The sequence below is a fragment of the Equus przewalskii genome, chromosome 16 (assembly GCF_037783145.1).
Source record: "Equus przewalskii isolate Varuska chromosome 16, EquPr2, whole genome shotgun sequence".
Classification (NCBI taxonomy): Eukaryota; Metazoa; Chordata; class Mammalia; order Perissodactyla; family Equidae; genus Equus; species Equus przewalskii.
Genome location: NC_091846.1, coordinates 16,103,420 through 16,175,508, shown reverse-complemented (window position 1 = coordinate 16,175,508; position 72,089 = coordinate 16,103,420). Strand labels below are relative to the sequence as shown.

The 72,089-nt window shown below is 35.5% G+C and overlaps 1 protein-coding gene across 6 annotated transcripts; it reads left to right on the top strand.

Annotated features, from left to right (window-relative positions):
* Positions 1-26,237: 26,237 nt before the first annotated feature.
* Positions 26,238-59,519, top strand: POSTN (periostin). Of its 6 annotated transcripts, XM_070578767.1 has the most exons (23): positions 26,316-26,570; positions 27,870-27,968; positions 32,394-32,458; positions 34,166-34,323; positions 36,018-36,182; positions 37,058-37,208; positions 37,736-37,873; positions 38,987-39,199; positions 39,770-39,904; positions 41,052-41,200; positions 42,379-42,515; positions 43,109-43,239; positions 43,758-43,888; positions 43,995-44,097; positions 44,195-44,262; positions 44,970-45,015; positions 47,988-48,068; positions 51,142-51,231; positions 51,901-51,990; positions 52,718-52,795; positions 53,177-53,260; positions 57,646-57,687; positions 58,722-59,519. In XM_070578767.1, the coding sequence occupies exons 1-23, from the start codon at positions 26,452-26,454 to the stop codon at positions 58,757-58,759; spliced, it is 2,511 nt and encodes an 836-aa protein (XP_070434868.1). In that variant the 5' UTR covers positions 26,316-26,451; the 3' UTR covers positions 58,760-59,519. The 6 variants fall into 6 exon arrangements, with proteins under 6 accessions (XP_070434873.1, XP_070434868.1, XP_070434869.1 ...); XM_070578768.1 differs by lacking the exon at positions 47,988-48,068; XM_070578769.1 differs by lacking the exon at positions 53,177-53,260.
* The last annotated feature ends 12,570 nt before the right edge of the window (positions 59,520-72,089 follow it).

The window sequence follows — 72,089 nt, the reverse complement described above, 5'->3', positions numbered from 1 at the left end:
TAGGGTATACCTAATAAATATTTTTAAATAAAGTTTTGAAATGTTCTTCATACTACCATTTTCACTTACCACCAAATTTACTCTATCAATAAGTCAAAGAAGTAGGAATATTAAAATGACTTTCTAAAATCACAATTTTTGAGGCAGCCCTGATGGAATAGTGGTTAAAGTTTGACATGTGCCACTTTGGTGGCCTGGATTCAGTTCCTGGCCTCAGAGCCACATCACTCATCTGGCAGCAGCCATGCTGTGACAGCACCTCACATGGAAGAACCAGAAGGACTTAGGACAAGAATGTACAACTATGTACTGTGGCTTTGGGGAGGGAAAGAGAGAGATAGAGAGATTGGCAACAGATAGCTCAGGGTTAATCTTTCCCAGCAAAAAAAAAAATTAAAATTAAATAAATAAATAAGTAAAATCACAATTTTTACAGAAAATTTAACAAAGAAATGAAAGAAAAAAGAAATCTTTCTGAAGACTGACTTAGACCAGGAAACTTTCACACATATTTTAATATAACTCATAAAGTTTTTTAATAACTAAGTTTTGTAGGTGAGGGAAAAGAGATGGAAAGATTTGATACTTTGTCCTGTATCAAACGACATGTTTGTGGAATAAGATGGATTTTAACATATACACCTCACTTCAAAGAGGAAGACATGGAAGAAGGAAGAGGAGCAGGGGCAGGGGGAGTGGAAGGTAAAGGGGGAAGAGAAAGAAGATAGAAGAAAAATTAGAAGAAGAATGAACACTTCTTGGGATAAACACTTTACCTCATAATTTTCATAAGAATTAGCAGTGATAAACTCTGTTCCTACCACTCAAAATTGACTATCATAGAGTTTTTGCAACTTTTCCAAGGATTCATAGCTAAAAGGTAGTGGAGCTGGGCTTTGAATGAGGGTATTTTTAATTCCAATGCCCATGCTCTTCTGATTACATCACTGTTTTTGACAGAAAAGAGATGAAAAAACAGAAAGAATAGGCAGAATACATTCATTTTCGTTTAGAACTCAAACTGATTTTCCTAAAACTATATTTGGGCTGGTTCTTCCAGTCATGGTAAAGTGAGGGACATGGTCTTCTCTCCCACAAGTCCCCTTGTTTCAGTCGATTGGAGTTACATTGTTTGCATTTACATATTAATATTATACTAAAGATAAAATCATGAGGAAATTATGATTAATAAGCTATTGTCCCATACACATATAATTATCATCACGGGTAATTGTTCCCTCTCACATTGGGAGAACCGTCAGAGAAACACTATATAAACACAAACAGAAAGAAAGCCCTTGTTCCTTTGCTATCTGCCTCTACAGAACACAGACACGTGGAGTCCCCACGCGAGTCTAAAGAAATCCACCCTGAAATTAGCTCCAGGAGTGATCTACGTGATGAAAATGGAGTGTGGTGGGACATGAAGTGCACTTTTCCTTAAAGATGTATTTGAATTACTGTGTTTTCAGTTAATACAGAGTGGTTTTAATGGGCTGTGCCTACTCTAACTTTTCACAGTTGTTCTGTCTTTCCTGAGCTTCCATGCTGTTTCATTGATTCATGTCATCACTAACAATAATCATTGAAGACTCTGATAAAGGTTTCTATCATCTGATTATTGGGTGGGTGATGCATATAATAGCAGCAGATGAAAAATCAAAAGCTGCAGAAGCCAAAATTAGATTTACGGGCAGAGAAAAAGAAAGAGAGAAATGATTGCATCAACATAGAGTCAAGTAGGATTCAGTTGTCATGACATGATGTTTGACAAAGGTTTGTTGAACAAATTTGATCCAAGAGCAAAGTTAACAAGCGCTGCTCTTGTTTGCAGTTTTTAAAGTACCATATTTCTTAAGATTTCTGTTATGAAATTTTTGATACACAGCCTTTGCCTGACTCTAAAATAAAATGAATATTGCATTCTTGCCACACTCTGTGCAGGATGATTTCAGCTATTGAACAGAATTGGCTATTGGCTGGTTGGAAGAGAACAAATAGAGACACAAACGCTCCTTGTCTGTTCCTCTCTGCTCCTGTCCTTCATCCCTCACCCCCTCCAGTCGCTCCTTCTCAGCATCAATAAGGGCTTTTTCCTCATTTCAGAATGCTCCCTTGACCCGACTCAAGTAGAGAAAGAACGGCAATTGTCAGGGTTTGACCTCTTCTAGCACATTTATTGCAGCAGCAATCTATTTATTTCCCACCTTTCACTCCCCATCAAGAAGCAGGAAATTGTTTCACAGAAGAGATACAATGTGTTGTGTCTGGGTCAGAAACCCTCTGCTCATGAGTATGGGAGTGAGGACTGTGTACTCCTGTCAGGAAAGAGCAGTACAAGGATGCCTTCAAACTGATTTTAACCTTCAAACACATATTCAAGTGTGAGTTTGTGCACTGGCACACGCATGTCTGTGTCATAGGCAGGGAGTAACCACAGCCTGGCTCTCAGTTCACGGGAAATTATTAAAGGTAGCTCTTCCCCGGGGGGACAAATTCAGCAACAGCGACAAACCTGGGTGATGGTATAAGTAGACTGTAGTGGACTTAAAACAGTTTCATTCTCGCAGTTTCTAAGTTCCGTAAAATTTCCCATAAGAGATATTAATACTAAATACAATAAGAAAAGTGGAAAATTTGATTCAGGCACTGCAGATCTTTTAACAATACTCTACATCTTTGCAAATAATATATGCTAGTATTCCCATTGTAAAGATAATAAAACTCAGAGTTGAAAAGGTTAAAAATTTGCCAGCATCACACAACTGGTAGAGCCGTGCCAGGATTCAGATTCTTTCTCTTTCATGTAACAGCTGCTTGAGTATTGTAGAACACTATATAGAGATATATAGAATATTCTATATATGGTATATGGAATAGAGTATCACCTACTCTACACTGTTAAAAACACTCTACCATTTTTCTTTTACATACTGCATGCTTTGAGCTTCTTGATCCTGCTGTCTTCTCTCCGTGGTTGCCAATGGGAATGAGAGTTCAGGTTTGGGAATGCAGCTAGTGAAGGGAATCTCAGAAGTGTGGGAAGGAGCAGATGCCCTTCTATTGCAGCATCAGTGGACACACACCATTCTGAGCTATAAAACTAGTTCAAAGACTCTCACTGAGTAGCTGGCAAATTAATGTCGCTCTTTTTTGTCCTCTCCAGTGTGAAGAATTTTGTGAAACTGTGTAGCTCGTAACTTTCTGTTTGTTTTCTGTTATAAAACTGTCCTTAAATGGACAGTTTGTACACCTTTCTCTGAACATCAGAAATTGTGGCTTTGACCCATAAAGAAGTAACCTATTAACTCTAAAAAGTCTGTCATCATCATTGATTATCTCACCTCATACATTGTTGTGCAGTAATACTATTTTACTTGATAAGCTCCTAAAATGCACAAATGTTGTAAATATTATTTGTCAAAACAATAGAGAGTCGTTGGCACTTCTGTCTTGTAACAACATGTATGAAAACATAAATCATTTAAAAAATTCCTTATTGACAGGAATATGTAAGTGTTGTTCTCTCATTTCAATTAACAATGGACCGTAGCTATAGAATTTCCCCTTAGAGGGGATCTTTAAAATCATCTGCTCTAGCACTCTAGTTTCAACTGAGGTTTTGTGAAGTGAAGTTATATTTACAAGATTACGCAGCAAGTTAGAGATGAAAGCAACGCTGGAATACAAGTTTCCAGATTCCTAAGCCAGAATCTTAAGTCTTGTCCACATGACCAGCCTAGAGGAATTGCCATGCTGGATGGCACTTAGCACTGCTTAAATGCTGTATTTTAGAGCTTCCTATGTAAACCTCTCCTACTGTATGAGACCTGCTGGGGGAGCTCAGAACCTGATGTGATCCTGTGACAGGCTAATACCTCAGAGCTATAATTAAATCATGCTTAGGGACTACATTGTGGTATGACAGGCGTGACATTTATACCACGTCAAATTCAGAAAGTTCAAGAATGAATTTCTATTCTGTGATCATTTATAGCATTCCCTCTCCTTGTTGACCTTGTTTGGGTACTACTAAGCACCAGCGACCACACTAAAACGTTTACCACAATCTGGGCCCCATACATCACAACTGGGTTGATAGTGGCTCATTTTGGCCAACGTAAAGCAGTGAACAAAGTCAGAAGGCTTTAGTATTTCCACAGAATCCATCTCTTGGGGCTTATCCCAACTTACCTTCACCAAGAGCTATTTGCCTTAGCAATAAAATGGAGTTAATCATAGCACTTGACTTACTAAATTATGAGAATCAAGCGAAGTCAAATGTTTGAAAGTTTTTTGAGGTGCAAAATTGTGGTAAACAAACATAGGCTCAGGACTCTCTTGCCTGAAATCAACTTATAGATGACACAGAAGGAAGAGAGAGGTTGAAAGATGCTAAAATATAAATCTAACACACACATGCTGAGAGATCCTTGGAGAAGAAAACAGGCTTACTTTCAAGTGGGGGTTTGGGGACAGAATGTTAGCCTGGGACATTATAGAAAAGGTATAGGCTAAGAGCTTTCTAGATGTGTATCACTAAGTGAATGGATATCGACAATGTCCTATAAGAAAAAGATTAAATATTATACATCAGTCAGAAGTAACAAACTAAATCTACATATAAGCACATTGAATGATTTTTAAAACATAGTACTGAGTAAAAAATATGCATATCAATAGCAAAATACTATTTGTGTAAACTCATAATGTGCATGCACAAAAAACAAAACACTCTACATTTTTTCATACCACATGCATATATTTGCAATCAACTGAGTTTCTATGGGAAGAAGCGGAATGCCATCTAGAATGAGTTTTAAAAAAAGGAAACAAAAATAGAACAAGGGCGGAGACTTAAACTTCACTATGCTGATCATGTTTCATGCACTAAGGAATATTATTATCTCCAATCCACCAATTCCACAAGAAATAAAAAGGGAGGACAAGAAAATAGAAAGGAGCAGGAAAGTAGGGAGCACTGCTCAAAATTAGGCTATGCCTCCCCCCATCTTCAGTCGGTACAGAAGAGCATCCTATGAGGGTTCCACAGTAACCATGCCAATAATACACGTCATCTTTAACAGGAGCGAATTGTCATTTTCTTTTACTGATATTTGTATTCATAAATGTATGTGTATATATATACACACACACACATATATACAATTTCTACTTATGTCTTTATTATTGGCTTAGAGAATAAAGGTATAATAAAGAGACTAAACATAGTCTGACTCCATTTCTGATGTTTGACCACTAACAGCTTTCAAGCTCACCGCTCCCTTTTCCCCTCTTGACTCACATCTGGAGAAGCCAAGAAGAAAGCCCACAAGCACTCTGTCCCTTGGTGCTGGCGGGAAATTCAAACCAAGCAAAACCAGGCCCTTGTGTGAGAATACTCACCCTGGCCCCACACCCTAACTCAGTCAAAGTCAAAGTCAGTTCCCCTTCCTGCTCTTTCAAGCCATTTTTGAACCTTCTTGGGAATTTACTTTGCTCTCCAGAGAAAGTCTTATTATATAAGTAATAGATTTCTTTATATCCTCTTGGTGCATGTGTGGCAGCATCTGTCTTGACATCTAGACCAAATTTCAGTACAATCCTGGCCCCTCTCAGGACCACTACAAATCAAAAGAGAAAATAAAATATATACAGGCACTAATTTCCATTCACATGGTCATTCTAATGATGACACTGGCCTGAGGAGCCAGCATATAGTAACAGAAAGTGGCTAAAAAGAAAGATGCATTGATTACCTTCATCCTTCTACTTGAAATTAACGTTAAGACTGAAGGCAAAAGAAAAACATTTTTATAATTTTATCTCTATTTCATTTTTGAATAAAATAAAAATAGCACTTAAGCAAAAAATAAGTCTTTTCTAAGCCATAGGGAATACATTACTATGGTAACATGATCCCCAACAGAAATAGCTACACTGATCTTGACATACTCAGGATTAGTTTTCTCTTGATACACCACAGTGGCATATAGGTAAGACCTGCAAAGACTTTAAGCAGAACATCTAAGCTACGATATAATGCAAACTCATAATGAGGTTATATGAAACTTTACCTTCAGTCACCGTGCAAAATAATCAGAGACTCCTTTTTGGACTGTGCACTTTACATGTTAATAAGGGATACGGAGCATGGTTGCTTTTCCAGGGCACAACAGCGGAATAAAAACCTTGTCAGGTACTCCACACTTTTAAGTCAATGACAACTATCTATGTCTGCTGGAAGCCCACAACAAAAAACTAAAACCAAACAACAGCAGCAAACATCTTGTACCTTTCTAGACAAAATACTAAAAAAAAGAATTTACATATTTATTTACAAACAAATGTGGAAAGTTACTGTATATCATCCTGATACATTTGAATAATATTCCTACATTTATGTGTGTGTGTGTATACCCTTTGTTCTTTTTAATTTGAACGCATTCCATTTTGAAGACTTGCCAGTTTAGCATCTCAGTGTCGCCCTGACCTAACCGTACAACCCTTGCTGTAAAATTATTCACCAATAATTTGTCTCTTGTCCATTCGACCCGTCCCTTCTCTGCAGCTGGGCTCTCTCTGTATCTCCCCAGAGTTAATTTCCTGAACAGGTTGAGTAGGTCCTTCTACATATTTTCCTCCTGCTGGAAGTGTCTTAATCCTCTAACTCCAAATCTTCCTTTACCTGCTTTACAGTTTAAAAAGCACGTTTACACATAGTCCGCTTCATCTGCAACACAAAACAACTCTGGATGTTTTCACTTTACTTTTGGTGCTGTTGGACAACGGTTCCTTGAGGTCAATCACCATGCCCATCAAGGCTGAAGAACACTATTGCTTAGTGCCTTTTGAGGGTCTCAGCTAACATAAACAGGGAGTTAGCAATTTTGAGAGTAATGTTTACTTCTGTCAACTTTGAAAAGGCACAGAATTTATTCCATTTGGACATTTACTTAAAAACTTCCTCCTACTTTAAAAATAACTCCTAAAACATCTCGGAGAGGTTGAAAGGTCAGATATTATTAGCTGATATTCAGCTAAAGAAATTGAAGTGCAGGGATGTTACGTGACTTTTCCAGTGATCTCACAGCTGAAGACTAGTTAATCAAGGGTTCAACCCAGGCCGTCTGACCTCCCTGTAGCAGCCCCTGTAAGATATATAGCACTGTCTTTCTCTTTGCCTCAAGTCTTTAAGTTTTCATTTCTTTACTCTAAGTCTTTTTACTTTTATTAGTGCTCAAATCTTCCTTTAACTTTTAACTGTAATGTATAAGTTTCTGTGAAAGAATGATCCAATATAAAGGTTATAGAGAGGAATGAAAGAAGAGAAATGAAGGGAAAATAATCTTTGCTAAAGGATAGACATGGTACCAGTTTCATAAGTTTACTTAGAATTCTTCCTAATTTTTCTTACCAGAATCTGACCTCAAACAGAAAGATCACAAACTCATTTTTACCTTAAAAAATAAACAGCTGATAGCAGGTTAAAGTTTTACTCTTGCTTCTCAGAGAAGCTGTACCTTAGACGAAATTCTTTAAAAAAAAAAAAAAAAAGACTTCCATAAAGTAGAATTTCAGGCTACATCAAACAGTGGAAGATGTTAGAAGGATGAAGAATTTGGAAGAGAAGGAAAGAATTTGGTGCCTGAGAATATACTTGGTAAGAATTTTCCTAGAAGCCTTTCACGCTTTTCTCTACTTTAGATTTGATGGTTTGAGTCCCTACCAGTCTATATGCCAACTGCAAACACCGTCAATCTCACCTTCACACCTTACAACTGTGTGAAGTTATATAACACTATTGGAATCAAAAGCGATCCTAAGAATCATCTAATCGAATTTCTTTACTTTTAACTAATTTCAAAATACACAAACTTTATATTGAGTTCTAAATATTTTATCCGTTCAAGAGATTTTTACATGCTAAATTAATTAGAAGTTGAAAGCATTTGTTGGGTTAATTTAAAGGCAACAACAAAAAAGTCAAACTGATGCACTGTGTTAGAATCACTTGGACCAACTATAATTCTTATATAATTAATAATTTATCCCTCTCTTACAACAAATTTTCTCCAGTGTAGACTATTAGATTTCTCTGTTTAACAAAGATTTTTTTGAGTCCTAGACCAGGGAAGAGGCATGGAAAAATTAAACTAAGATGCGTGGTATCACGATTATTCTTGCTAGCACCCAGGTTTACAATGTCCACATTAGATTCAATTTTTGGGAGACTAGAGAATAAGTTGGATAAGGTTCCTTTCCTCCCTCACCCTCACTTCCCACGGTGATCTAGCTTCTGTCCATATGAGCTCAAAGGATGGTAAACTGGCTGCCTGTATCTTTTTTAGTGTGGTTGATGTTCAAATTCAGTCTGAATGGCTACTCTTGGTTTAGTCCTTAAAAAAATTGTCCTCAAAATGGACTTCTTTAAAATGAATTTTGAAATTAAAAAACATGTTCCAGTCACTTTTACATGAATACCTGTTCAACAACAGGAAGCCACAGCTCTATAAATCCCTTGACTAGTATACAATCCATGTCAGGACATGGAAAAGACTGTGAATGCCATTAAAGTACCACTGTTATTTATCTCTGAAAATTTATAGTATATATATGTATTCTATACTTCTGTTTGAAGCTAGAGAAATATACTTCTAATTCTCAAAACATCAATTCATAGTTCCCAGAAAGTCTACAAATCTAAATAAAGATAAATACAAAGAGATCCAAACCTAGAATCATCATAGACAAGTTGCCCAAAACCAAAGATAGAAAAAAAAAATAGAAAAAAGATACATTGTTTTTATAGGAAAAATGATAAGAAAGGTAGAACATCTCATCAGAAACATTGCAAGCCAGAAAACAATGGAAAAAACATATAATTGCTAAAAGGAAAAAAGTTAACCAAGAATTTTTATAAATAGAAAATATTCTCCAAAAATTAGATGAAACAAAAAACAGGTAAAAGCTGAGAGAAGGGGCCAGCCTGGTGGCATAATGGTTAAGCTCACATACTCTGCTTTAGTGGCCCAGGATGCACATGTTTAGGATCGTGGGCATAGACCTACACACCGCTCATCAAGCCATTCTGTGGTGGCATCGCATATGCAAAATAGGGGAAGATTGACAAAGATGTTACCTCAAGAAGAATCTTCCTCAAGCAAAAAGAGGAAGATTGGCAACAGATGTTAGCTCAGGGCCAGTCTTCCTCAGCAAAAAAAAAAAAAAAAAGCTGAGAGAATGCGTCACTAGTGACTCTCACTGTAAGAAAGGCTAAAGGAATTTTTTCAGACTGAGGGGAATCAGGGGAAATTTGTATTTACTAGAAGAAATAGCACAGGAAATGATAAGATAAATGTTACTTGTCTCTTTGCTTAAATGATTTAAAACAATTAATTAAAACAACATTAATAACAATATTTTGAATTTATGACATATGCAAAAGTGAAATTAAAGAAAATATCACAAATCATGGGGAATAAAAAGAAGGACAGTGTCGTTAAAATTCTAATATTATATATCAACTGGCATAATAGTAATTCAATCTTAAACGTCTTAAGTAAGTATATTATAAACTCTCGAGCAACCACTAAAATAAGTAAACCAAAAGAGATAGCTAAATACCTTGGATACTTAGGATATATGATGGAATAGTAAGCAGCTCTCAATCTAAAGGAAAATGAAAAGGGAAGACTATTGCAAGAAAAAATAGATGGTACAAAAGGAAACAACTAGAAAGAAGGTACAATCACACTCAATCATGTCAATAACTATATTAAATGTAAATAGGCTAAACACTCTAATTAAAAGACAGATATTATCAGAATGAATAAATAGCAAGACCCAACTACATTTTGTTTACAAAGGATAACGTTTAAAAACATAAAGACATAGAAGTGATGTCACCAAGGTGGTGAAACAGGAGACCCAAGTCTCCATTCCCCCAGCCAAGACCAGCAATTAGACAGCTGTCCACAAAAACAAACAGTTCTGGGAGAGCTCAGGAGTCCATTTACGAAACTCCAGCAACACATTAGACAGAAAAATCTGAGAATAACCACACAAAAATAGAAGGAAGAACAACTTCGTTTTGCCTGTCCCCTAGGACAGCACTGCTCAGTGCCGAGAGGTAACTGCCAGTTAGAAAGAGCTCTCCTCACTGGGAAAAGGAGAGCAGAGTGAGCTACCAGCCTCCCCAGCTTTTCAGGGCATCATACAAAGGACCTGCTTCAGTTTCTCCCACTCAGAGATCGGCAAAGCTGTAACATATAGACAGCTAGGAACAAGGAGGAAGAAGCAGGGACTACCAATATCAGCCAAACACTGAGAGCCACTGTAGTTCTCACTGACCTGCACTGCACACTACACTAGAAGCTTTTGCACTAAAGAATTAACAGCCAGTACAGCCACTGACGACCCACTGCAGATGTCACCAACTTTTTTCCCAGGAGTTTTAATGTTCACAGAGGCCAGCCTCCTGAGTCCCTCTCCACTCCTTCCTTACCCCTTCCCCCACAACAGAGCCCAAGATCAACACCAGCAGCCAGCCAAGGTCTCTTTGGCTGCATGAATGCAAGACACCAGCCTAGACCTGCACTGCTGACCCCCACTGCTGTGCCTTCTCTCTAGTCACTGGTCTGTACCACTGTGCTTATCTGCAGCTAGCCACACCCAGCTATGTACCTGCATGCCCCTGGCCTGACTCTCACCACTGGCCTCTATTGCCATACCTAAGCCCATAGGGAGACCCTGTAGCCACAGAAGTGCACACCAACAACCAGAGCCCCCACAGCTGCTTGTGGACCTGGATCCAGCCTTATCTCCTGTCATTGACCTGTATCACTGGGCTCACTTGCAGTTAGCCCCTCCAGCTGTGCATTTGAATGCCCCCAGCCTGACTCCCTTCACTGGCCTCAACTGCCATCCACTCACCCAGGAAGAGACTCTGCAGCCACAGGAGTGCACATCGACACCAGGGCCCCTGCAGCATCTAGATCACTCACAGTTGGCCAAGGCCCTTCCTGTTGGCCCTGGCTTCCACCACTACATATGTTTCTACAACCAGCACCTACCATTACACACGCACCTGCAGCTGGCCCCTGCAGGCAAGTATGTACCTACCACTGCATACTGCTAGCTCTGGCCACTACCACTGCCTGCCCTGGTCCTTAGCCACATGACCTGGGGTCACACTGAGGGCCCCAATAGCCCTTGCAGCTGCTGAGAACTCCTACAGTGCTTTCCAAGTGTCCTACAGTTGTCAGTGCTGTGGACCCCAGTGACCTGAGCAAAAAAGATATCATACCCCCTGGACCCAGAGCCACCACACAGCCCTACACTTAGTGCCCTGCAAAACTGGATCCAGGGTCACAATATGCTCTAACATTCCCCCACCCACAAGTGAAGGTCTTTTCATACCAAAGTCAGTAAATAAAGTCTGAAAGAAGTGACTGCTTCTTTGAATGCATAGGCATCTACACAAGGCTACAGAGATTGCAAAGAATCAGGAAAACATGACACCTCCAAAGAAATATAGTAAATTTTCAGTAACAGACCTCATAGAAATGGAGACACATGAATTTCTCAACAGAGAATTCGAAATAGTTGTTTTAAAGATCCCCAGAGAACTACAAGAGAACACAGATAAATAATTTAATGAAATAAAACAATACAAGAATAAAATGAGAAGTTCAACAAAGAGATATAAAACATAAAATAGAAGCAAACAGAAATTTTGGAGCTGAAGAGTACAGTTGATATCGAACCTGAAGTGAGTTTGCTCACTGGTTGTGCAGCAAGCCAATCTCTGACACCGGGGATAGCGGAAGAAAGTAGGAATTTTATTATTGCACAGCACTGAGCAAGGAGAGAGGGCAGCCAACGCTGAAATCCCAAACTCCCCAAAAAGCTAAAAGGAAGGGTTTTTATTTGGGGTTTTAAGTAGGGGAGGGGGAGAATATGGCCTTGCTGGTCGGAGCTTTCCCACCAGCCTGTATCTCTTTGCAGGGAGGAGATAATGAATCCAGGTGCTTGTCCTTGGTAGTGTCTGTCTCCAAAGAGGACAGTGGGTTCTGGAGCCAGGAAGCCAGAGAGTAAGCAGGGAATGAGTGTTTTGGTTTTAACCCCACATATGCTGGGTTTAATGTATGGAAGCTGCTATCAGGGTCAGTATCACAGTGACTGAAGTGAAGGGTTCAACAGAGAGTTTCAAGAGCAGACTGGACCAAACAAACAAACAAAAGAATCAGTGAGCTGAAAGATAAATTAGTTGAAATTATTCAGTCAGAATATCAAAAAGAAAAAGAATGAAAAGGAATGAAGAAAGCCTATGGGGCTCAGGGGATAAAATTAAGAGAAACATTCATGCATTATTGTTGTCCCTGAAGGAGAAGAGAATGTGAAAGGAGCAAGACGCTTATTTAAAGAAACAATGGCTGAGAGCTTACCAAACCTAGCAAAAGATTTGGACACTCAAGTTCATGAAGGTAATGGGTCACCCCAAAATTTCAATCCTAAACAATCTTCTCCAAGAAACATTACTATAACACTGTCTAAAATCAAAGACGAAGAGAGAATTTTAAAAGCGGTGAGAGAAACCATTTTTTTCTTGTATAAGGGAACCCTTAGAAGGCTATCAGTGGATTTCTCAGCAGAAACCTTGCAGTCCAGCAGACGAAGAGAGAATTTTAAAAGCGGTGAGAGAAACCATTTTTTTCTTGTATAAGGGAACCCTTAGAAGGCTATCAGTGGATTTCTCAGCAGAAACCTTGCAGTCCAGGAGAGAGTGGGATGATATATCCAAAGTGTGGTGGGAAAGAACTGCCAATCAAGAATACTTTACCCAGGGGCCAGCCCTGTGGCCAAGTGGTTAAGTTCGCATGCTCTGCTTCAACAGTCCGCAGTTTCGCCAGTTCAGATCCTGGGTGTGGACCACTTGATGGCACCACTCATCAAGCCATGCTGAGGCAGCATCCCACATGCCACAACTGGAAAGACCCACAACTAAAAATATACAACTATGTACCAGGAGGCTTTGGGGAGAAAAAGGAAAAATAAAATCTTAAAAAAAATTTATACAAAAAAGAATATTTTACCCAGCAAAGTTTTCCTTCAGAGATGAAGGCAAGATAAAGACTTTCTCAAATAAGCAGAGACTGAGGGAGTTCATCACCAGTAACATGCCTTAAAAGAAATGTGGAAAGGAGCTCTTCAAGCTGAAATGAAAGGATGCCAGTGGCCAGCTGGTGGCATAGTGATTAAGTTCACATGCTCCACTTTGGTGGCATGGGGTTTGCAGGTTTGGATCCCATGTGCAGACGTAACACCACTTGTCAAGCCACACTGTGGTGGCATCCCACGTAAATTAGAGGAAGATTGGCATAGTTGTTAGCTCAGGGCCAGTCTTCCTCATCAAAAAAAGAAAGAAAGAAAGGATGCTAATTTGTAACATAAAAACATATGAGAATATACAACCCCCAGGTAAAAGTAAGTATCTAGTCAGATTCAGAATACTCTAATACTGGAATATGGTAGTGTGGTAACTCTAGTATAAAGGTTAAAGGACAAAAGTAATACAAACAACTATAGCTACAATAATTTGTTAATGGATAGACAATAAAAATTGTAAATTGTGACATCAAAATGAAGTGTGTGTGGAGAGTGAAAAGGATAAAGTTTTTTATGTGATCAAAATTATCAGCTTAAAATAGACTGTCACATTAATAAGATATTTCATGTAAGCCTCAGGGTAACCACAAAAAAAAAAAAACTTATAGTAGATACACACAAAATAAAGAGAAGGGAATCAAAGTGTAGCACTACTGAAAATCATTGAGTCACAAAGGAAGACTGCAAAAGAGGATGAAGGGAACAAAAGAACTACAAAACAGCCAGAAAACGATTAACAGGATGGCAATAGTATGTCCTTACCTATCAATAATTACTTTAAATGTATATAGGTTGAATTCTCCAATCAAAAGGCATAGAGTGACTGAATGGATAAAAACATAAGACCTAGCTATGACCTGCCTAGCAGAGATTCACTTCAGATGTAGGACACGCATAGGCTCAAAGTGAAGGGAAGGAGAAAGATACTACATGTGAATGGCAACCAAAAAGAGCAGGGTAGCTATACTTACATAAAGATAAAATACACTTTAAGTTTAAGTTGAAAACTATAACAAGAGACAAAGATCATAATATAATGATAAAAGGGTTCATCAAGAGGATATAACAATTGTAAATACATATGTATCCAACATTGGAGTATTTAAATATATTAAGCAAATACTAACATATCTGAAGGGAGTAGCAGACAAGAAACAATAATAGTAGGAGAATTTAATACCCGACTTTTAAAAATTGGTCATACTGACAGGAAATGAATAAGGAAACATTAGACCTGACTATTATTTAGACCAAATGGACCTACTAGACATATACTGACATTCCATCAAATAGCAGCAAAAAATACATTCTTCTCTAATGCCCATGGAACATTCATGAGGATAGATAATACATTAAATCACCAAACAACTCTTCACAAATTTAAAAAGTTCAAAATCATATCAGGTATCTTTTCCAACCACAATAGTAAGAAACCAAAAATCAATAAAAGGAGGAAAACTGGATTTTCACAAATATATGGAAATTAAATGACACACTCCTGAATAACCAATGAGTCAAAGGTGACATCAAAAGAAAATTTAAAAATATCTTGAAACAAATGAAAATGGAAACACAACATACTAAAACTGTTGGGATGCAGCAAAAGCAGTGTTAAGGGGGAAGTTTATAGTGATAAACACCTACATTAACAATGATACCAAAAATATCTCAAATAAACAACTTAAATCTATACCTCAAGGCACTAAAAGGACAAAAAGTCCAAAGTTGCAGAGAAAGGACTTATTAAAGACAGGGGAAGAAATAAGTGAAATAGAGTATAGAAAAAGTCAACAAAACTAAAAGTTGGATTTTTTTAAGGATAAACAAAATTGACAAACCTTTAGCTAGACTTACCAAGAAAAAAGAGAGAGGATTCAAATAAAATTAAAAACAAGACATTACAACTGATACCACAGAAACACAAAGGATCATAAGAGACTACTATGAACAATTATGCTTCAACAAATTGGACAACCTAGAAGAAATGGACGAGTTCCTAGAAACATGCAACCTACCAAGTCTGAATCAGGAAGAAATAAAAAATCTGAACAGACCAATAACAAGTAAGAAGATTGAATCAGTATCAAAACATCCCAACAAAGAAAAGTCCAGGACTAAATGGCTTTATGGGTGAATTTTACCAACATTTAAAGAAGAATTAATACCAATTCTTCTCAAAGTCTTCAAAAAAACTAGAAGAGGAGGGAACACTCCAAAACTCATTTTATGCGGCTGCAATTACTCTGATACCAAAGCCAGAGAATACAAGAAAAGAAAACCGAAGGCTAATATCCCTGATGAATGTGGAAGCAAAAATTTTCAACAAAATACTAGCAAACTGAATTCAACAGTACGTTAAGAGGATCAGACACCATCATCAAGTGAGATTGATCCCTGCAACACAAGGATGGTACAACATACACAAATCAATAAACGTGATACCCCATATTAATAGAATGAAAGATAAAAATCATATTCTCATTTCAATGTATTTTTTTAAAAAGCATTAGACAAAATTCAACAACCTTTCATGATAAAAATTCTCAACAAATTAAGCATAGAAGGAACATATCTCAACATAATAAAAGTCGTGTATGAGAAACCCATAGATAACATCAAACTCAATGATTAAAAGTTGAAAGCTTTCCCTCTAAGATCAGGAACGAGACAAGGGTGTCCACTTTCACCATTCCTAATCAACATAGTACTGGAGATCCTAACCAGAGCAATTAGGCAAGAAGAAGAAATAAAAGGCACCCAAATTGGAAAAGAAGTGAAATTTTCTCTGTTTGCTGGTGACATGATCTTGTATACAGCAAATTCAAAAGACACCACTGAAAAGCTGTTGGAACTAATCAACAAATACAATTAATTTTCAAGATAAAAAATTGACATAAAAATCAGTTGCATTTTTATACACTAACAAGTACTATCTGAAAAAGAAATTAAGAAAACAATCTCATTTTTAGTAGCATCAAAAACAAAATATTTAAGAATAAATTTAAGCAAGGAAAGATTCATACACTGAAAACCATAAGACATTGATGAAAGAAATTGAAGACACAAATAAATGGAAGATGTCCCCTGTTCATGTATCAGCTAATATTGTTAAAATGTCTGTACTACCCAAAGCCATTCATAGATTCAATGCAGTTTCTATCAAGATTTCAAAGGCATTTTTCACAGAAATAGAAAAAACAATCCTAAGCTTTGTATGAAACCACAAAATATCCCAAATAGCCAAAGCAGTCTTGTGACAGAACAACGTTGGAGGCATCACACTTCCTGATTTCAAACTATATTACAAAGCTATAGTAATCAAAACAGTGTGTACTGACATAAAAACAGCCACATAGACCAATGTGAATTGAGAGCCCAGAAATTAGCCCACACATATATGGTCAATTAAATTTGACAAGGAAGTCAAGAATCCTAAATGGGGAAAAGATAGCTTCTTCAATAAGTAATACTGGGAAAACTGGATATTCACATATAAAAGAATGAAATTGAACCCCTGTCTTACACCACTCACAAAAATTAACTTGAAATGGGTTGAAAACTTCAATATCAGACCTGAAATTGTAAAATTCCCAGAAGAAAACATAGGCAAAATTTCCTTGACATTGATCTTGGCAATGATTTTTTGGATTGACACCAAGGCAAAAGTTTTAAAAGCAAAAATAAACAAGTGGGGCTTCATCAAACTAAAAAGCTTCTGCACAGCAAAAGAAACAATCAACAAAGTGAAAAGGCAGCATATGGAATGGGAGAAATATTTACAAATATTTGCAAACCATATATCTAATAAGGGGTTAATATCCAAAATATATAAGGAATTCATATACTTCAATAGCAAAAAACCAAAAACCAAGCAATCTGATTTTAAAAATGGGTAAAGGACATAAAGGTATAGAAGAGAAAAAGATACACTATTTAAGCACAAATCTACAAAACACTGGTGTAGCTAATTTAATAACAGATAAAGCAAAATTCCAAAGAAGGAGAATTATCAGGGATAAAGATTTACAAATCATAGTGATTAAAAGGTCAATTCATACAGAAGACATAAAAATGCTAAATAAGTGGGGCCAGCTCGGTGGCATAGTGGTTAAGTTTGGGCGCTCCACTTTGGTGGCCCAGGGTTCTCAGGTTTGGATCCTGGAAACAGACCTACACACCACTCATCAAGTCATGCAGTGGCAGCATCCCACATATAAAGTAGAGGAAAAGTGGCACAGATGTTAGCTCACAGATAATCTTCCTCAAGCAAAAAGGAAGATTGGCAAATCTTCCTCACCAAAGAACGAAAAAACAAGAAAACATCCTAAATAAATGTATTTAATATCAGAGCCTCAAAATACATGAAATGAAAACGGAAAGAACTGAATTAAGGAGTAAACAAATCAGAATAATTAGAAAATTTGCAATCAAGAAGATGCTTATCGATCCACCCCAGCCCCCATCAGTACCACCAGTGTGACCTGTCAAGAAAGACTGCAGGTGTGCTCTCTGCCTTGCTGGAATTTCAAATAGGGCAGCCACTAGGGGAACATTCCACCCCTTTGGCCCTACCTCCTAAACAAAATAAAAGCCACCCCTCCTGCCCCAATTTGCTCGCCTACTTATCAGATCCTTGGTGAGCCCTTCTCTTACTGACAGTTCTCTGCTTTGTGTGAATACTTTATTCTTATTTATTGGTGAAGGTTTGTATCATCTGTCTCAACATCTAAATGAATTTGTAAGTGACAATCATACCTGCCTGTAGGAGGACTGATCAGAAGAGTTTTCAATACTCCTCTCCCAAGAACTGATGTTAAAAAATAAGTAATCATAGGGGCCGGCCGTGTGGCACAGCGGTTAAGTTCGCACATTCCGCTTCTGCGGCCCAGGGTTCGGATCCCGGGTGCAGACATGGCACTGCTCAGCAAACCATGCTGTGGTAGGCATCCCACATATAAAGCAGAGGAAGATGGGCACAGATGTTAGCTCAGGGCTAATCTTCCTAAAAAAAAAGTAATCATACAATGGATAAGGATGTTGAAGAATTAACACTATCCACCAACCTGACTTTATTGACATTTAACATTTATTGACAAGAAACATTTACCAAGATAGCTCATATGTTGGGCCATAGAAAGTCACAGTTAATATCAAAGGGTTAAAATTATACCTAGAATATTCTATTACCAAAATAAATTTGTCAGAAATCAATAACAATAAGACTTTTAGAAAATATCCAAGGTTGAATAAGACAAGATCAATATATAAAATCAATTTTATTTATATATACTAGCAGTGGACAATTGAAAAATTAAATTGAAAAAATTCACCATTTGTGACAGCATCAAAGCAAAAAATACTTTGTGAAGACTCCTCTCTAAAAAACGCACACCGATTTACAGTTGCAAAAATTAGTTGCAACCACTAGAGGTCAGACATTTAAATCTGCAAAACAGTGCTCCAAAACTACAGCCATCCAGTTTAGAACTCTGCATCCTTATTTTCAAAATCTTTTCTAAATTTTCTTCCATTATTAAGTCATTTCCTTTCAAAAAGCTCAAAGCGTTCCACACCTGAGTGGATAGGTGTTTGACACTGTATTTAATTCATGCAGCAAAATTCCAAAGCGAAGTGCAATACAGAAACACAGGAAGATGAAGCACTAACAGCAGGGAGATTTTCTGAAAATAAACTAGAAATAAAGCAACTATTAGATATATAGTCCTTACACATACATTATCTAATTGAACCACAGGTTAGAGATCTTCATGGGCATTTCTAGGTCTATGAGGTGTCCCAAGGTCCTAAATGCCATTCTCCCACGGTCACAAATATTTAGATCCTCCTGTCATTGAGGAGTGGAGTCTATATGCTCTCCTCTTATATTTTAGATGATTTGTTACAACTGCAGCCATTAGCACATGCAGCTGAGGATCTCCACGTGTGCTCTGAGGCCAGCTCCTAAAAGACCGTGCATATTCTGTTTGTTAGGTGGATGGCTGACATGTTGTATTTGAAGTGCAAATATTCTGAGGCCACCATGCTGGAGTAGCCACATAGAGACGCTCCCCTTGACAGTCCCAGCTGAGCTCAGCCTTCCAGTCATCCTTGCCAATATGCCGGGCATATGAGTGAAGACACTATCTTGGAAGCAGAGTCTCTTCAGTCCAATGTGTTCCAGCTGGCAGCTGGCAGCTGCCATTGGAATCATCCCAGTCATTCTGGTCTTCCCAACTGAAGCCACAAACATCACAGAGCAGGATGGATTATAAGCAATCCCACTGTGTGCTGTTGGAATCCCTGACCCTCAGACAACTTGAGCGCAATAAGTTGGTTGCTATTTTATGCCACTAGGTTTGAAGTGATGCGTTAGGCAGCAATAGGTAACTGGAATACCCCAAGACATTAACTGAGCTCCTTCTCTTTTATTAAAGCACAAATATCCAAAATGGGTGTCAACCTGGGCAAACAATTTGTTTGTTCTTCTCAATTACCCTCTGGCTATTAAGAGTGTGTTGGGGTGTGGGGTGGAGAAAAAGCTGCTGCATGATAAAAATATGTGATGATAGATGTTTAAATACAAAGTGAAAAATTGACATAATGTTTCAAAGTTGAAGCTGCCAAAATATTCTTTCAGGCTGAAGAATTATTAATTTATAACTTCTATGATTTTACACTGATAGGCTACTAAAGTTTCTTATCAGAGCAGCACTATCAGTTCTCACCCAAAATAATGGTTTTCCTACCACATTTTGCTTTGTGTATGAATTCCAAACAGTGTTAATGTACATGAGTATACCCATTACAATGAGTATCTGTTATCGTTGTTATTATTCTAACCAATGTCTGCATACTTAAGAGTTTCTTCTACTTAAACAGAAAATGATTTGCTAAACGCAAAAATGTGCAGCTGTGTATGTTTGTTTCTATGAAACTTAAAAGCAGACTTAAAGAATAAAAGATTCTTTTCTCGTTGAAAGGCCCATGCTTCCATCAACTACTATAGGCCTTTTTTTTTTTAATAAGAACCATAGAATCAGTCTCTATGTCGACTTGAATAATTTTCCTCCCCAGAAACTTTTCTAATGAGGTCACCTTCTTTCTTGTTGTTCATTACGTACCAGGAACCTATGATGTCCAAAACCCTGTGCAGGTCATGTATATAGATATAACCTGATATCCTGTGACCTGTCTAATTCCACTTTTCCACAAGTCTGGATGTCTCTAAGAACAAGAATAAAAATATAAAGCATGTTGCACATTTGTTAACATAAAATGAATAACAGCTCTTTCCATTTTCGTTCCTGCACAGTACTAACACGGTACCCCAAGACTGGTTTGCACATAAGAAAATTGTAGCGAATAAAAACTTTCATCAGATGCATGCATTTAGAGAGGAAATCACACTTCAAGTAAACTTGAGCAAGGAAAGCAGGAACCCTCATCAAGTAGCAGGAGAGAAAGAAGAATCTCTAACAGTAACAGCAGTGAATCTTTGAGATTGGAAATCATGTAAGAACAATATCTGGAGAAGCGAAGAAACAGTTTATTTTAGAGCAGAATATATTCAATGTCTTTGAGGATAACAGACAGATTATGGGTGAAAAATGAGAAGTAATTCAACTTCAGTTGGTGTTTTTCCTGGAAAGATGTCCTAGAAGATTTTCAGGTCTGGAGACATAGAATATAGACCATGTAAACACTGGAAATAGAAGACGAAGAGAAATGGAGGACAATGTTGACAGAGACAAATAAACAGAGGGGATATCGGCAGATAGAGGTCTAAGTATAGGAGCTGAGAATATTTGTATTTCAGAGGGAGAAGGCCCAAGAGGTGATAAACGGATGATTATGAATAATGAAGTTACACAGTGCAAACCATTTCTTCAGCAGACCAAATGTGCCAGATGGCATGTTGAAACTCCAGGACTATAATGAATGGATGTGTCTACAGAGTTCTTTTAATTGCAGCAATTACCCAGCCCTTCATCTTACAGTCTGATCCGAAAGAACATTAGAAGTTATTGTGCATGGGAGCCAGATGACGACTAGGGTCTTAATTGTCTCTGAAACAAAGTTGTCCAGAGCTAAATGAGAGAAAAGATGAAAGGTACAATGTCAACAGTATCAAGTGTGCCAGAGATGATAAATGAAGAGTCTATAAATGTGAGGGGGAACCAATGAGTGAAGTCAGACTATGGAAGTGATTATTTCCCAATCATTTATTTGAAGTAGAAAAATCCGTCAATTTCTTATTCACAATTTCTTATTCTCGTCACTAGACTATGTGAGTGTAGCACAACAACAACAACAAAATCTGATAAAAGTGAAGCAATTCATTGTTCAGTCACATACATACAAAAATAAGACTATAGTTTTCACTTTTTATCCAGATTTGGTATCATTTATTGTGGTCAGTCTGAGTCAGCTTTAAGATATTTTATATAAGACACTGTTAGCAATCTTCAGTTAGTTGGCATTTTGAAATGCACTTAAAATGTTTAAGATTTTTTCATGTCAATTTCTTATTAATTATTATTTTAATTAAAATGTAATAGATGGTGCCTGTGCTTCTGGAAAAGTGTACTGCACTTTCTCCACTAGATGTCTCCAGAGAAATACAAGTAAATACTGCTAATTAGAAATGCTGCTAATAAGCACTAGTTTCAGAATTTCAAAAACACTCAGCTCAATTAGAGACAAATAGTTACATTGATTACTTAGTATTAGGGTGAGATTTGTCACTTGACAAACTTCTGCAGGAAATGAGAGTCAAAATTTATACAGGAAAGAAGGCATAGTGCCCACGTTCGTTGTAGAAAGACTTCTCGTCTATTCCTAAATGAAATAACATTACAGAGACATCATTTATTGTCTACTTTGGGGTCAAGTTAGTTATCTTTTTCTCTGAATATTATTTTATTATCTTATCTATGTTAAGCAAGAAGATGCCAGCAATATCTCCAGGTGTAGGGAGGAAATCCCTGGGAAATATATTGGGAGCGTAGCTCAGGACATCTGCCATCTTGTAGGCTTTTCAATGTGTCAGCCACAAATATCTGAGCCTGTATATTGCCCCTTTGACCTCTTCAAATTGGCCATTGATTTTCAATTTTATTTTAGCTGTATGAATATTTTAAAGAGGGGGAAATCACAAAATTTAATTTTTGCTTAATGTGAATTTCTTCTACGGTTGGCTTAGTTCAACATAATCTAATAATTTTAAGAAAATAGTTTCCCTCTCTCAAAGGAAACAAAAATCACCAGATCTTTGCCAGAACTTCATTTTACAGAGCTGCAAACGCAGGTACAGGAGAAGGCTGAGACCCTCACTGGCCATGTTGCCTGGACACTGAGGAGTGCTGTCCCCAAGAAGGGGTGGCATTAACTTCAAGGCCTTATCATGTTTTACAAGTCAGTTCTATTACCTGTAATTTACAAATAGGCCAATAAGACACCAAAGTGTTACTCAAGAAATGTTTTCAAGATCCCACAGACCATGTGTTAAAAAGCAGGGGTTTAGAAATAACTTGGGGCGCATAACCACTCAATCATTCAAAACTAAGGAAATTCTGTTTTAAAAGATCTACTCTTGGCCGACCCCAGTGGCCTAGTGGTTAAGTCCAGAGCATTCCACTTCTGCGGCCAAGGTTCAGTTTCTGGGCACAGACCTACACCACTCCTCTGTGGCCATGCTGTGGTGGCAGCTCACATACAAAAAGAGAAAGACTGGCAGCAGATGTTAGCTCAGGGTGAATCTTCCCCAGGGTGAATCTTCCCCAGCAAAAAAAAAAAAAAAAAAGTCTACTCTTGGCTTGACTATCCAGGTTGTTCAATCCATAGGCCATATCCAATCCTAGAGAGTGTAAGGCAAGTTTAATGTCGGTTACATGTTAGTGATAGCAAGCATGCTATTACAATGACTTCACAGTCTCCAGAGGCTACAAATCTTGCTACAAAGATCCACTGGATAATTTGCAAACTTCCAGTAAATTAGTGCCCTGAGAGCTGGAAACAAATGTCTCTGTCTTCAGACACCTTATTTTTCTTCGGTTGCATAATAAACCATTTCTTTTTCATTAGCGACTTGCATTTCCGGGTCAGACTTTGCAACCCTGAAAGTCAGATTTAATTGCCAAGATTTCAATCTTCCCCCAAAGTAGGAAGAAAATTATGTAGCCAGCCCAGGGTCAGGATCCTTTCAGGAAACAGAGGAATAAGGGTTTTGCACGGAGAGAAAGAGAGAGACAGAGAATGACCTTTGATGGGTGCTCTGAAAGGAAAGAATTGTGGCCCTCTCAAGATTTTTCCATCTTTTCTCTATAACTTAGACTGTCTTTTCTTCTCATTCTCTGGAACTGTTTCCTTCCCTCACCCTACCCCAAACTGTCACCTATGGACCAGGGTTCAATTATTAGCCTCCTTGAAGCCAGGATCCTGGCTAAAGTAGTTGCTTGGACTTTCTCCCACTATACAATATCATATATCACATTTCTAGGCTGGGCTCAGCTTTTTAAGTTGCAGTGCTTTAGCGTTTTCATATTAACCCTGAAACTTTCCTTCTTTTGGAATATTTTCCAACCTCTAAATTTACACGTAGTTTATATGCACAATCTGGCCCTCATTTTCAAGACCCTCCTTGATGGCGTTGCTCATCCTGAGTGTAAAGACTTGTTGAGGGCTAGCATTTGTTGACTTACACACTTTCCAATATGATGCTCAGGATGGACAGATTTAAGGCTCTATTACTTGAAACTTTGAAAAGAAAGATTTAAAAACCCTCTTTTTATTATATGAGCTATATCATACTTTTTACAAAAAGTAAACCTATGTCTCCTGTCAGAAAGAAGCCGTCTTCTTTTGAAATATGAATGCATATCCATTTTCACTACTCATCTCATGCAATTATTTGTCCCTTTAGACCACTGAAGGAATCAGGATGAACGGAAGCCATTGATTCCAATGAGTAAAATTGTGGTCACAAGGAACAACCAGGTCAAAATTGTTCTCCAAAATAATCAATGTAATTTCAGTTTATTGCAAGCACTAATAAGAGAGCAAGTAACAGGAAATTATTTATTCTGCCTTCACCCCTATACTCATAACCAAGTCTATCTATTTTCATTCTTGACTATATTTAAAGAACTCTTTTATACTCTTGATACATATTTTCCAAGTCTATATCTCTTCCTTTCTACACCTCCTTCCTTTCTGTCCAACCTCACTCCATTGGATTTGAGCAGATTTCAGCTTCATTACAGAAAAGCTTATAAACAGTTGCAGCTGTCTAAAATGAAAAGGGTTGTGTTAATAGTGGACATCCAAGTAGAGAATGAATGACTATTTATAGTGGTGATGTTGGAGAGATTTCTATATTTTGAGTTTGATTTATTCCTCTCTAATTCCAAAGTTCTATTGTTATGTCCTAGAAGATAAGTAATCTGCGTTGTAATGTCTAACCAGCCTAGAATTGAAGACTTTTATATACTATGTTATCGATAATGTTCTAACAGTTAATTTACTAATATTAAGTAGACCGTTTTTTCATAAAAGTCTTCCCAGTCCACTCAATAAGCAATTACTGACCACCCACAATTTGAAACATAAGAGTAATAGAAACTTTTTATATAAAGCAAGCCAGTGACATATAGATGAATTTAGAATAATTGCATTCAGAGAAATACAAACAATAGGTTAATTCTCTTCTTTCTATAGTGGAGTAAGGAAAAAAATATCATCTGTCTTTTATGTCATCTTCTCTCCAGTTTTTCTTTCGAATTGCTCTTTTATTTTCTATAACTTAATACCATGATTTTCAAATATAAAAGAGGCCTCTGAATCATATTTCAGAATTTACTGTTTCATTGTATGCTTTCTTAATAAACTGGCAGCAAGTTGCAGAATTATTTTATTGCGCCAAGACAAAATCCTATAGCAAGCTTAATATAACTCTCCTGATACTTGGAATCCTTTCTGGCCTAATCCAGCCTCCCCAAACATCCCTTCCAATTGGACAACCTAGAGATTCAATGTCAAATTTCTCTATATTGCCAGTGGGGAACCAAAACTGATGTACCAGCATAGCAGGCACAATTTGCAACAAGACATATTTGAATTACATTTTTATTCTAGAACAATGTGTAACTTGTTTATTCATGGAGATTCATTGCAGATATCATTTCAGCATATTGTTGACTTCTGACATTCAGATTTCTTTTATCGAAAGTGTTCTGCACACTTGACATATCATGTGTGGAGTGCTGAGAATTCCCTTGGGCAAGACATGCATAATGTAACATTGAGAGGCTTTAGTTATGCTTGATAAGATCAGAAGAATTCTGTTAATGTCCATGTTTCTTAATATGTATTTAATTATTCAATTACAGTGGGATTAGTAATAGTTGTTTCCAACAGGAGAAACTTTTGTCCAGCAATTATCAGTAGATGTGCTGCCTAGAGATGCTCAAAATCATGTGAAGCATGTAATGAAAAAACAATGAGACACAAATGTTTCTCTTGTTTGCTTCATTTCAGAAGTTAGAGAAACTTGCCGGGACTAGATTTATATTAACGCTATCTATTCTTTGATATTTGAAAAGAGAAGAGAAATGGGAGCTATCTCCCCAGTTTAGCAAGATTGCAAGGAAAAGGTGGTTTCTTCTACATGTTTCATCAGCAAGTTAGAATTATTCCACATTTTGTGCAAACTTTCAATGTATTCTATTCAACATTTGTTTTTAATCAATAGCCGTTACTCCCATGTAATTATCAAACTTACATCTACCTTTATTTTCTCATGAAGAATAATAATCTTTCGGTTCTGATGTGAACTGAATGTGAAAAGATGTGATAAGATGAAATCATGATCTCATTGAGCTCAGGGACATGCACTCTGAAAGAGACTGATTACAGAATATTCCTTACAACCCAAACAGAATCATTTCCCATTTAAAAAAAACCTCTCAATTACAAAAGAATAAAACTGAAGTATGAACATACAATGACTCAGTTATTAAAAATAAAGAGGAATATAAATAATATAAAAATAAATATCTTCTTCATAACGAGAAGAAAAAGAGGCTCAATGTGTTCAGTAAACATAACTGACAAAAGTGGATTTTAGCTGGCAGCTGGAAGTTGCTGATGTTTTTTGGAGAGAGTTCAGATTCCCAGGTTGATACAGTGCTCCCTCCCACAGCCCTCACATGTATATAAACTCTGAGCTCTCCAAAGCCCACTGCCAGTTCTCTTCGTGAACTAACTCCAACGGAGAGACTAAAGATGATTCCTTTCTTACCCATATTTTCTCTCCTCTTGCTGTTTGCTGTTAACCCTGCAAACGCCAATGGCCATTATGACAAGATCCTGGCTCATAGCCGTATCAGGGGCCGGGATCAAGGGTAAGTTGGTGGTTTGGTTTTATGAAACTTTTTTTTGCCTTAGCATGGTGTTTGTGCAAGTATACAGAAAGTTCTTTATATATATCTCAGGGTTTTTGCTACTTATTAGAAAGTAATAAGAAATAGAAAAAATGAGTATTGTGTGATTTATATATGCATTTTAAAATTTAAGATTATTGTCAAATACGTATAATTGCTTTTTATGAAACATTATATAATTTTATTCTAATTTTAAAAATTTAACAGGGCATTTCCTTATGATTCAGTTTACTTATGTTTTAATTTCCTCCCAAAAATCTGGAATGAGGTTTTCAAAACTAGAGAATCTATGGTTAGTGGCTTTCATTACATAAACAGCTTTGAAATATCTCACAGGATGTTAGGAAAAATTTGATTTATGTATGAAAGTTAAATAATGGGTAATGTTAACTAGTTCTCTGAATTCTTTGAAGCGTTTAAGAATGCTTTTAAATTTTACATACTATAAAATTGAGAAAAACAATTTATATTTCATAGAATAAATTCAACTATAACAACATTTTTAAGATTATCAGACACAATTTAGTAACTTAACCAATCATTTATAATTTCTTTTTAAATGAATCTTGGCTCTTCTTCGTATGTCTCAGAGGGATTTTCATGATGTTCAAAAGCTCCCTTGCCTTACAATGCAAATAAGTCTTCTATCTCTTTAAGAGAGAAAAAAACACTTAAAATTCTGGCAGAGGATGTTCTGATCTATTGCTTCCATTCAAAGAAAACCATATTATTGTGCAACCATATTATTTAGTTTAATTTTAACAGCCATTTACTTCTGTGATTACTTACCTAGAAAATTACAGAATATAGTTTCTTTGGACATAGTACAACTTGTCTCTTGCTCTCTCATCCTTCGTTGTTCCAGAGAACCCTAAAAGGATCCCCACATCCAAAATGAGCACACGTTTGGCTTAAAAAGGATTAGTGGGTTATCTATTGTTAAAAGTAGTAAGACACATGAGAACAAAATTATGTTAAACTTAATGCTGCTTGAATATTTCTATTAGATGAACTTTTGAAACACTGGTGTTTTACTCTCAGGGATGTATAATTTTCTCTCTCTTTCTCTCCCATAGACTTTAGTTTTTCCAGTGATTCAGGAGGATCAGATCAAGAATCAGATTTGTGCAAGATTAGAATCACCTCCTTGAAAATTGAATCCATATGTTAACGTTTTTTTCTTTTACCATCTGACCTGTAGATATGAAAAAATAGTCATCATTAGGATGTTAATTTTCTTTCCTTCCCTCTATCTTCCAGCCCAAATGTCTGTGCCCTTCAACAAATTCTGGGCACCAAAAAGAAATACTTCAGCACATGTAGAAACTGGTATCAAGGTGCCATCTGTGGAAAGAAAACGTAAGTCTCATATTTTCTTTATGTGCCAGTTCCAAAGACACCATCATGATGTCTATGCTTTTCCTTGGGCATAGGCACTGTTTTTCTTGAAAATACTCTCCAAAATTAGGAGGTTCTTTTTGTTTTCTCTTAAAAAAAAAGGATCACATGCATGAATAAAGAAATTTTTTCTGCATTTCTCCCTATACTGGTGGAACTCTCATTATCCTTGAATCTATGTGTCGTAGAGGTCCAACAAGGCAAACCACATGGCAATGTGATTTGGTGAAGAATCAGTGTGCAGACTGACTGTCACTTCTACTCCTGATTTGGCCCTCTTTTATCTGAGGCAAGTCAATTAACTATGCCTCAGTTTCCTCATTATATTTAAAAAATAGGCCAAAAGAACAAATTGATCTGAAATATCAGGGGTTTTGAGGCACAAATTAATATTTGCCTCAAACTGCAAATTATCTAAAGTACTCCAGTGTATCTCAGAGTTTTCATCAAGGCTTAAAGTTGGTAAGGACTTAAATTTCATCTCTTCGTCTAATCCAGTCATCCCATTCCAAACTGTCAGATCCCCACGGGTCTACAAAGGTGATAAAGTCTACCACTGTAATTACTATTTCAATAGGCAAAGAGGTAGTTACTATTAACTTAGTTATATATTTCACTAACTGATTTAAAATTGGAGAACATTTTTTGTTACTTGATGGACATGTTAATTATCAATAAATACTGATAAAAAATACAATTCTGGGCATATAAAGTTTGAAAACTTCTCATGTGGTCCAAATTCTTCATTTTAAAATGAAGGAGCTGAGTCACAGACAGAATAAGTTACTAAATCAAAAAGGTGAGAGATGTCCTCCTCACTCAAGAAAACAGAGGAAATGGCTCCTCCTTGCTTCCTATTAGTTTGGACCCCATCCTCCATGAGGGAAACCTGAGAACGAGAGTGTCTGAAGGAGAATCTGCTGAGCACGTCATTAAACTTCCATTGTCCTAAATAGGGTGGAAGGATTGGAGGATTGCTAAAAATTTATTCCTAACAATAATACTGGTACAAATACTAAATACGGAATCATTTAACCTCTTGGTGTCTTTGTTTCTTTACCTAGGATATATGGATTTGGTACTTGCAGAGTTTCTGAAAGTAGAGCGCATTGATGAATATAAAATTGCTAAGTAACTCCAACTCTCAATATCAGTTGTCCTTAAATTTAAACTATTTTAAACAAACGGACATATGTAGATGAAAAAGGGGTTGTGAGCAGATGCCTATTTAAATGCAAAAGACTATCTTTATTTCCAAATAAGGATCAAGTATTCAAGGCATAACCTTAGCTGGACCATACCTCCCCATGGTAACCAAGTCTAGAACACCACAGGACATTGCTGTCCCTTCCCACTCATTGGCTTTACAGAGTTCCAACTGATGTTCCTTTTTGACTTGGACATTATTACTATTTTGTCCGAGTTTGCAGACATTTCCCAGACTTGAGTCATTCACACAATTAGCATATAATTCAGTGGTTGCAGTGATCTTGGCCATGCCGCAGGCCAGGCCCCAGTTGGGAACACCACGGCTGTGGATTCTCCTCCCTTTGTTCTTACTATTCTTGGTTACCATAAGGCATATTTGGAATTCACACCAACCACATAAGGAAGGACTCACTCTCTGAAATACTTAGGTGAAATCTTTATTACATCCTTCCTGGAAGTTCAGGAAGTGTGATATAATCTTACTTTAACGATATAAATATATTAGAGACACCAAGGCTCGTACAAAGCACATGCCAAGATTCTTTCTAGCTTTCCATTAAAAGAAAAAATCCCTGCTTGGAAGTCTGGCTTTTTACCAGAAATAGAACAATGTCTCCTTTGTTTAATTATATTAGCTTATTTCCCCCAAGTAGCTTCATTTTCACAAACACATTTACATCTGTGCTCTGAAATAAATGTAAATGATAGTTGCTACTTTCAAATAACCAAAGAAATCAATAATATTGACAAGAAGAATGCCAGATTTGCCATCTGCTAGCAGCTGCTAAAATTTCCAAAGATATCTTTATGACTTTACGCATCTGTTGACAGAAATGTTTCTCTTCTGGTTGAACAATTGCTTTGGGGATTCAGGGGAAGTAACTGTGCAGGTCTAATGAAAAACATGAAGTTTTCTAGGTTTAAGATATTTCTCACCATAGATATTGGCCTGGTAACAGAGTGTTTTGCAAACTTCCTTTAAAGAATGTCAGTGACATTTTCATGAGATTTTAGGCACTATTCAGAAAACGAAGATAAATGTCTGACTTTCAGAGATGTGCATAGTAAGGGTTTTATCTTTGCTCTTGTTTTGTCCTACTGACCACATGGGAACTTTGAGTTTTTGTAGCATAAAAGTTCTCCTGAAAAAAACCACTTTTTTGTTTTTAAAACATTAACTCAGAGAATCATACTGTTCAACTATCAGTGGAAATTGCAATTGACTGTTTTGAAATTTTATCCCATCTGGCACATTAATTCTCTACGTTAAGGCTCATCTTTGGGTTATATTAGCATTTGTTATAGAAATTTTTATTACATTAACCATTTCCTCCTCTATTCGCTATTTGACTTCAAGGATTATCAGTCCTAACCTGAAAACTATGTATCTCACTTTTTAATTGTTTACAATATGTGCTAAAGCTAAAGTATAAACAATTCTTAATCAATCCCTTGGCATCCAAATATTCAAATTTTTTTTTGAGGATCTATGTAAATAAAATTATTTCAGGGGCCATATTTACATAAAGGTCCCATATAGGTTGTGTATGAAATTATTTTAAAATTAGAGAACAATTTGAAATTGGCATTTCTCACAATTTTGTCTCTATCTTTTTATCTATTGACTATCCTTAAGCCAACAGTCCATACAGGAACTTTTTTCTCATTTATCTTTTCATATTTTATTACCTATATACATCTATCTATAAACAACATTACATTGTGGTTTTAAAATTTACATTAAGAAAATAGACAAATAGGAATCCAAGGTCACAAGCAGGACCACAAATCATGGATAATCAATTAAGGGACCCGACTTCAATCTGGAAAGCTTATTTATTTTTTTAATTATATAAGATCATATCGTGTACCATTAAAAACTCCACTTATTGAAAATTTGCTCTTATTGTAATTTTTATCATACCAAGGAAAAGTTATTTTGTTCTTATTGTTGGTGATATTTCTTCTAATATGTCCAAATTCTTTCATTCATTCATACTTCTTAAGTAAAATTATCATAACTAGATAAAAGCTAGAAAGCAATAATGTCCAAACTAGCTAATGTATATTTGATTACAGAATTGCAAGATAATTAATATCTAAATGATTGTACTAAGCTTGTATGTCATGGAGCTCATCAATTAAAATTACAAAATGGTCTGTATTTACTCTTTGATTGTGATGTTTCCCCTATTTCCAAATGTTTGATAAATTCATCTTCATATGTCTACTGAAAGGAAATAAAGTATTATTTAAAATTTTAGTTAAAAATACCACCTCTGCTAGATGCTAAGGAAGTCCAGAAAATTTCAAATACAATTTGATAAAATGAAGATAGGATTATATTTTTTATAAAGTGGAAAAGGGAAGCAATTATACAGGCAATTTCAGGTTGCTATTGTCCCTCAAAATGTAGTAAATTAGACACAGTTATTTTGGACATATCCTTGTTTGCTTGAACGAAGCAAGACAAACCATTTCTGGTCTGTTGCCTTAGTTAATTATTGCCTGTAGATAATAACACACCTTGTCAATTTTGAACAGTGTAGCATTTTCTTGAATATTATATTCTAATAACTTGAAACAAACATTTAAATTATCTTTTCCAATTTTATAAAAATAAATAGAAGATTTTAATGGTGGTCTTTAATATGATCAAATTAACAACTCTACTGGCCATTCAGGCCAAAAATAGCATTTTAGTTAGGAATGGGATAGCATTTTATTAGTTGGAATAGGTTACTGTATCTCCTGATGTTTCTAGTTTCTAATAACCTTAGACTAATGGACATTTCTAGCTATTTATAGTTTGCATTGTTTTATTTGAGATTCACAACTACCCCGCGAGTAAGTGTTGTAGCTGCTACATCCATGTTAAACAGTCGGGGAAACTTAGACTCAAATTTGTTGAATGACTTGCTCAAGATCACATACCTACTAAGTAGTGGAACTGGGGAACAAAACTTCATTCTTCTGGCTCAATATTCTGGAACTTTTCCACCATGCCTTGAGGCTATAGAGAAAAATCAAACTAATATAAGTACCCTGGGGTCAGAAAAAAAATGGTTTTTAGATTCTCAATAAACCATGGTGATAAGTGATATGTTGTGCTAAGTTTATGTCAAAGATGTTCTATGTAGTTTTCCATTTTAATATTAATTTTCTTCCGATGTACAGGACTGTGTTATATGAATGTTGCCCTGGCTATATGAGAATGGAAGGAATGAAAGGTTGCCCAGCAGGTAAAATTTCAATTGCTGAATTAAATGAGGAACTTATCTTCTATGCAGAAAAAAGTTGAGGTAGCTTGTAGAGAAGCCAAGTGCATGTGTGCGCAAGTGTGCAGGTGACCACATTTAGAACCATGATAAATCCAAGACATACCCCCCCATATCTTGATACTAATCATGAATTTATTAAGGTGATAAGGCATTAAAACATACTTCTGATACACTGGGTGCTGGAAAATACAACAGAAGCTGAGTCATAAATTTAAATGAGTTCAACTTTCCATCAAGAACAAACATCCCCTCTACAAAATCCCTCTGTTTGAACTTGTCTAGAAACATGGAGCTGACTGCTCGGCAAAACATCATCTTCTCTAACTGAACAGCTCTGATTTTATAATGTTCCTCACACTGAAAGCTGATTTCTTATAACTCTGGCAACTAGAGAAAAAAATAATTCATTTATTTCCTCTTTGACATGACAGCCATCCAGATATTTAACACCAATCATCACACCTTCCTTCCAGCTACCCTCTCCTCCCCAACAGAATCTCCTCTTCTCTGGGCTAATTAATGGCAGTCCTTCTGGGCATATAGACTTTGGAGCCCTCACCGTTGTGAACACCAACCCATAGTCTTTAATCCAGTCATCTTTTTTAAATATGATCCCAGACTGTTGTGTGTAATCCATGTAGATCCAAGCAGGTGAGAGAATAGCAAGACAAATAGCTCACCTTTTTGGGCCACTGAGCTTTGGTTAATGTCATGGGTAACCATGTCATATCATTAGCTCACATTGAATTTGCAGTCAATTAAAATTGATTATAGATCTTTTTTACATAATTACTATCAAGTCAGGTCTTTCTCTAGGATTTAATTTTTCAGCTTAGGCAAAGGACTTACATGGAACTCTGTTACATTTAAGCTATTAATTTTAAGTCATTTTCCCTGCCTTTTTGGGTCTTTTAAAATCCTAATTCTATAATTTAATTGATTAATTGTGTCACCTAGGCTCGGTATATTTACAAATATAATAACCATTTCTCCTATGATATTATCCAATCGTACTCATTTTCAAATCAGATAGGGTCAGAAAAAAATAAGGTGGCTGCAATAACCTTCAGGTTGATAGTCACACAGTAATCTTTCTTCTGAAGTTCAGGAGAGATATTCTGGAAGTGTTAGATGCTTTAATCTATTTCCTTCCTAAAGTTATGATGAAAAGAAGCAGATCTACGTATTTCTTTTAGGGACCCAAAACTATAAAAATCATATTCCTATATATATTATATTATATTAGTATTATATTAGTTAGGAACGTTAAGCCAACATGAAAAAGAATATTACTTTCACCATTCTCAGTAAGAAATGAAGAGAATCTTTTTTTTTTAGTGAAATAATCAGAGATATTTACTGATAAGTATAATTGAACTATTATTGACATAGTAGGATTGACACCTAAATAGATTAAATGTTAAACCAGTAAACCAGGATGATAATTTAAAATTCAACACAAAGGATATATGAAATAGTAGTTTTCAGTAGTATTTTATTATTTAGCACTCAAAAGGTAACTTCCATATAAAATTGACAATTCATAAAATTTTATTGCTAAAATTATCAGTTAAATGTATTGGGAACTTAGTGTAAAGTTTACATGATTGTGAAATAATCCTCTTGGAATATTATCCTAAGTGCTTATTCATTTCTTCATTATTTCAGTTTTGCCTATTGACCATGTTTATGGTACTCTGGGCATTGTGGGGGCCACCACGACGCAGGGCTATTCTGATGTCTCAAAATTGAGAGAAGAGATCGAAGGAAAAGGGTCCTTCACTTACTTCGCACCGAGTAATGAGGCTTGGGACAACTTGGATCCTGTAATTCATTGTTTTTATTAATATAATTATTTTTGTTGTTACTGTTATTTCATTTTAATTGATTTATTAACTTGTAAATTAAAAGAAATTTCATACCTTTCTATTGTACATATATGAGGATACATAAAAGGATGAGTTATGGAGGGTAAGGAGTAAAGCATTTTAATCCATCCATGAATGGACTAACTCTGAAGCATGTTTATAGACTAAGAAAAGACAGGCAAACCAAGAGTGTTACAGGCACTTATCATTATTCTATTTTACTCCTTTCTTCTTTCTTTTTTGACTGTGAAGAAATCTATTTAATTTTAGATGACATATCTAATAGAAAGGTAAGTGAAGAAGCCAAGTGGAATTTAAAAATTTGTTACAAGCTATACTATATAGATATAATTATTATTTTAATTATATACGGCTGTTCAGACATTGACAGATTTATAAACATGGATGTGGATATTTAAATAAAGTGTTGTAAGCAGTGCATTTGATTTTCAGAGCTTTTGTGTGTGATCTAATTTACAGCACACTAAATTATGACTCAATTTCCAAATCTGTAAAACTGGTATAGAAATATATTCCCACTTTCTACTTGATATGAAGATAAATTGTTAATTACTACTGGAGTAAAACAATATGTAGTAAAACTTAGGCAGATTCTCTAGATATCGTCTTGCTATATTAACTGTATGCTTTATTGCTTGCTTTATAGAACTCTCTTCTGGTTGTCTTTGACCACATTTCTAATGACCTTTTCTGATTCCTTTTTCTGACTCCTCCCCTTCCTTACCTTAAAATGGGTCTTCTTAAGGTCTCTTCCAAGAACCAGACTCTGTTCTTTATATGCACTTCTGATGCCTTCAGCTACCACTTTAGTGCCTTTAACCATGAAATCTGTGTGTCTTGTGCTTGTTCTCCTTCGAACCCCAGGAGAATGTTTCTAATATCCATCTTAATATTTCTCCTTGGATGCACCATCTGCATCTTTAAACAAAAAGTTATCTAAAACGTATGCCATTTTCTTTCTTCCCATAAACAACTGCTTTCCTGTTGCCTTTTCTATCTGGCAGTACCAGCCCCAGTGGTTAGACATGAAAATTGTAAGTAATCCTTACCTCCCGTCTCTCCAATTCTTACAAACCACTGGTAGTCACCCACACCTCATGTCTCATCTTCTTAATACTCTCATTTGTGCTACGCGTTATCACCAGATTAAGCTTCCTAAAGCCCACTACTTATGATATTAGATAAATAAAAAGGTATAGGATGACTGATTTCTTGAATTTGCTTTGGAATAAACATAAAATATTTGTTAAAACTCAAATGTTGTACATAAATATAATGCCATTTTTGTTTTATTTACTACTCAAAATATTTTAAATGTCTGATAATTGCATAATCCCCCTAAGCCTTTACATTACATAGATTGTCTCTTCACCAATATATTCATTTAAAAAAAGCATTTTGTCTTTAAAAATGCCCAAGTACTCTATCAGATTCAAGACACTTAACTGGGTACCTGAACTTACAGAATTTCTTAATCAATTGAAATAATATAATTTTAAATTTGTGTCAATTTGATTGACGATATAGATAACACAATGAGAAAGTAACAAGAGAGTAGAAATAGAGGGATTATAAGAATCTTAATAATAAATCACACTTAAATAAACTTCTATCATTTCAATTTTTCCTAGGATATCCGTAGAGGTTTGGAAAGCAATGTAAATGTTGAATTATTGAATGCTTTACATAGCCACATGGTTAATAAGAGAATGCTGACCAAGGACTTGAAAAATGGCATGATTGTTCCTTCAATGTATAACAATTTGGGGCTTTTCATTAACCATTATACTAATGGGGTAAGTTTCAATAATAAAAATTACATTTCTGAGTAATATTGCCCTTAATTTGTTTCTATACCTTTTATATAATGTCAACAAATGATCAGATGTTAGTGAATATAAGTACCATCTCATGATTTATCCCCACAGCCAGGGCTTGGAAATTTCTAATCCAGTGACTGATTTCTACAACATCTGTGAGAATAAATGAAATTGATAGTTCATTGATAGTACACTTAGATATTCTAAGAAAGGAAATTTTAGTAGTTGATGTGTTGGAAAAAAATAATAAACAAGAATTTATTAAAGAGTAATCAGAGAATGAGTATTCCTTTATTCACCCTCTGGCTACTACACTGATTTAGATTCTTGTGGGTTTAGATAAGAGTTTTTGTGGGAAACTTCCAACAAGGTCAACAGTCAAATTCCAGGGACAAAAAGGGTCAGTGATGAAGGAATTTTTAGGAAGTCAGTGGACTAGAATTGATCATATTTATGCAATAACTGTTTGTTTCTCTTTCCCAGAACTTACTTTATGACTCATTAGACTTCTTTATGTAATTCGCTATTCCTCTTTATATAATTTATGACTGTCTCTATGAAAGAAAGAACGGAATCAAAGCAATAATACAAATGAAAAAATGCTTTTGCCTCATGTTTCTAGATGTGTTAAGTGGAACTGGACTTGGGTTCTTAACTTGTTCTGTTTTCTCTTAGTTTCTTTTTTAGACAGAGAAATATGTAAATCTTCATCCTCAGCATTTATCTTCAGAATGCCAGTTCCTTCATGTCACATTCACTAGTCTAAATGAAAAATAGGGAGTGGGCTTACTCTCTCAGTGGTTAGTGAATAGCTCTAATTTCTGTACTTTGATTTTCCCAAATAATTATAGGTTGTCACTGTTAACTGTGCTCGAATCATCCATGGGAACCAGATTGCAACAAATGGCGTTGTGCATGTCATTGACCGTGTCCTTACACAAATTGGTACCTCTATTCAAGACTTCATTGAAGCAGAAGATGACCTCTCATCATTCAGGGCAAGTACAAGAAGGAACAGCAATTTGTCTTGGATCATTGAAATTCCCCCAGTTTCCCTGTCAGAATCTGAGAACAATAAGAATGTTATTAAACCAATCCGGAAGAAATGTAACAAACGTATTTCTTGAAATGAAAAGATTTTCATTTTACATGGAAGAAATTATCTCCTCATACGAGATAATATTATTTATGTGGACGTGAGAGCTAAAGACGTTTAGTTATGTGACTGTAGTGTATTTAGTGCTTTTATAACGTGCCCATCTAAGTTACTAAATGTAGTGCTGGGTATTGCTACAGTCACACAAATGTTGGCAGAATTCCCATTCTTACAAAGACGATTTGAGGAGAGTTGGAAAAGACGTAACTGGTTGCGCCAAAAAGTAATGTTTTAAAGATCTAATAAGGGAGCAAACTTCCATAGTTTTCTATAGAAGGAACTCCCTCATGTCAGCCTAAGCTAAGTGTGTTGTAATTATCTTTTAGATTTGCAATGTGCAAGCCTCTAAAAAGCACATTTGTGTTTCAGGCAGCTGCCATCACATCTGATATTTTGGAGGCCCTGGGAAGAGATGGTCACTTCACACTCTTTGCTCCCACCAATGAGGCTTTTGAGAAACTTCCACGAGGTGTCTTAGAAAGGATCATGGGAGACAAAGTGGCTTCGGAAGGTACCAAAATGTCTTCCTTTTTGAGAAGCCTCCCAGAATTCCAAGAAGGAAAGGAAATGAAAAAGAGATTAAGCCGTGCCAATATTACCAGCTTTGATAAGCAAAGGCAAAGAAAAACTCTTGTTCTGAGGTGGACAATAAAAATCTTAAAAAGCAAAGTCCTTGAAAGAGTAGGCAGAGTAATCAAATAATTAATTAAAATAATTAAATAATAAGAATATCCTAATGATCACATTCTTGTGTATTGTTTTCAAGTAAACAAGCAGCAGACGTTAAAAAGGATTAGAAACTGTTGAAAAGAAGTATTAGGTCATCAAATTTTAATTCGTATACATATTATGCAATGTTTAATTCTAAATTTATGATGAAAGTTATAATTGAGTTGAGAAAATTGCATGGTTCTGTTGGGCCATTATTTATTGATATACATAGATTTTGGCTTCTTTCCAGTGTCCCTTTCTTTTTTCAAATAGATTTTACATTGTGACTAGCACAGTGTACTCACTCAGTCTATCCCAAGATACCATTTAAACATTTAAGATGAGAGATTTTGAAGATGAGGATATAGATGTAATATGGTTAAGGCATAGATCCTTTCAGATGTCCTTCAAGAAATTAGCTTTATTTTGGCTACTTTCTAGATGTTTGTCTTACTCTCAGCCTCTATTAACCTCTTTACGAATTATGTACAGTTATTCTGTTATGAGCAGCCAGTGCAAGATACAGCTGCAGTGTTTTGGAATAGGTATCACTAACAAACACTACAGGCCTTCTGAGAGGAGCCATTCTTTTTGCTTTCACATCAGAAATTTCTTTCTTATGACAGTGGCAATATGATTTAAAATATTTTCTGGAACTACACAAATCATTTCATGAAGCTGATCTTCTCTGCTTCTTACTTCCTACCGAGCTGAGCTACTTCTAGTGTATAGTTGATGGGAAAAAATGTTCCTAGAACATAAACAGAATTTAAAATCCCTCAGTTGATCCTTAAGCCTTATATATGTATTGTATTTCTCAGGAGTACTTAGTTCTACAGTAAAACACGTCTTTTGAGAGTCAAATGTTATTTATTCCCCTTGATCCAAGTTTGCTCTTTTTTTTATCCTCTAGCTCTCATGAAGTACCACATTTTAAATACTCTCCAGTGTTCTGAGGCTATCATGGGAGGAGCAGTCTTTGAGACTCTGGAAGGAAACACAATTGAGATAGGTTGTGATGGTGACAGCATAACAGTAAATGGAATCAAAATGGTGAACAAAAAAGATATTGTGACAAATAATGGTGTTATCCATTTGATTGATCAAGTCCTAATTCCTGATTCTGGTGAGCAACAGTTTCGTATTCTTCTGTTTACTATTGTTACCAATTATGATGCCTCAAGAGTAAGTCCATAAAAAATAAATGTCATATAAAGAATGACATGTGAAGCATAAACACAAAATAAATAGTGAGTTGAGTACTAAAGAAGTGGTCTGTGTAGGCATGGGCATTCCGTGCATGGAAATTTGGCTTTCCAGGATTTCTAACACTTAATACTTATAAAAGTTCTCACAGTGCCAGAGTTTTTCTTGAAAATGGGAGGAAAGCTATAACCACATGGTCAGATTTGGATGAATGAAAGAGCTATGGCACTTCCAAGAATAGAGACAAACAAGGGGAGCAATTGAGAATTAAAGAAAACAGAAAGAAAGAAGACAGAAAGTTATTTTCCTTCTGAAATTCTTTGTGGTTATCAACCCCAAAAAAGGAAAGGTGGAACTCTTAGCTAGGGAAGGGCACATTGCCAGTGCAGCCAATAGCTTATAGGCAACAGCCAGGAATTGATTTACTAATTTCATGATGATGATAATAACAATGATGACATTGTTCGGATGGTGATGGTTTATTTTACAGCCAAACAAGTTATTGAGCTGGCTGGAAATCAGCAAACCACTTTCACAGACCTTGTGGCCCAATTAGGCTTGGCATCTGCTCTGAGGCCTGATGGAGAATATACTTTGCTGGCACCTGTGAATAATGCATTTTCTGGTATGTACTGGATGCTGTCATTCCTGCTCTCCCCTCTTCCACACACCTTTTTTCTTCACCATGATTGTTTGAAGTAAGAAATAATGGATATTTGATGAGACGTTGATTAGTTCTTCATTGGTTGCACATATCTTAGCACTATGTAGTCTCCATTAAAATGTCTTTCCTTTCAAAACATTTCATTATAATAGATAATAGCCTACAGGGAGTGAAAGTTTGTGATAAGGAGTCTTCAGTTATTCTGAAATTCTAATCATATTTCCAGCACACATATGGATATATTAGTAGTTCTTAAGAAAAATAAATGCAATTTGTTTATTAAATACCAATATAATAATATTTAGGTATAAATAGGTATATTTTGCATCTCAGAATTTGAAAGTAAGGTGTCAAATTATAAATAAATAAAAAACAAGAAACTGTTATACACTTCTGGATCATGATGGGAGCTGTTATTTTCAGTGTTTTACCTAGTAGCTGCTAGCCAAAGACAGTGTTCAGATTAATTCAACCTGCCACTTTTTCCAGAAAACTGATTTCAGGAAGACATATTTAAAATTTTAGGCAAAATTTAGTAATTAAAAACATAAGTAAGGATCACTTTTTTGTGTTTTTCCAAATCCAAACTGTGATATAGAAAATTATTAATAAAAAATTCAAATTCCTAGAAATGTTGTTTCCCCTTTTTGTAATAATTATGTACACATATGTTGACATCATCCCACATTTAAGGTGTTATGTGCCCTGATTTTCTCTCCAGTAACAAAAATATATTTACAAATGATTTGTCAGTAGTCTTCCATGTGACCAATGGACATCAAATTCTCAGAAGAAAAATCCTTGCAAGCACTAGAGTTTAACTTTTGCTAATGACCACATAACACTATGTAGCCCTCATAGAGATGAAACCTATTGTTTGGACTGCTTGGAATCATGTTATAGCTATCTGATGGAAGAGCTCGTAGAGTTCAAATTGGTGCACAGAATTCCTGGCCTTGAGCACTTAGTTGACGTATATTACATAAGTGCAGAATGCATAATATCAATAGTATTAGGCATTATCCATTTTTGTGATTTTCTCTTACCAGGAGAAACTTTAATGCTTTCTGAATAAAATAATACTCTTTCTTGATGAATTTATTTATAGATGACACTCTGAGCATGGATCAGCGCCTTCTTAAATTAATTCTGCAGAATCACATATTGAAAGTAAAAGTTGGCCTTAATGAGCTTTACAATGGACAAAAGCTCGAGACCATTGGAGGCAAACAGCTCAGAGTCTTCGTGTATCGTACAGTAAGTGAATCAGAATAAGATAAAATACCCACGTTGGCCACGCACTTGTCAAAGAATGCTGTTACAACAAACATTTCTTAGAATTTTATTAATGGGTTTTCAGTTGTAAATATTCATAGGAAGATCAGGGAACTGAGTAACTTGTGTGAAAAGTCTTTGAGGAAAGTACACAAAAAGTGCTATCTATTAATAATTCAGATAATTTGCCTTTGTTTCATTATAAATAACTTTATGTTCTAAAGCATTAATTATTTCAATTCCAGAAGTCACTAAAACTCCTTTAAAATAAGCTTTTGACTTACAGAGTACTTTACAGTTTACAAGGTAATTTTTACATTGAATCAAATATTTAGGATGATCTTTTACTATAAGATCACCATTCAGCAACTGAATATCTTTTAATGACTTTCAGGATAAAATTTTATAGACACTTAAAGATTTCTGGACTCTATAAAATGATTCTAATGTACTTTATCCAAGGGAAATTTCTAGAAATATTGCTTATCAAAATTACAGTGGGACCAGCGGTGCTGTTCAGTTTCCTTCCAGGCAACACTTTCAGCTACAGCTAAAAGATTTCATAGGAAGTCAAGCATTAGAACCGAATATGACTCACAGCAGCTGATCACTGTAGTTCCCCACGTCCAAGACACACATTTTAAATGAGGCAGAAAATGGGCTGCCCTCTAAATTATGTACATAAATATTATATTTGTTCAATAGTTTGACTTATAATTGATAGGGTTTTTATGGTAAAGAAAACATAGTAAATATTTGTGAAGATCACAAGAGACACCGAAGTCAGGAAACTTTGTGGTTAAAGAAGGTCCTAAAGAGTTAAAGGGTTAAAGTTTCCCAAAGAGGGTCTGGAAGAATGGTTAGAACCAAGAGAGGAATAATGGAAAATGTAGACGCGGAATTATACGGAATTTTTGTTATTGACTGACAAAACTGCCTGCCTGATACATAGGGAGGCTTGGCTAGTAGAAGAAAACCAGGTTATATAGAAGAGTGAGGTTAGAGTACAAGACCTTAAAAGCAGAGGACAGAAACCGTTTCTTCTGGCTTTTGAGGTCAGGTGACTTCTTGGGAGAGCCCATCCAGAAATTGACTTATGTAGCTACTCCACATAGAAAGTTTCAAGTAAGGAACAGCTGAATCTTCCTTTTCTTTGCTAGGCTGTCTGCATTGAAAATTCATGCATGGTGAGAGGAAGCAAGCAAGGAAGAAACGGTGCCATTCACATATTCCGAGAGATCATCAAACCAGCAGAGAAATCCCTCCATGAAAAATTAAAACAAGATAAGCGCTTTAGGTAAGCTTATTGGTTTCACTTCCACAGAAGAATGAGAGCAATTGGTGTATTTTTGTTTCACAGTTAGTTTCCAAAAGGCATTCAGTATTCAGTATCGCTGAGAATAGAATTTAGAGCAAGTCCATGCAGACGTTTTCAAAATTGAAATCTGTTCGTTAATGCCATTTATTTCACTTCCTGGTGCAACATAATATGATTTGGTGAGTGAAAAAAAATCTCATAGACTGAACTACTCCTTGCAAATTTTCTTATAATTAAGTTTCTAAGAAATGATAGTGTATACTAACAAATACTATTTTGTGAAATATTAGATGAAAAAAACATGCTTCTATTTTGTTATAAAGTGTGACCTCATCAAGTTTTTTATAGGATGAAAACAGAATTTAGGAAATCTAAAAATCATATGTATATTTAAATAATTTCTCCATGATAAAACTTTCTTAACAGGTAAATTGCACTTGAAACAAATGAAAATGTATGAGCAATTTTCTCATGCTTTCCACAATACATGGCTTCTGGTCTATTCCATATGTTGTGGGTGAGCATACCTGGAGCTAAATCTAACAAAATAAACATGTGTCCTTCCTGCTTAGCATCTTCCTCAGCCTACTCGAAGCCGCAGACTTGAAAGAGCTCCTGACACAACCTGGAGATTGGACCTTATTTGTGCCAACCAATGACGCCTTTAAGGGAATGACTAATGAAGAAAAGGAAATTCTGATTCGTGAGTAGACGTGAACACCAGCTATTTGGCCCTAGATTTCAGGATTTTGCTTCTTCCTCAAACATTCCTGCCCAGATGTCAACCTCAAAAATGTCCCCTCTTTCATATTCGTGGCTAGCCTTGGTTTCCTTTAATTCCATTTGGGATATGTAAGTGGTCACTCATTAATGTTCTTAATTAACTGTTTACTGGCATATTGTTGGGCCAGATATTTACCTATGTTATTTCTATTAAAGGCCACATAATTAGATGACAAAAAGGAAACAGTCACAATTTCAAAAATAATTTGATGCTTTTCTCCCGGTAAGTTGGATAATATTTTGATTGAACTGATTGAAGTGACTATATGTTTTGACATAGCATTGATACCAATTTGGGAGAACAATGACATTATGAGAAATTACAGTGTGGAGAAAATAGTTAAAGACAAAGAAATATTTTTCTTCTTAGTCTTCCTAGTGTCAAAATTTCAAAAAGATATGACATATTATTAAATAAATATATGTTTTTCCTCCTAGGCGACAAAAATGCTCTTCAAAACATCATCCTTTATCACTTGACACCAGGAGTTTTCATTGGAAAGGGATTTGAACCTGGGGTTACTAACATTCTAAAGACCACACAAGGAAGCAAAATCTATCTGAAGGGAGTAAGTTTTCTAGAATGAATTTATGATAGCACTCATTTATCATTCAACTAACTTAATGTTCATTTTTCATTAAATTTCTCATTGCCATTATCCCTTGTTTTGATAGGTAAATGATACCCTTCTGGTGAATGAATTGAAATCAAAGGAATCTGACATCATGACAACAAATGGTGTCATTCATGTTGTAGATAAACTCCTCTATCCAGCAGGTCAGTAATTATTGAACTCATTAATGGACTAAATCTTTTCAATTGAAGTCTATTTCACCATTTCTTACCAATATTCATTTAATATTCCTCTTCATAGACACACCTGTTGGAAATGATCAGCTGCTGGAAATACTAAATAAACTGATCAAATACATCCAAATTAAGGTACAGAATATTATTGGATTTCTTTCTAATGTGTTGAATGGATATTGCAGGTTTAACATAAGAGGCTAGAAATGTATACGATAACAAGGAGATGTTCACTAAGTTTGGATTGTTCTTTGTTGATTATGTACCATTGGCCCACCTGTATAAATAAATAACATAATTTCTTTAACACATATCTATTAAAAGCTAGAGGGCCAAGCAGTGCATATTTATGGCAAATGTTAAGTTGAATCAGATACACCCTTCATTCAAAAAATTTACAGTCCAGTTAGGAAGACATGTATCTTAAAAAAAAGCCATAATCTTTCTATCATCAAACATTTCTTCTAATAAGGGAAAAATAAAGTACTTACTTATTAAAAAGTATCACTAATCAGAGTGGTTAAAGGCAAAGGAATATTTTACTCCTTCATCCTTATAGGGTCAAAGTATCAGAAAACACATGAAATATTATTTAATAAACCTATGCAACTATGGATTAACTATTCTATAATTTTTAGGATTCTGAGTAACAAATTCAATAATTTTTATGCCATCTGGCCCAAAAGCGGGAAATTGCAAGAAGACGTACATGAAGACTTCATTTCTATTAAATGTAATGATAGCTTCACTACTTTTACTTTAGTAAAAATTAAATTGGTGCCATGGTTATGTTAATACAACTACCACATTTCATGTTACTAAATATAAGTATTTATTTTCAGTTTGTTCGTGGTAGCTCCTTCAAGGAAATCCCCATGACTGTCTACAGTAAGTACACAATGAATATTTGTCACATGTAACTGGCAAAATGGAAAAAAAAGAAAACACAATCATTTTCTTTGTATTTACAAACAGAGATTATTGATAATCTGGTATTTAGAACTCCAAACAATAGCAAATCTCATCCCACTTGAATCAAGGCTTGAGGTCTGGGTGAGATGTCTCAGCCTTTGCCATTCCCTTCAACTCCAAGGAACCACTTCCCCACTCATCTGAAAAACAGGAATGATAAGATATGAGAAGAATGGCAAAGAGGCAGGGGAAAAAAAGACATACAAACATACAAAGTGGAGAGATAGCTAAAAGCCACTCCAGGCCTATCTGAAAGTTCAAAGGTGTGAACTCAGAAATAACATTGCTGAAGATTTGTAGCTCATTCCACCCTCAAGCCCTCAGTCGTCTAAGGGCTAGGCGGGAGGTGGGGTGCCACAGAATCCTAATATTTGTGAGTTGGTGGCTCAAAAATCCTCTCCAGCCAAAATTGGATGAAGGAACAAAGGATTTGCCAGGTGATAAACCTAAAGTTTCTAGATTCCAATGGTCTTTTATCCCTGACTCTACCAGATTATCAAAATTAAACTTCTATTACTTAACAATGGTAAAGGGTATTTCATTTTCATAAACGAAACTCACAGTATTTCTTTTTCAATGTAACTTTTCCTTCTTTTGTCTTTTGTCTTTCTTTCATTATAGCTTTCAAAGCAGAAATTCTTCTCATTTTGTTTTGACTCTGAAATTAAGCACTCAAAATGGATCAGTAGCTAAAGTATTACTTCAATTCCCACATTTGTCCTGGCTAGAAAATTATTCTGTTTTATACCCTGATCATCCTGTTATTTAATTAGGAAAAATGTCCTTAATATTTACACCAGCTATGGAAAAAGAGTAAAGTCAATGTAAGGAGCAAAACAAAATGTCTGCTGCTCTTAGTGATTTCAATTATGTGGTAATCACATACGCAAACCAAGTGTCAGGCCAGCTCGGCACTGTTTTAAAGATTTAGTTGGAATAGTTATGATTCGACATGGTGTAAATTCCAGTATGGAAGTATACGATCCTGTTAAAGCTATATTTTATGACAAATTAAAGAATCTTCATGAGCTGTATTTATCAGAAATGTTATGTCATCTTTCTCCACTAAAGATGTGTATCTACACGACATTTCTTTACCTTTCCCACTTTTTCCATGGTAGGTCCACCACTTTCTATATGTTGGTGCAATATTTTGCTTACAATGAGCCAAAATATTATAATTCTTTTGTTTTCCTCTACTAAAATTAGATCCTTACTCACAAAGAGGATCCTCACTCACAGAGAATATTACATTTTGTGAAATTAAGCAAGTCCGTTGAATCTTGCCTACCTACTCAGAGCTCTTGAAACAGCCCTGAAATTTACATTCTGATATCAGATGTTTCTTTAACTCCTCCCCAGGTGGATACGCTGTTATTTAGAAGCATACTTTAAATAGAAGTAGAGACTAATTAAACCAAAGATTCCATTTTTATGTTCCTTTATTGACTTGTCTCTAAAATTTCTTTACTATTTGTGCCCCCAAAATACCATGCATTTTAAATTGTTGGGGGAAAATGCTCTTTAGTATAAGTTGTCAAATATATAACATTTGAGGTGAAGAGGAATGATATCAGTATTTAATCCTAAATCTGTGACCTGTCAAAACAAGTTAAGTCTTCAGAAAAGCAAGATTGAAACAAAACTGCCAACCAGCTAAACATCCTAAACTTCAAGTTTCTTGACAATGAAGCGAAAATTAAACTAAAAGTAACTACTATTTTGGTAGTTGGCAGAGACCTCTGGATTTGACCTTCATGGAAAGCTTCCTCTATGGCAAGACCATCTGAGGAATCAAATAATTAGACACACAGATTTGATATATTTTAGCACTTCATAATTTGAGATCTCAAGAAATAAAATCTGAAGTGACTGAAATAGAGTCACAATTGAGGCCTAGAACCCATTTTAATTCAAAAATTGACATCGGTAAATATTTCAGAAACCTGAGGGAGAATGTGACAGAAACCCAAACTGTGCTAACCTCTCGCCTCTAATGTGTGATCACATCTGTTGTGAATGCACAGTTAGCTTTAGTGCTCCATTATCTAACGAAACCATCTTTTAAAGCTTCTCCTTGGAAATGACAAAAAGCCAGGAGTTCTGGTTGTGTGGCTCCAGAGGCACATTTCCAGCTACTCTGTACAACAAAAAGCCAACCAAATAGTTGGCTTCTATCTTAAATAAATTTTGCACATTATCTTAGTTGGGTGGATGACATTCATTAAAAATATACATCTATAAACTAAAAGAAGTTGAATATGGTGATAAAGCTGAAAATTAAAGGCATTTTAGCCTGGAACTTGAATACTGGAACTTAAATACTGGTCATATTATTATGTTTGTTGCTAGGGGTCATATCTGGCCGGCTGAAATTTATTTTTCCTTTTAAGTCTTCTGAGCTATTTTTCATATTTTCCTTTCTACATCACTGTTATCAAATGCATGAAAAAAATATATTGTCTTTTCCTTTTAGTTTTTTCTTCTAATTGAGAAAGAATCCAACAATGCAATTTAAGATATTATGAATTACATGAAATTAATTATGTTTATTTGTCTTCTGTTGCTATGCAGCCAATATTTTCAAGAAGTACAAAAGACGGTAAAGAGCTTTAGCGGTGCAGTTCAAAATTGTAGATTTCTAGGTAGAATTCCTCACTTAGTGAATATATATCTCACTGGAGCAAATCCAAGTCACTGGACATCAGAGTTCACCATCTGGACATGAGAAGATACTACATAATGTACCATGAATATTTCCTGTATCTGACTGCCTGAACATATTACCATATCAGATAACTTAGTACCCAACAAAGACAAAAAAGGACAATTTGGTTCAGGTTGTTTCTATGTAAACATCATTTACGTTCCACTTTCTATACTTTCAGCAACTAAAATTATAACCAAAGTTGTGGAACCAAAAATTAAAGTGATTGAAGGCAGTCTTCAGCCTATTATCAAAACTGAAGGTAAAAAATCAATGTTATACATGGTTCCTTTTATTGTAAAAAAAAAAATCCATATAATGGACTGATTTCTATGAGTGTATCTACATTCTTTTTGAAACTAACATGCTAAATTTCTGTACCAATGGCATGCTCATGTAATTGCAGAATGCAGAATGCAAATTATTTAGCAGAGTAGAGCGTGCATTCCTAATACTTTCAGTACATTTGCTTGTACTTGATTTCATTAGAACCTAATTGGCCATTGCATTAGCACTAGTACCCAGATACTCACTAAACAAATAAATCCTGAGCCTTTTTACTGCAGTTAGACTCTTTCAGAAAGCAGACGCATTTTATAGCTTTGTTTCCAATCTCTCCATATGCATCTCTTTTGTACTATTAGAAAAGGCTCTACCAAAAAAGTGCAGGCATTTTTCATTCAACAACCTATGAGAGCATAGGAGCTGTACGTTGATGAAAGTTTTTAAAATTACAACCACACGAGGCATAATTTTAAATTAGACCACCAGGAACAGAAGAGGAAATAAGTAGCTGGTGCAGTGAGTCAAACGTTAAAATCCTTAATTCTAGCCTTGAATTTATATATATGAGAATATAAATATTCTCATATACACATATATAATATGTGTATTAAACAAATATGTATACTTCCCTCTGATCTTTCTGGCTAGAATATTAAATAGTCACTTTCCTCTCTACCCCTACTGTCTATGTTAGCCAACTCCAACATCTTTGATGCCAACTTATTTCATATATTTTAGTGATTGCCAAGGATTAGACCTTAAGGATTTTTTATTTCTGTATCTAAGCATCTTAATGTGGTTACTTGCCACAAAGAAAACACTAGGTTATCTTCTTTATTCTCTAAAAAGGACAGAAACAGTCTTCCAAAAAAGAAAGTCCTCAACTGAATCTCAAGAAAACTATTATTGTAATCTTGATTTTGGTATTCTTCTCATTCTGTGAATTGAGATGGTAACTTCTTGAATACTTTTTTCTGTTCCTTTAAAAGAAGCCATGACTTAAAAGTTTATTTCCTAGCTAATTAATTTTCTGTATTTTTATTTATTCTTGTGACTTAAAATTGAGGTATTCTTTGAAATCTCTGGTTATTTTTTAAAAAATATTATCCCCTTAGTTGATTTCTTTTATATATCAATAAAGAGAATTTGGTATTTTAAGAAGAAATAAAATCACAGAAATTTTTGTTGAGAAAATGATTCTCTTCATTTTAATGAAAAATGATAAAGCGGTCCGTGGTAATACGTTTGATTTTGAAATTCTTGTACTGTTTTTAAAAATTAGATTCCCTAAAAGTTTGTATTATCGCTTGTACAGAGCTTCCATAATCAGTCATTCTCATGTGCTGTTGTTCTGATATTCAAAGGTTCCTCTCTTTTCTTTCAAGCTTCTTCATTCAATCCATTTATCTTTCCACTTTGTTAGCAGAATTCTATCGTCTCGGTCTTTCTTTAATTAGGAGCACAGTGGGCCAGCTACTCCATCTGAGTTCTTATAACGGGAACAAGAATGAAAAATAGGGTCATGTCACCTGTGCTTTTCAGTTCAAAAATTTTGAACTCTTCAGTTCACAAATTCAGATGTTTTACTTCCGCGTAACATAGTGAAGGAAACAAATACTTATCTTGGCAGCCATTTACAATCGTACAGCTCTAAGATTGCTCCCGGCATTTCTTCTCACTGTTTGAACTTCTGCAGGTTCTTTGATGATCCTTGGATTGTCACTAAATAAATGAGACTCCAAGACACAATATTAAGATGTTTCTTATAAAAGGTACTCAATCAAATTACAGAATTAAGAATAAATCAACTGAAATTCAATTCAACAAATGCTTATTGAGCACCTAATGTGCTATTGAACTCTCCTAGGTGCTGGGAGTAAATATGAAAAAATGCTTCTTTGGTAAAAATCCCCACCTTTATAGAGCAAGATGATGAAGAGGTTTCTGAAATTTCAGTGTGGGCTCTTCAAAAGAAATGTCGATTTGGATATTTTATTAACTCATTTCCTGTTCTTAAACTCCTTAGGTGCACTTTCCATTTGAAATTTCTACACCTTAGAAACCTGGTCATATGTTTTGATACGCAAATCCCTTGGCCCCATAGGTCAAATGTTATCCTGCAAAATACTTAATGTTTGAAAGAACTATCCTCTTGTTTTCATTATTGTAGATTGCTGTAGACTATTTAATTCTGGGTAGTGGTGTACATTGACAATTTCTGGACAAGCAAATAAATCCTCTTAAAGATAAGCAAATATAGTTACATTCAACTGTTGAAGGGTATTATAGTATGAGTTAAATGTACTGAATTTTATTTTTCTTCTCCTCTATGAAATAGTCTTGATTAACTAATGTAGTAATCAGCTTTCTAACATTCAAAATGATTTTCTCTGGGAGTAAAATCATTTTGCAAGTCAAATGCAACCTGTGTTTAACTTTTGCATTTGAAGGACTGTTTAATTATTAACTAGTAAATTTTTGGGTCATTCGCATACAGAAGGTAAGCACTCAAATTCATTTTCCCACAAAACCAGAAATTCAGTATCTTCAAGGTAGGCATAAAGTTGGGATTTTTAAATGTTCAGTCTTATGCCCATTATATGAAAAATGTAAAATACTGAGTGATTAAAAATTAAATTTAAAAATTTAATAAGGAAAGAGCAATAGACAATATCAGTATGAGAAAGTAAGATCTACACTAGTTATCATTAGAGAAGCTCAAATTTGTACATCCTAATTCACAAAACATCGCCACATATAATACTTTGCGTGATCATACTTTACAACTAAGGACGAATGGATGGATTTATACATTAATTTAAATGCTAAAACAGATGAAAGTCATTTTAGCGGCACACTAAGAGACTGAATCATTTGTTCTCATAAATACTGCCTAATTTGAAGACAATGGGAAAAGTTAAACCTGACTTTGTAAAGCCTGAAACTGCTTTGACTTTTGAGTAACAGCAAATGTTGAAATAAACCTCTGTTCTGCTAAATTTAAAGGAATGTTTTAACATGATAATTTGTCTCCTAAAACAATGCCTCAGGACCCACAATAACGAAGGTCAAAATTGAAGGTGAACCTGAATTCAGACTGATTAAAGAAGGGGAAACAGTAACTCAAGTGATCCATGGAGGTGCGTTATGTATGTTTCCTACAGCTCAGGATCACTGTGATCATTTTGAAATAGTGTTGATTTAAATATATTGAACATCTGATATTTTCTCTTGGCTTTTGTCTTATATAAGTTGTGAGAATACTTTTCTCAGTTATGGGTTCTTATTAGCCACTCAAATAAAGTACAGTCTACCTTTGGATGCATCTGGTTGGCATTAATTTAACCGTTAAGTCGTCAGGTCCAACAAAACTGTTGTTACTTTGCATGTGCAAGTTATGATTATGAAACATAATGGTAACAATAACGTCAATACAGAAGAATATATTGGACTTAGAAATAGAAGAAAAAATGGCCACTGCTAGGACTTATTATAGGGCTTTCATTCTAATGATGTATAATTCCATGAATTCTCAATAAGTACTCATTGGACAGTCAGGAAACAAGTATGACGTGGAGAGTTAGCTTGCCAACTGGCCTTCTCCCTCACCCAAGATTCGGAACGTAACTACGACCTTTTACACCTGTGCTAGCCTGAATTTATTTGAGATATGTCCCCAAAATGATTATGATTGAATTCTAAATGGTATTGCTTTGAGAAAAATATTTAATGATTAAAATGTCTAGCTTATGGCAGTTTAGACACCTTATGGGGATAAATCCAATGCATTTTTCTTCCCCTACTCTCAGAGCCAATTATTAAAAAATACACCAAAATCATTGATGGAGTGCCTGTGGAAATAACTGAAAAAGAGACACGAGAAGAACGAATCATTACAGGTAATCTTTAATTCCATATACGGAACTATGCCTGCATTCTAAAGACCAAACCATAGTTAATCCTAAAATATCTCTATAAGAATCATTAGAAAAACTAAGTCATTTTCATGGTAGTTACTAAAGTTACTTCATTTCTTTTTTGGCAGAAATGATACGATTCTAAATATATAATCTATGTTTTTCTCTGAAATGGAAATTTGTGGGCAAATCTATAAGCATGTGTTTTGACTGTGTGTATGCATACATATTATATAATACACTATCTTCACTTTGCTATTTATTAATAAGTTTACTGAATCCTAGAAGAAAAACTATTCTCTCCTTTGATTTTCCATTAATCTTAAGCTCTACACATCTACATACCAAAATATAGGTAAATTTGTATAAAACAATTGATCAATAATTTCAATAAACCTCTGCATTAGTCTCCTACCAATGAATTACGCTAAAATTCTGAATTTAACTATCTTATCAGTATTTGTTTAAATGAGCAGTAAGCAACAATGGTCCATGCCACCTACTTAAGTAAACGAAGTTTTGATGAAACACAATGTGACCATTCATTTATATAATGTCTATGGCTATTTTCACACTGCAGAGTCAAAGTTGAATAGTTGCAACACGAACTATATGGCCCACAGAATCTAAAAAATTTACTATCTGGCCCTTTACAGAGGAAGTTTGCCTACCCCCATTTTAGACCTTTTTTAAATTGTCCCTACTTTAGGTCCTGAAATAAAATACACCAGGATTTCTACTGGTGGTGGAGAAACGGAAGAAACTCTCAAGAAACTGTTGCAAGAAGGTCAGCATGTCTAGAAAAATAAGAATGTAACTTCACCTAAGCTATCTGTATCAAATTCTGTATATAATCTTTGAGGCCTTTTATATGTTTTCTACTCTATCTCATTCCTTAGTTGAAGTTCCATACCAACATAAGAAAAAAGTCCAAAGATAGGGAATGAAATTGAAATGACAGTCCTATTGATTGTTTTCTTATATATTTGTTATATACTATTCATCAGCTTTATAAGAACATTGGTTTATCAGAAAACAGCACTAAAAACTAAGAAAGAACTGAGCGTTGGTCTGGAATTCATTCTTGGGCAGACACCATTAGATATACATCAAGTCTCCTGTCTTTATTACATAAACCAATTTCTGCTATAAACATGTATCCTCTCAGAGGTCACCAAGGTCACCAAATTCATTGAAGGTGGTGATGGTCATTTACTTGAAGATGAAGAAATTAAAAGACTGCTTCAGGGAGGTTAGTAAAAGGGAAACAACTAACCCATTTAACAGGTTCCAGAGACTGAGTTCTTCAACTTTTTAAAGACTGAGAGCATTCAGACAGATTTTTTTTTAATTAGGTTAAAAAGACAACATCATGTGCTGTCTTAGATTGATTGGTTCAACGGTAGTTTAAGTCATAGTTCTGAAGAAATGATTACTAGTTTAAACAGTCTTTAAAAAGTTCTATGGTATAAAGCTTGTGGAGCAGTGAATATTTTTTTGCCTTGATACAGATCATCGTAAGCATATTTTAAATATGTGAAAGGGGAATGCTTTTAAAATTGGTAGTTGTTTAAAAGAGCCCAAATTGACATGCTTTTGATATTTAAAAAAACATATTCACTGCCTCCACAACAATAATAAAAGGCATGTTTATAGATTTTTTAAGTGCATAGATCTAGCAAAAAAAAAAAAACAAAAAACAGTGCATTTAGTAATTTTCCTTTCCAAAACTACATTCTTGGGAATGAGCATCTGTTTCTTCTAACGGTTTGAGTGATAATCTATACCTGGAGATGTAAATTATTTTGCATATGAAATTAATCTTAATCTTTAAAATATGGAATGTTCTCTGTCTATGGCGTTAAAAGGACCTACTTTTAAAAGCAAAGGAGAAAAAAAAAGAATTCAAAATCTTACACAAACTCTAAATAGTAATTATTCAAAGAAATAGTAAATGTTAATAAAGTATAGTTTAGGTAGTTGGCATTTGAATAAACGAATTTCTAGTTCATTTTATTAACAACGAAAGTATTTAGATGACCAATTGTTTTAGAGAAACAAGTATTTAAATTGTTTAGAAAAATCAAATATGCTCCTGGAAATACACTATGAATTGAGACACAATTGAAGCTTGGTATTTATCCAAAGTATGGCCAAATATGGCTTTTCTGCTTAAAATTTTAAAAATTGTATCACTGTGTCAAAGAAGATATAAATTCTTTCGAGACCATGTGTATTTTTGGCAGGAATTGTTTCTTTATTCTTTATTTTGATATAGGTAAAATATATAGTGTTGAGACTGTTCAGTGATACTAAAAATAAATCATTTTTATTTAACCACTGATCGAATTTCCCCTCAACAGAAAGACGTGTGTCTGAAAAATACACCATTTCCTTTCAGACTGTAGGGAGTATGCGACACACCCGAAGCCATAACTGAACGAAAAGTTCCTGTGAGATCTAACATAGAATTCACTCATCTACCCCCAAATGCTTAACCGCCTGCTAGGAAAATGTAGGATTTGAGGGAAGAGATGAAAACATTATAAAGATTAAATTGAATTCTTTTTTTTTATAGTCCTTGCCATAGTAAACAGCTTTGTGGAATGGCAGTGCTTTTTAGAGAATGAATCCATTAGTAGCTGCACCTGTATATATTGCTTTAATTTATTTAGGTTTAAACTTTAGGTAAGTATGTTTTCTTCCCCTTTAATAAGCCTCTGTTAACAAGCCCGTTGTAAACAATGAACTAAGTACTTAAGAATAACTTCAGTCAAGAGAAGATACACCTGCTACAAGTTAAGAAGATATTCTAATTTTAGTTAATGGAATCTTTCCTTAACTCCTGTTTCTGTTCATCAGATAGGTTGATTTTTTTTAGCTCCCAGTGTTTGGTTTCTCTATATGTCTACAAACTATCAGTTTCCACAATGCCACATCATAAATTTTTGTCAAAACATTTTCAAGCTTTTTCTTCTCATAAGAAAGACAATATAAGCAGTATGGTTACTAGTATCTGGACATTAATTGGACATGTTAGTTTTCTTTTTTCCAGCCATGTAAAACCATTGGGTCATCACTGAGTTACAAGCGTCCTCTGACCTAGATCCTAAGAGACACCAATTTACAAAGAAGCTGGTGTGAAGAGATTACCTCATGCAAGACTGGCTTTTTTCGTTTCCGAGTATAGATAATTGATCTGTATCCAAACTATAGTCTTCATCTCAAAGCTTGGAGTTTTCTATCTGAACTGCTCATATTAGGGTACATATAGTACATTTTGATGACTTGAATATATTTTTCAATCATTTAAATCATGACTACTAAGTGGTCTTTTCGGTACTAATATTGTGAATGGTGACTGAAAGGCTTCAGAGCCTTCAAATGAAAAATACTCTCATGAAATACATAGAGCATAGAGTTTTTCATGCTTATCTTAAGTAGAACTGTATTTACTGAAACTGCTAAAGAAATTAAGAGAAATATCAGGCTATGGAAAATGGAACAACAACAAAAAGTTATTTGGGAAGGTTTTGACAAATCTTCCAGTATAACATGTAAAGATTTATGGCCTCTATAGAGAATAAGGAATCCGATTGTAGGTCTGGCTTCCAATCTGCTCTCCCACCCGAACTAAATTAGGTGGATTCTTATCTGCCTTGCTTTCTTCAGCTCAAAAGTGGGGATTAGTAATGTTACCTACATATAAATCAATTAACATACGAAAAGTGCTTGGAATAATGTTTGGCACATATAAGCTCTCAGTAATGTTAGCTACAATCAGTGTTATGGCCTATTAACATTAGCAAGGTCTATAAAGTGATATTTTACATGCTACTTTAAATTTCCAAAGTCATATCCATGTAAAAATGCAAAAATCTTGCAAGTGATTGGGCTGAAGCACTTTGCACATTTCAGGAAACGTGGTGGAGAGGGGCATTTGTGTGGAATCATTCAGATGACTAGTTTATCTTTCCACATTTTGCTTCTCTAAACATGACCTAATACAACTGTCATTCATTTTGAGGTAGCAGAGAGCCACTGGGAGCATATCTGATTTTCTGCACTTTAATCAAGCTTTTCTTCTAAAGATGTTTGTTTGCCACAATAAACACTTCTTGTTTTGATATTGTCATAGCAAAATAGTAATAAATTAACAAGTTAGTTAATTATATGCACATTAATTGGATGCAGCCCAATTTGTGAAAGAAAATTTGAGTGAAAGGGCTTGTTAAGAAAAGTAATGCTACATTTATGATCTTGTTTTAAATTGTACAGTAATTGCTCTTTGGAATTTAATAAGTCCATTATAATCCTCTTATTCACTAATTAATAGTTGGATCCATCTTTTCCTGACAATACTTTATAAGCCATTATTTTGTTACCAAATAATCCTGAAGTTAAGGAAAATATATCAATGGGAGCATATTCTGTAATTCTAACTTTCCTATATCACACAAACTTTCCCCCACTATCCAATCAAATAAGGTTTTCTATAGTTCTAAATTTTATTATAGTACTAATATGGTACGATAAATGGTTATACATCTTATATTCTGGGGGGAAAAGAGACACGTTGGAAATATGCTACATAGAAACAGAATTCTTGAAAAAATTTTAAATGTTTATTTTTTTAGTTGATATCATTCAGCCAAAATTACTGTTGGTGATAGTTTTATGCCTCACTTTTTATGAGATTTCAGGTAATTGAAAATATATATATATATATAAAATAGAAAATTTTGAATTCATTGTTGAGTAAGATAATATGTAAAAAGCAAGAAGTCAAAATTTGGAGAAAAAAATAAAGAAAGGGAAGCAGAAAAATGAAGTCACTGTAGGAACCACATATACTCTTTGATCTCAAATGTCCAACAACAGAATGAAAATGCGAATTTCATTTCACCAGGTGGTCTCGTCAATGAATTAAAATGAAAAACAAAAACCAAGGAATTGGGAAATACTTAGCAACCATAACAATGAAAAACTTCATAGTTATGAAACACTTGAAATTCTTAAATATGAAAGCTTTTATTATTTTTTTCTAGTTAATTTTCTAAATGGTCTTGCAGGATTGGAATTAAATTTGGGTGTATGTTGGCTCACTTCCTGAATGCTTATTGTTATATTTCTAAAGTTATTAGGCCAATGTTGTTTTGTTGTCCTCAGGTCCTATAACGTAATTATAAATTAGTTTACAATGAGAATTTTACAGAAACAGAAGTCTGATACATCACAAATAGGAATGACGCGAGAAATGAGCGGATATCTCTGGGAAGATACTGCTGCTAAACTTTATATAATGTTAAACATCTCTTCATCATAAAGCAATGCTTTTTATAAAAAGGGTGATAAAGTCATGTAAGTCACTTACTCATGCAAAAATGACACATTATACGGGGCTCCAAATGCCCCAATGAAACAATTGTTTTGCAAATAGTGAACATTCATTATGATATGTGGAAAAAAATGTTTGTTTTTCTGTTGCCAATGCAGAAGTCTCACTACTTCTAAAGAAAATCTACATGTTTAAGCTATGCTTACTTAAAATTTTATATTTCTCCGCTCATCTACAATCTCCTTTGTGATGTTAGCCATCATTTCAAAGTATTTCTAACTGCAACTATTTAATTTTAGACACACCCGTGAGGAAGATGCAAGCCAACAAAAGAGTTCAAGGTAAATATACTGACTATAGTAATTTGCATATATGACACATGGTTTGTTGTATTAAGACAAACCAAAGAAAAGGAGAGTGGTTTAATATATTTTATAGGACTTTGTTGTCTTGTCAAGAAGAAAAGTTAGCCAACTTTGAGACAAAGTATTTTGATGATAAGAATCAGAAAATAAATTGTTCATATTATTCACTATTAGTAAATTCTAAGAATAACAAATGTGAAAGGAAAGGTAATTGCACCCGTGTAAACTGCTAGACATAATGAAGCACTGAGGTAGACTCAAGTAGAGTTAAGTTGAAAAGAAATCCTGAAAACCAGAGCAGAGCAAAATAGGTTGCAGGTGGACCTGAACTCTGTAAAAATATTATTTAAGATGTGGCTACAGTTTGAAACATAAATTAATTGAAACCAGTACACATACAGAAATTTAATATAACTATGTACAAAGTTTTGATATAATGTGTAGATTAGATACATGTATATATCACCCACGCACTATAATTTTCTTCATAACTATACTTATGTGCATCTTCTAATCTTCCACTTACGCTACCTTATATTCTGATACTTTCAAAAATCAAAGTTTGTCCTTGTGGAACTTAGAATAAATTATGTGTTTGAAATTTCTAAGATAATTACATCCTAATAGTCAAAAAAAGTCGCAAGGCTTATAAATGCATTATAAGCATAGTTGATTTTAACCCAATCCAATACAGACATTTGAAATTAAAGAATTAATTGTACAAATAATTTTTAACTGAAGGATTTATCAGGGATTTCTTCTAAACATCCAAATTCAACAAAATTTTCTGAAGAATTAAAATCGCCACTTTATTATTTTCTTATACCTTTGATCAGATAACCTTTATTGCATCATCATAAATAGAGGATATTAAGAAATGTAATCTAACATTTATTAAAGTAAGGAATGATGGCCTTTTATAGATGTAGTTATGCATGGAATATCATATTCTTAAACTCTAAACTGTCGTCACATTTACAGTCTATATGTTCTCCCTTCTTCCTAATCAGGATCTAGAAGACGATCGAGGGAAGGTCGTTCTCAGTGAAAATCCAGAAACCAGAAGATAAAGCGTATACGATTCTAAATCAATAAACTGATCTTAAAGGAAAATTATGAGAGCCACTTTGACGTCAGGAAATGAACCATCAGCACAAAAAAAGCAATCATTGGACAATTCTGAATGCAAATATATAAATTTTTTCTGAATGAGAAACGTGAGGGAAATTGTGCGGTTAGCCTCCTGTGGGATAGAAATGAGGGAAATAGAACACCATACGGGCTGTTACATCTTAACATTAAAAGTTCTGGCTAACTTTGGAATCCATCAAAGAAAATCCTTTTCACCGGATTCATTACAATTCAAATCTCAGAGTGGTGAGCTGTTATTGCATTGAAATGACTGAGCTTGAATTTATGTAATGGACGGATAAAATGCATGCAAGCAGTTACCTCTTCATGGGAAGCTAAGTTATAAAAATGGGTGCTCAGTATTAAAAACAACAAATGAAACTTTTACATCAAAAGGCTTTGCACATTTCTAATATAATGTGGGTTTACCAGTAAATTACATTATTTCTACAACTAATTTTGTACTCTTGAAACGTTTGTCATATACTTCTTGCAATACATATTTTTATCTCAAAAATTGCAATAAAACAATTTTTCAGGTATAAAGAGAATTACTTCAAATTGGGTAATTCAGAAAACTCAAGATTTAAGTTAATAAGCGGTTTAGCCTTGGGAATAGGACTTTATACCTCTTTTTTTTTTTTATAACAAATACTCATTAAAGGAAATTGAATGAATTTAGTGTTTCTTGAATTTTTAGAACTATTATGATATATAAAAAGTTTTTACACAGTGAAGCAATCATTAAACATCATCTGAGTACATATAACCCCACAACTGCGCTAAGTTGTGAGGATTCAAAAGGTGAATCTGACAATTGCTCTCCTCAAAGGGCAAAGAGACAAATCACGAATAATCCACAACACACCGTGGCCTATAATAGAAGAGTAAACAGCACTGCATAAGCACAAATACATCAGTTGATTATTCCTAGGCTTGGGACAGACATAGAAGGAGCCACGGAGATGCTCTTAACTAAGACTTGAAGTATCTAAATCCATTGCATGGTCAAGGAGGGTAACAAAAATATTTGTTTCCTGAGAATGACAAAGAGGTCAGTTTGATCTACTCAGATCTCAACAAGTGTCACCCTTAGCTTGGACGAGTTGAAATAAGAGCAATGAATGAATAGAATCCATACTGATGAGAAACTGTGTGGTGATAGTGTACTAAAATTCTACCAAACAACAGAAGTCAGTGATTGAGAGACTGTAAAACTGAGGGAGGCCAAACAGAAGATACCTGTCTTGATCGTGATGTCCAGCTTGGATCAGAGTCTCAGTACTAAAGTACCACAAAACGACCTGGAAAGCTTTTTGGGTAGCTCAAAGCACTGGTTCTTTGAGGAAAGGTTTGGGTGAGGAGTGAGAAGGAAAGAAGGAAGAAGGAAAGAAGTGAGAAGGAAAATTCTGACAGTGCCGCTTGCTAAGGAAGTGCTCCACAACCATGGTTTTCCGGAATGCTTTCTAGTCTGGGAAAGTGGTGAGATTTATGTCTAGCATTTAGAGCCCCTTCCAGGAAACAAAATGTCCTACCAACTCAGTACTCATGTAGAGAATCTTGGGACTTCAATCTCAGCTGCACAGAACGTGGCCGTGATCTTCCCAAAATGATTCATAGGACGTGCTTACATAAGGTGGTACTGGTAGAATGTACGAAACTGTTGTTAACACAGATGGCTATTCCAAACAGATAGCATATTGTTCATGAGCCTCTAGAAGGTCACAGGTTAATTGCATAGAACAAACAGGAGATGGATTCATTCATTCAGCACCCTTCAGGGTTTTCATCCGACAATGAGCCAGGTGTTGCAGATTTGGACTTTGAGAGATAGGAATTTAGGGAAGGTAGGAATAAGGTGAGGTCTTTTTAAAGACTGCTAATTTTAAGGCCCAGCTTTGTTTTTTTTTAACCATAGAAGAAAAAAGAAATCAGTATTGGCTATTAAACATACAAAACTCTAGCATACATCTCTGGTAAAGGACAGAGTGTTTCAAGTGACACAAGTGAATATCTTTAAAGATTACATTTAAGGAAGACAATAAAATAGAAATAAATAAAACAATAATACAAATAAAAAGATATAAAATTAAAAATATATGAACATAAAGAATAATTTAAAATCCCAAAATAAGAATTTTAAATAGATAAATAAACATCAGTCCTACTCAGACGCTTCCTACAATTTGAAGAGGCAGAGTAATACATGATTTTTACACACGATATGTAATCTTTTAAAAATTATGAAGTTTTATTATCTCCAGTTTTACATGAAAAAAACAAAGCTCAACGAGTTTGCATAACTTTTCTTTCTTCTTTTGCCCTGCACTCTAAAATCAGGCCATCAATCAACTTACGACATGTCCGTTACCCAAGAAGTAGACACCTGGGCTAGCAAACGACATGTTTTCGCAATTGTGTTGACACTGTGTTACCTAATTTCAGCTCTTTTTCTAACCATCCTCTGCATAAAGCGGCATGCAGCAGGTTTGAGCACACTGGACTTAAGACTGCATGTTAAAATAAGCCTTCCTCCTTGATCCTGATGCGTAAGGTCCACAGCCCTAACTCTGAGAAATACTGCTTTACAGAGATTACTGTTGAGACAACAGTCTTCAAGAAACTGGTGATCTCCTTTCTGTCACTATAGATCACAGTATTTTCCAATTCTCATATAAATTGAATCACACAGTAGGCATGGCTTCTCCTTTGCCTGGGTTTTCTTTCTCTAACACGTAGAAGTGGAATGGCAGGACCATACAGAAAGTATATGACCAACATTTTAGGAAACTGCCAAACCATACTCTAAAGGAGTTCTACTATTTGGCACGCCTACCAGAAGGATATGAGAGTTCCAGTTTCTCTCGCCAACACTTGCCATGGTCAATCTTTTTAGTTTTAGCTATTCCAAAAGGTGTATAATGATATCTCATTGTCGGTTTTTTTGAGGAAGATTAACCCTGAGCTAACATCTGCCGCCAATCCTCCTCTTTCTGCTGAGGAAGATGCCCTGAACTAACATCCGTGCCCATCTTCCTCTACTTTATATGTGGGACGCCTACAACAGCATGGCCTGCCAAGCGGTGCCATGTCCACACCCAAGATCCAAACCAGTGAACCCCAGGCCACCGAAGCGGAATGTGCACACATAACCGCTGAGCCACTGGGCCGGCCCCTCATTGTGGTTTTAATTTGCATTTCTCTAATGGGTATTTTTCGTGTGCTTATTTGACATTTGTAAAATATCTTCTTTGGCAAAATAAGTGTTGTTCAAATCTTTTGCCGATTTTTAATTGACAGTTTTAAAAAATTATTGAGTTTTGAGAGCTCCCTATATGTTATGAATATTAGCCAGATAAATAAGGCACAAGTATGTCCCCCAGTGTGTGACTTGTCTTTTCATTCTGTTAGCAGTATTTTGAAGATACCAAAATCAAATTTATCTGTCTTTTTTATTTTATAGATTGTGCTTTTGATGTTATATCTAAGAAATCTTTTATTAACCAAAGGTTACAAAAATTTTCTGATCTGTTTTCTTTTATTTTTTTAATTTTTATTTTTTTCAGATGTACATCATATTTCGAATTCTGTATACATTACATCATGTTCACCACCCGAACACTAGTTATAGTGCATCCCCTCACATCTGACCCTAATCACCCCTTTTGCCCTCCCCCCTTCCCCCTTCCCCAATGGTAACCACCAGTCCAATCTCCAATGCTATGTGTGTTTTTCTTTTGTCGTTTTTATCTTCTACTTATGAGTGAGATCATACGGTATTTCACTTTCTCCCTCTGACTTATTTCACTTAGTATAATACCCTCAAGGTCCATCCATGTTGTCACAAATGGCCAGATTTCGTCATTTCTTATGGTTGAGTAGTAGTCCATCGTGTATAAATACCACATCTTCTTTATTCATTCATCCCTTGATGGGCACCTAGGTTGCTTCCAAGTCTTGGCTATTGTGTATAATGCCGCAATGAACATAGGGATGCAAGTATCTTTATGCCTTTGTGTTTTCAAGTTCCTTGGAGAAATCCCCAGCAGTGGAATAGCTGGATCATATGGTAGATCTACCCTTAATTTTCTGAGGATACTCCATACTGCTTTCCATGGTGGCTGCACCAGTTTGCACTGCCAACAGCAGTGAACAAGGATTCCCTTCTCTCCACACCCTCTCCAACATTTGTTGTTTCCTGTCTTGTTAATTATAGCCATTCTGACCAGAGTGAGGTGATACCTCATTGTAGTTTTGATTTGCATTTCCCTGATAGCTAATGATGTTGAGCATCTTTTCATATGCCTGTTGGCCATCTGGATATCTTCTGGGAGAAATCTCTGTTCAGATCTTTTGCCCACTTTCTAATTGGATTGTTGGTTGTTTTGTTGTTGAGCTGTATGAGTTCTTTCTATATTTTGGATATTAACCCCTTATCTGAGATGTGGTTTGCAAATATATTCTCCCAATTGTTAGGCTGTCTTTTCATTTTGTTGATGGTTTCCTTTGCTGTGCAGAAGCTTTTTAGTTTGATGTAGTCCCATTTGTTCATTTTTTCTTTTGTTTCCCTTTCCCGGTCAGACATGGGACTTGAAAATATGCTGCTCAGATCAGTGTCATAGAGCGTACTGCCTATGTTTTCTTCTAGAATTCTCATGGTTTCGGGTCTTACATTCAAGTCTTTAATCCATTTTAAGTTGATTTTTGTGCATGGTGTAAGGGAATGGTCTACTTTCATTCTTTTGCATGTGGCTGTCCAGTTTTCCCAACACCATCTATTGAAGAGACTCTCCTTTCTCCATCATATGCTCTTGGCTCCCTTGTCGAATATTAGCTGTCCATAAATGTGTGGGTTTACTTCTGGGCTCTCAATTTTGTTCCATTGATCTGTGTGTCTGTTTTTGTGCCAGGACCATTCTGTTTTGGGTACTATGACTTTGTGGTATAATTTGAAATCGGGGAGTGTGATACCTCCAGCTTTGTTCTTTTTTCTCAGGAATCCTTTGGCTATTTGGGGTCTTTTGGTGTTCCATATAAATTTTGGGATTCTTAGTTCTATTTCTGTAAAAAATGTTGTTGGAACTTTGATAGGGATTGCGTTGAATCTATAGATTGCTTTAGGAAGTATGGACATTTTAACGATGTTAATTCTTCCAATCCAAGAGCACGGAATATCTTTCCATTTCTTTGTGTCTTCTTCGATTTCTTTCAACAATGTTTTATAGTTTTCAGTGTACAGATCATTCACCTCTTTGGTTAAGTTTATTCCTAGGTATTTTATTCTTTTTGTTGCAATTGTAAATGGGATTGCATTCTTAATTTCTCTTTCTGCTACGTCGTTGTTAGCGTATAGAAACACAACCGATTTTTGTACATTGATTTTGTATCCCGCAACTTGACTGTATTCCTTTATTATTTCTAAAAGCTTTTTGGTGGACTCTTTAGGGTTTTCTGGATATAAAATCATGTCATCTACAAAGAGTGACAGTTTCACTTCTTTTTTTTCCAATGTGGATCCCTTTTATTTCTTTTTCATGCCTGATTGCTCTGGCTAGGATTTCCAATACTATGTTAAATAAGAGTGGTGACAGTGGGTATCCTTGTCTGATTCCTGTTCTTGGAGGGATAGCTTTCAGTTTTTCTCCATTGAGAATGATATTTGCTGTAGGTTTGTCATATATGGCTTTTATTATGTTGAGGTATTTTCCTTCAATACCCATTTTATTTACAGTTTTTATCATAAATGGATGCTGTATCTTGTCAAATGCTTTCTCTGCATCTATTGAGATGATCATGTGATTTTTATTCTTCATTTGGTTAATGTGATGTATCACGTTGATAGATTTGTGGATGTTGAACAATCCCTGCATCCCCAGAATGAAACCCACTTGGTCATGATGAATGATCTTTTTAGTGTATTGTTGTATTCGATTTGCTAGTATTTTGTTGAGGATTTTTGCATGGATGTTCATCAGTGATATTAGCCTTTTTTTATTTTTAATTTTATTTTTTTGTGTTGTCCTTGTCTGGTTTTGGTAGCAGGATAATGTTGGCTTTGTAGAAGAAGTTAGGAAGCCTCCCCTCCTCTTCAATTTTTTGGAAGAGTTTGAGAAGGATAGGTATTAAGTCTCCTTTGAATGTTTGGTAGAATTCACCAGGGAAGCCATCTGGTCCTGGACTTTTATTTTTTTGGGAGGTTTTTGATTGCTGTTTCGATCTCCTTACTGGTGATGGGGCTATTCAAATTTTCTATGTCTTCTTGGTCCAGTTTTGGAAGGTTGTCTGTTTCTAAGAATTTATCCATTTCTTCTAGATTATCCAATTTGTTGGCGTATAGCTTTTCATAGTATTCTCTTATAATCTTTTGTATATCTAAGGTGACCGTTGTAATCTCTCCTCTTTCATTTCTGATTTTATTTATTTGAGGCTTCTCTCTTTTTTTCTTGGTGAGTCTACCTAAGGGCTTGTCAATTTTGTTTATCTTTTCAAAGAATCAGCTCTTGGTTTCATTAATTTTTTCTATTGTTTTTTTTTTAGCCTCTATTTAGTTTATTTCTACTCTGATTTTTATTATTTCCTTCCTTCTGCTGATTTTGGGCTTTGTTTGTTGTTCTTTTTCCGGTACGTTTAGGTGCACTTTTAGATTGTCTATTTGGGATTTTTCTTCTTTGTTGAGGTAGGCCTGAATTGCTATAAACTTCCCTCGTAAAACTGCTTTTGCTGTAGCCCACAGATTTTGACATGTCGTGTTTTCATTTTCATTTGTCTCCAGGAATTTTTTGATTTCTTCTTTGATTTCTTCATTCACCCCATCATTGTTCAGTAGCATTTTGTTCACTCTCCACATTTTTGTGGCTTTTCTGGTTTTCTTTCTGTAGTTGATTTCCAGATTCATACCTTTGTGGTCAGAAGAAAAGATGCATGGTGTTATTTAGATCTTCTTAAATTTATTGAGACTTGTTTTGTGGCCTAATATGTAATCAATCCTGGAGAATGTTCCATGGGCATTTGAAAGGAATGTGTATTCTGTGGTTTTTGGATGAAATGTTCTGTATATATCTACTAAGTCCGTCTGGTCTAATGTGTCCTTTAAGGTGAGTGCTTCCTTATTGATCTTCTGTTTGGATGATCTATCCCTTGGTGTAAGTGGAATGTTAAAGTCCCCTACTATTATTGTGTTACTGTCTATTTCTCCTCTTATGTCTGTTAATAATTGCTTTATATATTTAGGTGCTCCTATGTTGGATGCGTATATGTTTACAAGTGTTATATTTTCTTGTTGGATTGTTCCCTTTATCATTATGTAGTGACCGTCTTTGTCTCTTATTACAGTTTTTGATTTAAAGTTTATTTTGTCTGATATAAGTATTGCTACCCCACTTTCTTTTCTTTGCCATTTGCATGGAATATCTTTTTCCATCCTTTCACTTTCAGTTTGTGAGTGTCTTTAGGTCTGAAGTGTGTCTCTTGTATGCAGCATACACATGGATCTTGGTTTTTTATCCAGTTGGCCACCCTAGGGCATTTGATTGGAGCATTCAGTCCATTGACATTTAAGGTAGCTATTGATAAATATGTATTTATTGCCATTTTGTCACTTTTTCTTTTTTGGGCGGTGTTTTAGTAGTTCTTCTCACTTCCTTTCTTTTTCCCTTGCTCTCTTCCCTTGTGGTTTGATGGCTATCTTTAGTAATATGTTTAATTTCTTTTGCCTTACTTTTTTGTCCTGCTTGTTATAGGTTTCTGGTTTGTGGTTACCATGAGGATCCTATTTAATATACTATGCATGTAACAGTCTATATTGAGTAGATAGACTCTTTAGCTTGACCTCTTTCTAAAAGCTCTACTTTTTCATTCCGCTCCTCCCACATTGTATGTTTTTCACATCATATATAGTCTTTTCTTTAGTGTGTGTCTATCCATTACCCTCTTATCATTGAAATAGGTAATTTTAGTACATTTGTCTTTTAACCTTCATATTATCTTCACAGGTAGTTGATCTGCTGCCTTTACTATACTTTTACCTTACAAGTGATTTTATTGCCTGTTTTTTGTTGTTGTTGTTGTTTTGAGTTTTTTTGATAATTTTTTTTATCTCTATTTGTGGTCATTGCTTTCCAGCTTAAATAAGTCCCTTCAGCATTTCTTGTAGTACTGGTTTCTTGGAGATAAACTCCCTTAATTTTTGCTTGTCTAGGAAACTCTTTCTCTCTCCTTCCATTCTGAATGACAACCTTGATGGATAGAGTATTCTTGGTTGTAGGATTTTCCTTTTAGCACTTTAAATATGTCATGCCATTCTCTTCTCACCTGTAGGCTCTTGACTGAGAAGTCTGCTGACAGCCTGATGGGCTTCCCTTTATATGTCACTTGTGGCCTTTCTCTTGCTGCTTTTAGGATTCTCTCTTTGTCTTTAATTTTAGACATTTTGATTATAATATGTCTTGGTGTGGACCTCTTTGGGCTTCTCTTGTTTGGATCTCTCTGTGCTTCCTGAACTTGGATGTCTGTTTCCTTCCTCAGCTTAGGAAAATTTTCCTCTATTATTTCGACAAATAAATTTTCTGCCCCTTTGTCTCTCTCTTCTCCTTCTGGGACCCCTATAATCTGAATGTTAGCATGCTTGATATTGTCCCAGAGTTCCCTTACACTGTTCTCATTCTGTCTAATTCTTTTTTCTCTTTTCTGTTCTGCTTGGGTGATTTCCTCTAGTCTGTCGTCTAGCTCGCTGATCCGTTCTTCTGCTTCCTCTACTCTGCTATTGAGTTCCTCTAGTGAATTTCTCATTTCGAGTATTTTATTCTTCATTTCTGATTGGTTTTTTTTTAATATCTTCCAGTTCTTTGCTGATGTGCTCACTGTGTTCATCCATTCTTCTCCACATATCTGGGAGCATCCTCATTATATTTTGTTTGAATTCTTTGTCGAGGAGGTCACTAGTTTCTGTTTCACTTACTTCTTTTTCTGGGGTTTTGTACTGTTCCCTTGCTTGGAAGGTATTCCTTTGCCTCCTCAATATGTCTCTTTCTCTGTGCTATTTTCTTTGTACTAGGTGAGTTGGCTATGTCTCCTGATCTTGGAGAAGTGGCCTTATGTATGAGATGCCTTATGAGGCCCAGCAGTGTGCTTCCCTTTCATCACCAGACCATAAGAACGAGGAGTGACCCCTTCGTGGGCTACTTGTGTTCTTCTGCTGTGGCAGGGTTGCTCCCACTGCAGGTATCCAGGGAGTCTGATCTTTCCTTCTCTGGCCAGCTGTTTGTAAATCCGGTTTGGAGGGGCCTCAGCACTGTTGGCTACAAAGTCTATCAACACACTCTTATTGCAATTGTCCTCTTAGTTGGGTTGGTACCCAGGGTAGCTGGTTGCTAGGCTCAGGGGCATACAGTTGTGATAGGCCTGAGGCCAACAATGCTGTTGTCAGTTGTCTTAGGAGTGCAGCTGAGTGGGGCTAGCCCTTGGCATGGGGGCACTCAGTTGTTTCAGGCTTTGGAAGGTGGTGCTGATCCCTTTTCATGGCTATTTGTGAAGCACAAGTCTTCTGCTGCCTATAAGCCTCACCCCCCCACTGGACCACATACACTGTCAACACAGTCCTTGTTCGTGCACACTTCTCAACCCCCTGGAGCATACCCCAACGCCACACTGCAGAGGCCCCCATCTCTGCCCCAGTGCTCACCACAGTTCACCTGGTCCTCACACAAGCCTTGCCCCACAGAGGCAGAAACCCTTGCCTGCCTGTAGAGGATCGAGGCACTCAGTCAATGCAGGCTGAAAAGTAGCCTGAGGGCTTGCTGTTAGGTGGGGCCAGTCCCTAGGGTGGCTTGCCTGCCCTGGCTGAACTGGATTAAATCTGTGCTCTAGTGGATGTGGCAGACCCCTGGGCTACCAGCCCAAGGGATGCACCTCAATGGCCCCCACTGGTGTCTGTATCAGCACACCTGGACCAGCTCAGAACAACGGCCCCCACCAATGTCTCAGTCTCCAGAGAGGCCCCTCCTCTCGCCAAGATGCCCCCAGAGCCCACCAGGTGAGTCTTGTTTCACCAAAGGACAGTCAGCCTTCTCTCTGGTGATTTTAAGTTGCTACAATGAGTGAGTTTGTGCGTGGGCCCTTTAAGACGCGGATCTTTTTGGCTTTGGCTGATAGCTTTTCTGGGGGTGTCCTCACTGCAGTTAATAGCCAGCAAAGCCAGACAGTAAGACCCTCCTCTCAGTTGGGCTGAGTCTGAAGGATGCTTATAGCAGTATCACCCCCGCTCTGAACCTCACTCCTCTAGGGAGGGCTCCTACCTTAGGGTGTCTCCCACCTGGCCAGCTGAAAAGCTCCACTGCTCCCAAAGGTGGCTTTTTTCCTCTCCTGCCGGAGTTACTGACTCTTCTGCTTTTGTCAGGACTGTCCCTTGTCGTGGGGGTTCTTTTTATCCGGTTTTCAGTTTTCAATCCAGGGTGATACTTCCCGAAATTGTTGTAACCTTGTTGTGTTCGTGGGAGGAGGCGAGTTCAACGTCTGCTCACAGTGCCATCTTGACAAGATCCTGGTATGTTTTCTTTTAAAAATTTATTAGATTTAGGTTTTACATTGAGTTATATGATCCATTTTGAATTAATTTTTGTTCACGGTACAAAGTATGAACTGAGGTTCTTTTTTTTCCCCTAAAGATAACCAATTATTCCAGCACTAATTTCTGAAAAGACAATTCTTTGTCTACTGATTTGGCTTTACACCTTTGTCAAAACTCTATATATTTGCAGATCTATTTCTGTTCCTTTCTTTCTATTCTGTTCTGTCAATCCATTTGTCCATCTTATTGAAATACCACACTGACTGGATTAGTGTAGATTTAAAATAAACTGTGAAATCAGATACGGTTAGTCCTTCAAGTTTGCTCACCTTTTTCAAAGTTGTTTTGGATATTTTAAGTCATTTGCATTCCCAGATGAATTTTTAACTCAGCTTGGCAGTTTCTACAGGAAAAAATAAAGTATCTGTTGGACTTTTAATTGAGGTTGTTTTGAATCTATGGGTCAGTTTGGGGACAAGTGAAATCTTCACAATATTGTCTCTCCAAACAATGAACAAAACATTTCTCTCAGATTTTATGGGTGTTCCTTAATTATTTTACCAAAGTTTTATCATTTTAAGTGTACAGATCTTGTACATCTTTTGTAGATTCTCCTTAAGTACTTAATATTTTTGATGGTATTATAAATGGCATTATTTTTATTTCAGTTACTGATTGTTTACTTTCTGTGGATTGATCTCGTATTCTGCAACCTTGTCAAACTCATTTATTAATTCCAATAACTTTTTATAGATTATGTCGTATTATTTACACTGACAATCAGGTGTGTGCAAATAAAGACAATTTTACTTCTTCTATTGTAATCTGAATGCCTTTGATATTCCCTGGTCTCTGTCATTGGTTGATGTTAAATAGTAGTATAATGTCGAATAGAAGTGGCAAGAGTGGGTATTCTTTTTCTTTCATGATCTTAGAGGGAAACAGTCATTCAGTCTTTTAGCGTTAACTATGATGTTTAGTTTGATGTTAGTATCACTGCTTTTTCATAGATATTCATTATCAGGTTGAAAGAAGCGCCTTCTATTTCAAGTTTGCCGAGAAATTTTCTCAGGAATGAATGTTGGATTATACCAAATGGTTTTTCTGCATCTGTTGAGATGATCATGTGGGTTTTCTTTTTTGATTTGTTAATATGGTGAATTGCATGGATTTAATTTTGAATGTTAAACCCTTCATCCCACGCATCTCATTCATTCTGGGATGAATTCCACTTGGTCGTGATATATTCAATTTGTGAAAGTTTTGTTAAGAACTTTTACATGTATGCTCATGGAGGATATTGGTCTATTGTTTTCTTTTATTGTAATCTCTTTGCCTGAGTTTGGTATCATGGTAATACGGGCCTCACAGAATGAGTTGGGAAGAATTCTTTTCTCTTCAGTTTTTAGAAAGTGTTTGCGTAGAATCATTTTTTCTCCCTTAAGTGTTTGGTCGAATACACCAATGAATTCATCAGGGCTTGGAGTTTTCTTTGAAAGAAGAACTTAACTGCAAATTCAATTCCTTTAATAGATATAGGGCTATTCAGACTGTTTATTTCTCCTTGAGTGAGAATTGGTAGTTTGTGTGTTTCAAGGAACTTATCCATGTCATACAATTTTCAAATTTATTGGCATAATGTTCAAAATATTCCATTATTATTCTTTAAATATCTTTAGTCACGTTGTCTCTCTCATGCCCAGTTTTGGTAATTTTTGTTGTCTCTCTTTTTCTCCTAATAAATCTAGCTAGCCATCAATCAATTTTATTGAATTTCTCAAAGAATAAGCTTTTGCTTTCATTGATTTTCCATATTGTGTTCCTGTTTTATATTTCATTGACTTCCACTCATCTTTATTATTGTCTTTCTTCTGCTTTATTTAGTTTTAATTTGATCTTGGTTTTCTAGTTTCCTAAGGTAGAAGCTGAAGTAATTGACTTAAGAACTTTCTTTTTTCTAATAGTGGAGTTGAGTAGTCTGAATTCCCCCACCAGGTGCTGCTTAGTGGTATCTCACAGATTTTTGTTTATTTTACTTGTCATTTGATTCAAAGTACTTTCTACTTTTCTTTCTAAATATGTTTAAAAAGTCAGTAATCTTTTCAGGAAATTGAAATAATAAGAAAATTATCATCTATTTAAACGTGTAGTGGGGCTGCCTGGTGGCATGGCGGTTGGGTTCACATGCTCCACTTTGACAGCCTGGGGTTCACCGATTCAAATCCCAGGTGTGGATCTATGCACTGCTTGGCAAGCCATGCTGTGGCAGGTGTCCCACATATAAAGTAGAGGAAGGTGGGCATGGATGTTAGCTCAGCGCCAGTCCTCCTCAGCAAAAAGAGAATTGGCAGCAGATGTTAGCTCAGGGCTAAACTTCCTCAAAATAAAATAAAATAAAATAAACATGTAGTAACTATTTTTTGCGCTCTTTGTCCCTTTGTGTAGCTCTATTTTTCCATCTGGTATCATTTTTCTTTTTATAACATTTCTTTCAGTGCAGATCTGCTGGCAGTAAATTGTTTGAGTTTTTCTGTCTGAAAAGATCATTATTTTATCTGTTTTTGAAAAATATTTTTGCTGGACATGCAATTCTAGGTTGACAGTTTTGAATTTATAGTACTCTAACCATTTTATTTCACTGTTTTCTTGCTTGTCTTGTTTCTTATTTGCTCTGCATATAATA

Coding starts and splice junctions, on each gene's coding strand:
- POSTN (XM_070578767.1), top strand. CDS start 26,452: ATGATTCCTTTCTTACCCATATTTTCTCTCCTCTTGCTGTTTGCTGTT. Junction 36,183..37,057: donor TTAACCATTATACTAATGGG/GTAAGTTTCAAT, acceptor AAATAATTATAG/GTTGTCACTGTTAACTGTGC. Junction 41,201..42,378: donor GAGTCTTCGTGTATCGTACA/GTAAGTGAATCA, acceptor TTTCTTTGCTAG/GCTGTCTGCATTGAAAATTC.